General features: G+C 41.1%; 1 protein-coding gene across 1 annotated transcript; it reads right to left on the reverse strand.

Annotated features, from left to right (window-relative positions):
* Positions 1–4,620: 4,620 nt before the first annotated feature.
* On the reverse strand, positions 4,621–57,891 carry SAMD5 (sterile alpha motif domain containing 5). The gene is made up of 2 exons (XM_027079339.1): positions 57,427–57,891; positions 4,621–4,713 (listed from the first exon to the last, which is right to left on the reverse strand). The coding sequence occupies exons 1-2, from the start codon at positions 57,889–57,891 to the stop codon at positions 4,651–4,653; spliced, it is 528 nt and encodes a 175-aa protein (XP_026935140.1). The 3' UTR covers positions 4,621–4,650.
* Between the last annotated feature and the right edge of the window lie 14,198 nt (positions 57,892–72,089).

The raw sequence follows: 72,089 nt of genomic DNA on the forward strand, positions 1-72,089 counted from the left end.
CAGGGCAACAGCTTCAGTGAACAACAGAATTTCTAACATTTGCCCCAATCAATATCCTACTTTGCCCTCAAGAAATTCAACACAGTACTTCATTTTTGGAATAACAGGGAAAATTCATCTGACAAAGGACATGATACGGAATACACCTAATAAAAGGGATTTCTCATCTCAAACAATGTTTAATAGTCGACTTCTTTCCTTTTGTTCCAGTGGAAGAAAGTTTCGTCAAATTGTCAAAAAAAAATACCACCAGGTTCTTGAGGTAGACTTTAACCTCCAATTTTCCTCTAAAAGTTATATTTTAACAACAAAAATTTTTTTAAAAACTTAATTTCCAGGAATTTAAACAATTTAAAACAAAATATTTTTATACGTAAAAAAAGTTATGTTGTTCCATTTTCTGAACTACCATTCTATCTCTTTTTTTGCCTTTTATGGAAATATCTAAAATAGTGATCATGAAGTAGAAAGTTATTAGATTTTTATCTCCTTAGAGATTAATAATAGAAAACTGAAGAGGATTTTCTAATCAAAGAATCTGATAGTATAAAACATCTGATGTAGGAATACTTAATTGATGACCACTGAGACTGCTAATAAGAATAAAATTCGAAAATTCTAGAAGAGAAAGCCTAGCTGATTCACTTTGCTCTGCACAACTTATCTGGTTTAATTTAAGACAGCATCTCTGATGATTTTATTCTAAGCATAAGATGCCAGCTGGTCTCTTCTAAGAATTCTGTCACCCTGCCCTTGGTCTGAATGGCGAACTGGCCACTTTAGAGGTGTAGCTGTTGCTCATTTCTTGCATATGTCTCTGGATATACTTTTCTACTCTTTATTCCTTATTCACTTTGAAATGCAGAAATCCTCCACCTGTCTGAACATGATATTTTGACACGTAATTAAATATTACATGTAAAAATGAACCATTTTGTCAAAGAATTTAATTTTCTTCAACCTTCCTTTTTATTACTGTTCAATGCCCATGCAAAGGACCTGTTTACAACACCCAGATTCTTCATAGAGGACATTCCAGGCAGGCTTATCTCAGTTTGCTGGCAGGTGCATCCCAGTCACTTGCACATCTGGTTTCTCTTTGCATAGAAAAGAGTTTGCCATGCACCATCATCTGCTTCATGTCTTGGCTGGATTTATCCCAGAAAAGGCTATGGGGGAATGCCCATTTGCACTCTTAATTTGTAAATCACAGTCATAAAATCAGAGGAAATGCATATCTGCCCGTCCCTAATTTGCACACTAAATTTATAAATCTAAAGAGGTTTTAAAAAGGGGCAACTTAAAGAATACCTTTATATGTGTCTATGTGACAATTTCCCCAGACTTGAAAAATGTTGGCCTTAGCTATTCGCTCATTGTTTTTAAAAATCACATTCTTTTCATTCGATCAATAAACATTTACTCGACTCCTACTATGGGCAGGCACTGTAGCTCTCCTTTATCCTTCCTAAAAGAAAGCAAAGGGCCTTATTCAGTGGGTTTAAGGCATCAATAAGGACAATTTGTGCTTGAGTCAATTTATTCTTGAATGTTCTAGTCAGTTTTAAGGTAATCTCTTTCATATGAGAGGAAAAAAAGAAGGGAAGGGAGCCAGGCACTGCGCACCTACTACGTGTCAACACCGAGCCAAGAACTGTGTGGGTGTATGTTGCAGAATTCTTAAGCCTCTTAAGAACTAAGGGAGGGTATGTATTCTTCCCATTTTATGGACAAGGATAAAAAGCTTTGATGAGTTTAATAATTGTTCAAGATCATTTCTCTTGCTACATTCTTAGCTTATGTTCTTAACAGATTCATGACAGGAAAAAGCTATCAACGTGATTCTAGAATTTGAACTCAGATCTGAGGAACTCCAAAATAAAAACTCAATGCTTATTGTTTCTGTTATTAATTTCACAACACCAAGATGCTGTAAATTTCTCTGGATTGAAAAACTGCTTGAGTACAGCTATGCTATGTTGCTGGAAATTCCTTTGTGAGGAAAGAGCCCTTAGAATCATGCATTCCCTATGCCAAGAATATGTGCGTAAAATCTTTCTTTCCTCACCTTAAAAATTTTGTTTTAAGATGAAATGAAGAAAGTGTTGCTATAATCCTCCCATTTCCTCAATATTATGAAGTAGAAGTCTGTAATTAACCTCTCTTGATGTTCTAGGAAATACAAATCAAGATAATCCTCTAGTTTTCATAATATATTTATTTGTCCCTCCGCTATTTCCTTTACCTTAAAAAATTAACGATATCATGAATATTAGATAAAAGAAAAAAACACTATGAAAAAATTACTCTTCTTAAGCTTAATTATCTCCAGATATAATTCATGGTAAGATTACTTCCTTTCTCTTATGTCTTATATTCTAACTCTTAACTCATCTTCATTTAATGCAAAAGAATTAATGGGCTTCCTTTAATATTTCTCTGCTTATTTTAAAGTTTTCTTCCTCTAGCTTTAGGTAAGAAGTCTTTAAAATCCATGGGCTATTTCACCATTCTAGATTGTGATAGAGGATTGTTATTTTCAAATTCCAATAGCAAACACAAAGAGAAGATTTAAATTTGGCAAAATAATTGAAGCTAGACATTATATAAATAGAAAATAAAACTTGCAATGACCAAAGAGCCCCCTTTTTGGTTGCAGTAGATTGCATCATAATGCCCACAGTGAAAATACTAGATTTTTCAGAAATCGGGTCCTCTCTAGCAACAATTCAACAAATGCATGTAAATGTACATCTGTGAAATAAATCTGCCACAGATCCTGCACCTGGAAATGAGGTCTCGAACAGGAAGCCATTTATTATCACAATAAATTATATCTATAATTTATAGAGACCCCCCACTCGTTAAAAAAAACAAAAACCAAAAAAAAAACCTAACTTGGAAATTATAAAGACTCACTTGGGGAAAAAAAAATGATGAAAGGTTGATCGGTGTATAATTCTTACAAAACTGCAAGCAGTATTTTTTTAAACATGTAGTTTAAAAGACAACATATACATGCTTTTAGAGCTTAATTTCCTTGCATTTGTACTTAAGAATGAGACTGACTTTACCCGGTATCTAAATTAATCTCTAGAAGTAGCTAAACTATGTCAACCTTAGATTTTTAAGGCAGTATTGTGATTAAAATAGCCCTTGGAGACCTTAACTGCCTACCCATTCCCATACGCACCGGGAAGAAATGAATGTACATCTATCTCTTTTTCTCCGAGGGTTCCTACTCTTGAACATTACAATGTGATGTAAGCTTCAATCTCTTTTGTACTTCTAAGTAGTGCAGGGAAGATTCTGGAATACAGTACTGCCTAGCTGCTCTCAGAATCTGTCTGACCGTGGAGCTTGTTGCATGTCTAGATCTCTTCTGATGATCTCCTTTTAACTAAGTTTGGGGTCTGGTCAACATGACTGCATTTTCTAAGCAGAAAAGAAAACTGCCAACATCCAAAGGCAAAAACAATAGGAATTAGAAGAACTCCAGATTCATCTTAATTTCTTCCTCCCACCTCCTTCTACTCTCCTTTTTGGCTGTGTTTATACAGGGCTCTTAATGTCCACTGCCACGGCCCACCTCTCTGCCCCCACCACCACCACCAAAGGCCTGAAATCAGAATCTGGGGAGGGAATCTGGGCCATGGCAGTGTCCAGGGCTGAGGAAAACTGGCCATCCAGTCACACAGCTGGCCCTTGCTCCATGTACATCAGAGTAAGACACTCTTACATGTCCTAACACTCAAATTCAGCCAGATGAAACTTAAAAAGAGAAGTTAGAAAAAAGTTTCTTCCTTTGCAGATGTTCCTGAATTTGTCACCTTTATCATTGTACCTACATATGAAATAACTATATAAAGCACCTTAAAATAAGAATTCCTTCACCAAACTATTCTATAGAGAATTATATAAAATACTTCACCTATGAAAACAGTCCTATATAAAGGGAAAAAATATGTTAAAATACAAAATTAAAATGACTATTCTCGGGCTTCCCTGGTGGCGCAGTGGTTGGGGGTCCACCTGCCGATGCAGGGGATGCGGGTTCGTGCCCCGGTCCGGGAGGATCCCACGTGCTGCGCAGCGGCTAGGCCCGTGAGCCATGGCCACTGGGCCTGCACGTCCGGAGCCTGTGCTCCACAACGGGAGAGGCCACAGCAGTGAGAGGCCCGCGTACCGCAAAAAAAAAAAAAAAAAAAGACTATTCTCAACTTAAAGGCTAATTTGGAAATGATGTAATTTCTAGCTATTGCCAGAAATCTTTTTGTCTTGTATTACCACTTAAAATTAGTCAGTACCCAAATGCCTTAGCCAACCTCACTTATTTGCAGCAAGAATTCATAGTACCGAGGGCAGAATCCCAAAATATGTAGAAGACTGTATCTCACAATGGTGTGTCTTTAAAAAATGAACTCAGTACTTCTTTATGTGTGATATTTCACTGCCTTTTGTCTAGCTATTATAAGTTCGTTACCCAGTGTACTAAGTTGATTATTCCAGAATTTTTCCAAGCAAAAAGTTAGGCTGATGAGTATTTCCAGGGTCATCATCCATTTCCCTTTTTGAAAGAAGGCTCTAAATATGCCCTTTTCCAGTCTTCAGGCACCTCATCAGTCCTCCACGAGTTCTCAAAAATGATATCTAGCGGTTCTGTGATGACTTCGGCCAATTCATTAAGAACTCTAGGATGCCAGCCATTGGGACCTGTGGATTTGAACATATCGGGGTTATTTAAGTTCTCCTTTACCCATTCTTCCCCTAGTCCATCATGGATTCCTGCTCCAATTTTTAAGTCATACTTGTCCCTTTCTGGTTACCACATGGACTTCTGAAAACCAGCTTTCAGTCTCTGCTTTTTATCTATCAATTTTCTCTTTGAAGCTAATAAGAGAAAAATGTATTTTATTCTTCTCAAGCCTATGTTTTGTTTAAAAAAAAAAAAGGTCTACTTCTCTTTCCCTTCGTGTTTCTTATAAGAAAAGGAAAGTTAAAACGCAATAAATAAATAAAAGTATATCTTGTAATAGTTTGCCTTCCTGAAATCACATCACTGAATTCTACACTCTGGCAGCCTTAGTCATAGGTAACAGTCAACATACTGCTAAACATTTCAAAGGCTACCTAGCTCATGCTCAGAGGGTACATATCTATCCAGCTTGTCTGTACAAGTGCTAATTCAAAATGTACCTTCCAAAATAAAAAAAGATTCACAATCATCTTTAATCATGATTTGTATGCACATAACTTTAACACATAGGCATTTAAAAAGCATAGTTGTGCATGAACTGGAAAGAGATGAAGAAGCATTTCTTACAAACAGTAACCTAGTTGAATTCATCTGCTATTGTGTGGTCATCTGCACCAGTGTTCTGAGATTGATATTACACTAATTATCTCCAAGCTCTGATCCGTGTTGACAGTTTTAACCCCTTCGTGGTCACCATGATTCCTCCAAAATTGAAAGACAGCAACAGATTACAGTTTCCTGCCCATCTGTCATAGTTATGCCCTGGGCCTAGAATCCCTTGACAGATCGAGAATGGACAAAGGAGAAGAAGGAAAAAAAAAAGAGTGCAAAGGAAGAATGAGGATGCCTGGGTCTCTCCTATGATTTTTGATATGACAGGCAGGCTGTGCTGCTTGGATTCAACAATTTTCTTGTTGTTGTTTTTTAACTGGAAAAGCTTCTGGAAATGGTTGAATCAATTTTGCTCTCTTTTGTTTTTGTTTTGTTTTGTTTTTCTAGTCTATATCTCTCCAGTGGTACCCCCAGTTTTATCTCTTGCAAAAAAAATCATATTGCAGGCATTATTAAGACTTTTAAGAAACAATTCTGCATATTTCTCTAGGGCATAATAATTTGTTTTAGCATATGCCATCTTCACCCTTGCTCAAACCTGCCGATGGCAATATGTTAACTAATATGTCACCATTCATTACTTTGGGTAATATCATCCGGCAGTTGCATCTAAATGGATAGGAAGTATTACTAGCCATGCTCAGGAAGTTTCTTTCTCCAGAAAATCAAGCTGCTTTCAGGCCTTTTTCGCCCCTGTAAGACCAAGTAATAGTATCTTACTACTCACTAATATATTCACATAGTCACTCAGATAAACCCATACCCAAGCCAATCAATGCCTCCATGAAAACCAAACTCCTGTTATAAACTATGTAAAAGTAATGTTCAATCTGTCTTGACAAACTAAGTTTTTTTTTTTTGAGGGGGGAGTGATCAAAGTTACCTTAACATCACGAAGGCAAAACTGTTTCATTTTTAATGCTCTAATGAATGAATGAATGAAAAAGCATTGCAACAAAAATTGTATTTGCTATAGAGTGCAAGCTAACTTGCTATTTCTATCTGAAAAACCAGAAAGAGCCTCAGGTTACAGCATTAGGGTTACTAAGACCTCAGGAAGACTACAGCTGAATTCTGAAGGGGTCACAAAGGAAGGAGGCAGCATCTTGAGGACATTCTTATTAAAATGATTCTCAGATGTCTGCACCACACCTGATAGGCTCTGCCTGAAGTCAGCAGGATGACCTTGTCTACTGTTAAAGGTCATTTTATTCCAGGAACCTGTGGAAATAAAGAAAACGCCTTTGTACAGACTATCATCTAGTAAACGGGCAGACACCCTCCACCTTAAACTTATCTAAAGATGTGGACCACGAAGTCATTCACAAATCTAGCATCAACCTAACAGCCTCGGAAACCTCTTGTGTCTTTGGTTCAACAAAAATAAATCGCATTCATTAAACAAGCCCAGCCGTGCAATTTGCTACTTTTCATTCTTTGGGGGAGGGGGTGGGAGGCAAACAGGATTTCCACAGTTGGGTCATGGAGAGTTTCAAGATGTGACAGCAGTCGCAGAGAACAGTAATTAGCTGAGCACATGGTGCTTCGTGATCATAGGAAACGTGAGTAATTTCCATGCTAGGAAGGCTCCTTGGAGCTCTGGCGCCTGGCATGCATTGTGACATCCCAGATCCTTTTCCTTACAGACCGCAGTCCTCAAGCTGAATAGAAATGAACAGATGTTCACAACTCTGACCAGCTTTAAGGAGATAACTGCTAGAAATATGTCTTATGGGCAAACAAGCGATGCCAGTCCAGCCTCATTTCACAGAGCTGCTCCTACCACCTTACATTTTTTCCTTTCATTTTCCCCCCTAAATAATCTGGCATACTCCTACAAAGAAAAAAGCCCTTTCTTCACTCCACCAAGAAAAATAACAATCTGTTTATATGTGTTTACAGCCTTCTTTGGATATGACTAGGCTGACTTAACAAATCATGAAAGGAATTGCCTCAAACCTGGTCCTTTCTCAAAATTCATAAAAGTCAACCTCTGGACCAATAAATAGCAAGTTATATTTTTGGTTCTACTAATGCTCCTGAAGTTTTCCTGTTTTTAAAGTTTGTAAAAATTGAATGCCAGCGGTTTGTAATATGCCAAATTATTATCTATGTCTACGGAAACATTACTAAAAGGTTTACACTCTGGTTTGGCCTAATTCTTCCCCAATCTGCCTGTGAGCCCACTCTCAGATAGTCCTACATCAGGGCCATACAAACCTAATTCTTGGGCTGAACTGTGACTTTCTCAGTTTTATTTGCTCTAAGCTCTTATGGGGGACGGGAGGGGTACAGGGACAGTCTTTCATTTCACAGATACTTGGCAATTCTAATTCTAATGTTAGAGTTCCAATCTGAGAAACAGAGGGGGTGGGCAGGGGTGCAGAAAAAGTTATTTAAGGAATAAAGAAACTATTATCCTGTGGTTAAACATTAAATGTTATGAGATTACGTTTTCTTTTTTCTCAGTTGATTATTCTGATTTTTAACTGGCTTCCAGTCTGTTGCTCTTTTCAGCTTGTGATTTTCCCCCTAATTAAAAGGCAATCAGAGTTATATGCAGGCTAAACCATTTAGAGGTTATTTCTCTATTGTGATATTAGGTTAAAGGATGTAGCTTCATTGCAGATGGAGAACCAATAAATTCTCCACACGTGGTGGCTGAGATAAAAAAAATAAAACTGGTGACTGTACAATAACAGGCCATGCAATTCCCTGGGGGGGGCGGGGAGGGAGGGGGACGACCCTCTCATAGGAAAGAATTAATAAAGAACAGTGGTGCAAATGCTGCCTTCTCTCCTCCTGGATGGCACAAGGCACACAAATCTGAACCTTTGGGTGGTTGGTGATAAGACAAGATTTTTTAACACATAACTTTCTCAACATTCAACCATGTCACACTACTTATTGTTATGGAACCAAGGAAGGTTGGTAATTTGATAAGAGACAGGGAGGTGGGCGGGTGTAAATACAGCCTCATTTTAGCTGTAAATTTCTCCAAAGGCAGAAACCACATTTTACACTTCTTTCTATCTGCCTTGGGCATATTATATATAGCATGTCACACACTTCTACTGCTGATTGATTCAACTGTCCACAGTATAATTTCTACATACAATTTCTCAGTAAACAAAGTTGCTATTGAGAAATGTTAGTCTAGCAAGTCAGATAGGAGTATAGTTTCCTTTGCCTACACAACAGAGAATAAAATTGCAATATGTTCACTAAACCCATCTGCATCTTCACAGTCATCTTTCAGTTCCTCGAAAGGCCTCTGGTGTGGGGGGCACCTCTCAGCTGCTGGGAAGGCTGAGGCTGCCTCCCAGCCCCCAGTAGGCTGGAGGATGCAATGTTACGTTACACAATGAGCTGGCATATATGTCCTTTTTTCTACAGGGGTTTTACAGGGTAGGTTTCCAGGGATTCTATAGAAAAATGTTTGGCCTGCTCCAGTATGATCCACGTATATTTTCTTTTTCTGACTTTAAACACAAATACCCAGACGCATTATAAACCATTCTGTACAACTATCCTGCCTCCATCTATGGTGTGTACTTGGTAAGTACTGATTTACTATCTAATTCCTGGAACAAATTAAACAGGTTATAATAAACTGAACAGCTTCTCGCCACCTTCTCTGGACCCACAAGAGTTCTAAGCTTCACTCAGGACTGAATCTGCAGGTTTTAAGCAAATGGAATGTATACTGGAGAGGATGGAAATTCTCCTACCCCTTATTACTCAGAAAACTCTCAGGAACAAATTCAGAGGTTAAAGGACAAAAGCGCCTTTATTTATGCTCTCCTCAGGGCATTCACCGATTTTATAATTTTTCCAACTGAATAGCTATGTAAATTTCCGATTTCTTAAAACCACTTTGTTATAGTCATCGTTGACATATTCTGAATATGCTAAATTCCCCCCACACGGAGGGCAGCCCACAGGGCTGCGGTCGGCAAGTGGCAGCAAACTCCAGAGACCAGGCTTCAGAGGCCCGGGACCTCCTCGCTGCCCAGAGTTGGGTCATGTCTTATCTCTACCAGGAAGAAATGATCAGGGGTTTAACTGTTGGGAATTCTGAATTCTTCTTTCAACAATTTTATAATAATTAACAGCTGGTCACAACATGAAACTGGGGCTAGGTCACCATACTTTCAAGAAGTTTAATAGTACTGTTACGGAGGCAAAATAGTAGCTGGAGGGGACAGTGCTTTTAAGAACAAAGAGGGATTCTGAGCATGTTTACAGATGGAGTGGAAGGATTCCATGGAGAGAGACCAAATGCAAGAAAATAAAGGCATAATTATGGACCATAATTATGACTAGGGCCAAGGGTAGATACCCAGAGGAGGGATTAGTCTTAGAGGGGAGAGAGGCAATTCCTCACCAGAAACAGAGGGAAAGAACAGATGGGCAAGGACGTCAACACACTTTGAGATGAAGGAGAGAGCGAGGGAGGTAGCTCGTGTGCAACGGACTTGCAGTTCTCAGGAACGACCTAGCCAAGGTCATCTGCAGAAGGGGAGGTGAGAGAGGAGCAAGGGTACAGTTTTAAGGCGCCCAGAGGTGGTAAGGGGGCCTGAACTGGGACATGAAATCAGTTTGACAGCTGCAGGAGGGCAGATTCAGCTGGGCTGGACTGCATAGAATTACAGTGAAATGAGCTTTTAGAGTTTTTCTGTATTATGCTTCAAAGTCTCCAAATACTACCCAAAATAGGGATCAAGACACGGGCCTGGAAATGCTCAATACAAGTCCAGAATAGAAATAATGTTAAGTGCTACAGTATGTTGTATATGAGTGTTCTGTCTTCCAGTAAAGCTCTTTAAGGCATATTTGATATGCCTTTGAATGAAACAGTGCCGTTGATGACTAGCTTGGTCTGTTTGGGCTGCTATAACAGAATACCACAGACGGGCTGGATTATAAACAACAGAATTATTTCTCACACTTCTGCAGGCTGGGAAGTCCAAGGTCAAGGTGCCCACAGGGTCAGTGTCTGGTGAGCCTGTCTTCCTGGTTCACAGACACCACCTTCTCACTGGGTTCTCACAAGGAAGAAGGGGCAAGAGAGCTCTTAGGTCTCTTTTATTAGGGCATCAATCCCTTCCCGAGGGCTTTACTCTCATAATCTAATCACCTCCCAAAGGCCCCACCCCCAAATACCATCACATTGGGGATTAGGTTTCAACATATGAATTTTGAGACATAGACATTCAGTCTATAGCATCATCTGTCTCTAACCAGGCTCCCTGGCTACCCATTTAAGGGTTTCTCACCTCTCTGTCCCTCCGTCTCCTTCTCTCTCATCTACATACTCACAGTAAAATCATCCTTTATTATGTACTAATGGTGCTTGAAACCACCATTAACACTAACCTGCTAACTCTGATTACAATTATCATTAATGTAATTACCATCAACTGTAGGTTTATAGTACCTATTACAATTATTACTACCTGCCTACCCCGCCAACAGTAAACGGCTACGAACAGTAACTGAGCGACCTTCTTCTGTGCCAGGCACTGTGCTAAGGACACAGTATATTTAAACATAATCTCCTTTACTTCTTACCACAAGCCAGCGTGATGGCTATCATGGACTCAGTTTTACGCATGGGGAATCTGAGGCTTTAAAGTGTAGATACCCTGAGAGGGTCAAAGAGCTAATCAGTGGCAGAGCAGTCCTGTCCCACAGCAAAGCCCAACCTTGTAAAACTATGTCTGCACTCCCCATCATTTTTGTTTTTATTTATTTTTTATTTTGGTCCGTGCAGCATGCGGGACTTCCTTGACCAGGGACGGAACTTTGTGCGTCCTTCAGTGGAAACGCAGAGTCCTAACCACTGGACTGCCAGGGAATTCCCCCCATCATTTTTGACTGTGAATGTATAGTAGTTAAATAGCATCCTCCAAAATTCACATCCACCTGAAACCTCAGAATGTGAATTTGCAAATACAGCCTTTGCAGATGGTTTAAACTCTGGAGATGAAATCATCCTGGATTTAGGGTGGGCCCTAGATGCAGCCACTGGTGTTCTTTTAAGAAGAGGAGAAGACACAGACACACACCGAGAAGAAGGCCATGTGAAGACAGAGGCCAAGAGCGGAGTAATGCAGCTACAAGCCCAGTAATGCCAGGAACCACCAGAAACTGGGAGGGGCAAGGGAGAATTCTCCCTTCGGGCCCTTAGAGGGAGCATGGCCCCCTCCCCAAACTGTGATTTCATATTTCCAGACTCCAGAACTGTGAGAGAGTAAACGTCTGTTGTTTGAAGCCACTCAGTTTGTGGTACTTTGTACAGCAGCTCTCATAAACTAATATGGAATCCTTTCACAGAAATACTTAATTTCTCAAATGCTCTTGGGAGTATTTTTAATCACTCCATCATTTTTAGCAATACACGCAAATGTGATTTTAGGCAAAAGGTATTCTATTTTTATTCAGGATACAAAATGTTGCACATAATGCTTACTTAGATATTATATTTAATGTCATTCATAATATATAAGAACATTTTAATTTTGTCCTATTAAATAAATGATGCAAACTGTTATATGATTTGTAAAAAATACATTAAAAACTATATGCTGTGTTTATGCATCCTTCATGTATATTAAGATGCAGACTGAGATTTAACTATTTCCTACAGCATCAAAAATAGAAAATAATCAGGGCTTCCCTGGCGGCACAGTGGTTGGGAATCTGCCTGCCAATGCAGGGGACATGGGTTCGAGCCCTGGTACGGGAGGATCCCACATGCCGCGGAGCTACTAAGCCCGTGCGCCACAACTACTGAGCCTCCCTGCGCTCTAGAGCCTGTGAGCCACAACTACTGAAGCCCGCGTGCCTAGAACCCGTGCTCTGCAACGAAGAGTAGCCCCCCTCGCCGCAACTAGAGAAAGCCCGCACGCAGCAACAAAGACCAAACTCAGCCAAAAAATAAATAAATAAAAAGATTGGCTTATGATGTTTAAAAAAAAGAAAGAAAATAATCAGCAGTTGGGATGATTGTTTTCATTTTGCTTGATGTCCACAAGTTTATTTACTTGAATATTTATGATTTGCTTTAAGTTGCAAGACCAGAGGGAAGGTTACAGTGACTATTTGTAAGCATTTCTCTACAAATAACACGCTATATACATGACATTTTTATTTCCAATAAGTTAAAATTGAATGTAAACACCAGTATTTTTCTGTTTTGATATCAGTTATTGAAGAATGTGAGATTAATGTGCAAAAATGTAAGCATATCTGAACTCTAATGAAGCTCTCATTTTACAGAGGAAAATATTTAAATAATTTTCATTGATATACTTAAAGATATATGATGAAACAGTTACTATTCCCAACCTGGAAACCTTTCTTGACTCTTTTGACAGCTCAGAAACCTCCAGCTACATAACATGGCCGTTTCTATATTAGCAGTTCTCAAACATTTGTTTCCAGGAGCAAACTGCATTTTTAAAAAACACTGAAGATTCCAAAGAGCTTTTGTTTATATGGGTTATAATTATCGACATTTACCTATTTGAAACTGCAACTGAGAAATGTTTAAAATATTTATTTAATTCATTTAAAAATTAAAATAGTACATGTATCATGTTAACATAACATTTTTATTAAAAATAAATCTATTTCCCCCAAAATTAATAATAAACATGACATTGTTTTGCATTTTTGCATATCTCTTTAATGGCTAGTTTTATAGGCTACTGAGTTCTCATATCTTCCACACTTGAACTGTGACAATATGTTGTCTTAGTTGAAATACATGAAGAAAATCTGTGCTATTAGAAAAAGGAAAATATTTTAATAGCTTTTTAAGATAGATGATTGTAGATATTCTTTTGCTACCATGCCAAAATTTGACAACATATAGATTCTTAAGTCAGTTACCATGTGAAATCTGAAACCATATCAATGAACTTTTTGTACTCCATCAACTACATGAAAATCTTTGGTCTGTCTTCTACTATTAACAGATCTCTTGTTATACGTGATTTGGCAACATCATGCATTAATCATTTGGAAAATATTAGGTTCCTGAGCTATGCAGATCTTCTAAATGTTAACACATATCGTCATTCAATATCAAAAAAGTAACATTTGTTACTATCACCACCCAGCTCATCAAAAAAGCCTTCAAGTCTTGGGAAACTGTCAAGCTCACTGTGGCAGACACAGGTTTTTTTTTTAATGTAATTTTTACTTGAATATTCAAATTTTACCATTAACAAATATTATCCATTACTTTTCTTGAAATATTAGGTTCACTTTACTCACTTTCAAGAAATTTAGCTGCTGGGACTTCCCTGGCAGTCCAGTGGTTAAGACTCTGGGCTTCCAATGCAGTGGGTGCGGGTTCAATCTCTGGTTGGAGAACTAAGATCCCACATCCCACGCAGCGTGGGCAAAAATAAAATAAAATACATATTAAAAAAGAAAGAAATTTAGCTGCCAAATACCCAATAAGTAACCACAATTTGTTCCTCAGTTGTTCTTCTAAGGCAAAATGCTGTTCCATGACTAAAGCAGCTAGTTGAGCTAGTAACTTAACAGCAGAAGTGGTTAGTGAGGAGACAAGGTTCACATGCACTTCCATTTGCAACAGAAGTCTTTGTGAGTAGTTCTCATTTTGTCACACAGAATATCAAAATAAAAATGTACTCAAAGGTTGAGAATTTAATCAACTTACTAATTTCTACTGCTTCATCAAGGATATTTTAAGGAAAACAGCTATTTTTTGGCATGTGTGCAGGTGATGAATGCCATAAGCACTAATGCAGTTTGATGCCACTGCCTTGATTGGTACTAACGTGCCAGCATTTTTACCCACTGTGGCTTTTGTGCTACCAATGCAAACGTCCACAACGCGAAAAAGGCAAATAATGCTACAGTATTGTTATGAAATAATTATTACCTCAAAGACCCCTGGGACCCCCAAGGATCTGTGGACCACACTTTGAGAACCACTGTCTAAACCACTCCTAGATGGTACAGGCCACAAAATCAGCACCAGGAGATCTCAGACCAACTCATCAGTCTGGAATATAATTCTTCCCTTTGAAATAACTCCTTCCTAACAATCGCTCTGTATTTACCCTCCTGGCTCCCCACCTGCCTCAGTCCCATGAAACCAGAAAGTCTGTAGCCTTCCTGCCATGAAGGTGAGTTGACTTTCCTCCTGTCGGGAGAGGGTTTGCAAAGGTAGCTGGGCTGGCTAGGCGGGGAAATGCTTCTCGGAGGGACAGTGCTTGCCAGATCTGACGAAAGCAAGAGCTTTTCATGTGACTTAGGCAATTCTGATCAAAAATAACCTGTGGTCTCTTGGCATCCAGTCCCAGACCCCTGAACACTGAAGCGTGGCCTCCACTGGGCCTTAACCTCACCTGCCAAATTGGAATGGGCAGGGAAGCAAGACAACTGTCATAAGCCTTTTTAGCAATTCCTTGGAAAGCCCATTTGCATGTATAGTGGCAGCCAGAGTGAAGCACTACCCAGGGGATCTGTGCTGTTTTCCATTACTCTACCTCTTCTCTGGTTTTGGCAGGGGAAAAGAGGGACATTTTTTAAATGTCTCAAGAAAGCCACAAGCTCTGATGCCATCATTCTGGGTCTTAAGGACCATCAGCTAATTGCTTTAAAGAAACAGTACTGGGCTTCCCTGGTGGTGCAGTGGTTAAGAATCCACCTGCCAATGCAGGGGACACAGGTTCGATCCCTGGCCCAGGAAGATCCCACATGCCACCGAGAAACTAAGCCAGTGTGCCACAACTACTGAGCCTGCGCTCTAGAGCCCACGAGCCACAACTACTGAGCCCATGTGCCACAACTACTGAAGCCCACGCGCCTAGAGCCCGTGCTCTGCAACAAGAGAAGCCACCGCAATGAGAAGCCCGCGTACCGCAAGGAAGAGTAGCCCCCGCTCGCCACAACTACAGAAAGCCTGCACACAGCAACGAAGACCCAATGCAGCTAAAAACAAAAAAACATAAAATAAAATAAAAGAAAGAAAGAAACAGCACTTATGAAGTCATCTGAATAATCCTCAAGATGCTGGCCTTGTCCAAATAAACTCTGAGGACGTGTAAATGGGTTACCTGAAGCAGCAAAATATGTAAACAGGACTGAGTTTCATCATACACTGAAGGTCTTCACCACACACACACTTGCTGTTATGAAGTGACACTTCTAGAAGGTTTGGGAGCAAAACCCAAATCGCAGCCCTTCACATGGTTACAGTTCAAGGTAGCCTAATGTCACTGTGTCCAGAGTGAGCCCAGAGTGACTCTTTGTGTGTGTGTGTGTGTGTGTGTGTGTGTGTGAGAGAGAGAGAGAGACAGAGAGACAGAGAGACATTGAGCGTTGGGGGTGGGGAATGGAGGACACCTGGGTCTACCTCCTCAAACCAAACCAGCCTATCCTCCAGGTATCCTCAGCAGTCAGTGCCTCCCTTCCTGCCAGGACAGAAGTGAAAGCCCCTGGCGGGAAGCAGTGCAGGGCTAGAGACCCATGCTCAGACTCTGGAAGGAAACCCCAGGTTTACTACTTTCTGGATGGGTGGCCTTGGGCACATTACTTAACCTAACTGCTCTGTGCTTCAGTTTCCCATCTGAAATGAGAACAACAGTGGTACCATTTCAGAGAGCTGTTATGAGGATTAAACGAGTTAACATCTGCAAGACTGTTTAGAACAGTATCTGGCACAGTGTCAGCCTATATAACTGGATGTTTCTTCTAACACGTACCCCATAAAAGGCATGGAATTCTATTTCTTCATTCAATCACCGAGTGATATAAACCCACCCCTAAGGAGGCATAGATACTTAGGCACATTTTCAGAACAAAAACATAATGGATGTGCGGCAACATTATTAAGTTAGTCATCCACAAATGTTATTAGAATAAATCATGAATAGTGTGTATGCTTTAAGCACTGTCTAGCCATTAAGTTTGAAAAATTTCATTTAGCTTTGTGAAGCATGCCCTATAGAACATAACTGCCATAGCAATCGTTCTCAGCTTGTTCAAGCATAAAGACCCCTTTAATTGTTTTAAAACGTAAGTCACACCCCCCCGCCACAGGGCGTGTGTGTGAGTGCACGCATCCACACACACACACACACACACACACACGCACAAAAGAGAGTAACTTCACTATTAAATTCTTCTTACTTTCCTACCACTCTCTGAGAAAAATTGTTGCTTTAAAAGTGATCAAGAATGTAAGAATACCTTCAAATAAATGAATATGAAACATATTATTTACATACAGATCCACTGAGGATACTTAGTACCCAAGTAGGTTCCAACTGTTTTTATTTTGGCTACACCGTGCAGCTTGTGGGATCTCAGTTCCCCAACCAGGGATCAAACCAGGGATTCCACGGCTGTGAAAGCCCAGAATCCTAACCAGTAGGCCACCGGGGAACTTGGTCCCAAGTCTCCTGTATTAATTCCTCAAGGGTCTGGGTTTCTCAGATTAGAAGTCGCTTTCACAGAGGAATGGAATCATCAGAAGCTAAGATCGTGTTCTTGAAGAAATTCAAATATATTAAAATAAAAGTTGATTAACCAAGTGAAAGTCAAACCCCAGGATCCCGACTTTAATCTAACGCGGAGTGGGCACCCCAGGCTTGCATCGGTTAGCATGTGGCAGGCAAGAAGTATTTCAGTACATCTGAATACAGCAGTATTCCAAGAAGCTAAAGGCCAGCATTTTTTATGACTTAAATCAGAATAGCTTGCTTTCCTCTCCACACAATCTTCCACAGTTGAGCCTCACAATTTTTCACTGTTTACCCCTTCAGGAATCTGACCCTCTGCGGCAAAGATGTTAAACAGAGAAACAGATAATACCATGTCGTTTCTACAGGAAACATGCCTGGTTCCAGAGATAATAGAAAGGACCCAAATTTCCTGGAACTAATACAGATCCATGGAAACATCTCCAGGCAAAAACAGAGAAGCTCAGTGGACTGGGCATTTTTCAGACAATTCAAAACTAGGATAACAAGAGATTTTAGAAGCTCCCTACTGTTGATAGGACTTTGCTCTGTATGACATGGAACGCAATCCCAAGAGCTGATTTTTTGTCCCTCAGACAAAATAGTATTTGAAATAGGTATAAACGTCTGCTGAAATTACGTTTAGGAACAAGTTCTTCAGTTATTTTCTTCTGTGCTTCTCATTCCCTTTGAGAGCAAATGGAAAACAACCTCTCATGTAACTGCATTTTGCTATCACTTTAAAGGCAGAGTTGTTTTTATTTTAGGACATAACGTGCAAAATCATGTTATTTGACTCTACCTTATATTCACAGGTCATGCAAGCTAAATAAAGACACCTTGCTGATTTCTTAATATAGATTCAGCTAAGATTAGTTATGCATCTGCCACCTTAACATTCAGATTGGGGGGAAGAAAAGCCTTAGTTAAAAATCACACTTGCATTGGAAGCACTTATAATTTCATGGTTCATTTAAGAGCATCACAATCAAGAATTTAATTATGTCAAAAAAAGAACGGTATCTTTTTAACAACCAGAAGTGCATCCCCCTCAATTTCTCTCCTCCCCCGCCACCAAAGTGGGTCATTCTTCTTAACCCTTATGGGCTTCTTTTCTGACCTAGGAAATAACGAGTGTGATTAGATGATCTTAAGATACCCTCTGGTTCTATCGTGCTGTGATTTTAAGATTTCTAGGGAATAGTCTGATGCGGAGGCAAAGGCGAAACAGAGCCAAGATGCTATGGGAACTCGGCCAATTCAGCTCCTAAACAAGGCAGTAATTCCCATGATGCAGACACACATCCCACTGGGCACTGTCAGTGGACTGGCAACTCGAAGCTACCACAGAACAACAGTTCCACCAAAACCTCAACTCCACATTAACATTTAAACATCTGCCTACACACTTTATTTAATCCGTTCTATGGTTAATGCAAGGATCTCTATGACACCAGTTAGAAAACAAAATATTCAACTGAGTATTGGCTTTTAAAATATGTAAATAAAAATGAAACAAATAAACATCTGCCTAACAACATGCCATTCAATAAATCACTGAACCTCAAAAAAAAAGAAACAAAACAAAACATGGATTCCTCCCAACTAAGGTCTGTGTCAAGGCATCAGAATGGACTGAGAACTAATAACAGGAAATTAACCTCTGTAGGGGGGAAGGGGAAAGTCTTATTTTTGGATCAGCAAATCTAACAATAATTTTCAGGTTGAGTAACAAAGTGTTTATGCTTTGCAAGTTTCTATAAATGCACAGTATAATCCTTTACACCACTGAATTACTTAAATAATTCACTCTGGTGGTGGATAATGTTCTGATTGGTCCAATTAAATGAAGGTCTGACTGGTTCCCCCGCCAAACAAAGCCTGAGACAAAAGCTTAGGTGCGGGTCGTTTATTTGGGAATGTGATCCCAGAGAGCAGAAGTAGGGGCCAGGGAGAGTGAGAAATAAAGAAGGGAAAGCCAACACAAGGATGCATCTGGAGTTGGCCACTCAGTGATGTGCTGTTCAATTCTGTAAGACCTTCAGGGGAGCCTTAGGAAATGCATCTCAGAACCAGGTATGTGAAAGAAGAAAGGAGGAACATTTAGACCTCATCTTCTATTACCCACTTGCCAAGGTTTTCCTGGTGGGTGGCAATTTTTCTGCACTTGTATTTACACACGGTGAGAGCCTAGTCAGCTCCCATAGGAGTGAATGAAAAAATCAAAGAAGCTCCTGGCTATAAAGCAAGAAGCGCAGGCTTGAGCCAATGAGCCGTTAGGCTACACTTATGTGCTACCTGTTTAAGCCCGTGCAGAAGTGTTCACTCAGCAGTGGGTGGAATAAGAAACAAGGCTAAGATGATTTGAACTAGTGCACACAAGCATCAGGCATGTGTATGAGTCAGGATGGGCCAGTTATGCCACAGTAACAAATGACCCCACGATTTCAATGGCTTACAACAACAAAGGTTTATTTTTTACTCATGCTACAAATCCAAGGTGGGTCTGCTATGGCTCTGGGCCATTTTCTTCACTCCAGGACCAAAGCTGACAAATCAGTCTCCATCAAAAAAAATAGCCAGGGCTTCCCTGGTGGCGCAGGGGTTGAGAGTTCGCCTGCCGACGCAGGGGACACGGGTTTGTGCCCCCGTCCGGGAGGATCCCACATGCCGCAGAGCAGCTGGGCCCGTGAGCCATGGCCACTGAGCCTACGCGCCCGGAGCCTGTGCTCCGCAACGGGAGAGGCCACAACAGTACTCAGAGACCACCACTTAACAGATTGACATCCCACCTCTCACCATCAAACCACTGTTTTACTGTCTTTAAAGACCTACCCTAATTTGAAGTTATCTTGGTTATTTACATGTCTAATTGTTTATTCTCTGCACCCCCTCCCCCCTCCCCAAAGTGTACACTCCATGTACCGCAAAACAAACAAACAAACAAAAAACATAGCCAGTCATTGTGACTTGAGGGAAAATATTAAATTTGTGAACTATGCACAGTTTTATAAAGCTTCTGCCTGGAAGAGGTCCACATCACTTCTACTCACCTTTCATTGACCAAAACATGCCATCTGCCTATTCTTAGTTCGAAGGGCTGGAATATATAATCCTCCTGCAGGGAGGGGTAATGTAGGAAGAGTGATTTGGAATACAGTAATACAGCCTATTACTCTATACTTTCATTTTCATGGGAGAAAAGCCAAGGGTAGGAGGAACAATTAACTTTAAGGAATCCTGTGAAAATTATTTCATAGCACCAATTTTCTTTGGGCACATGGCAACCAATATTTAGGAATATTGGGCTTCCCTGGTGGCGCAGTGGTTGAGAGTCCGCCTGCCGATGCAGGAGACATGGGTTCGTGCCCCGGTCTGGGAGGATCCCACATGCCTCGGAGTGGCTGGGCCCGTGAGCCATGGCCGCTGAGCCTGCGCGTCTGGAGCCTGTGCTCCGCAACGGGAGAGGCCACAACAGTGAGAGGCCCGCGTACCGCAAAAAAAAAAAAAAAAAAAAAAAATTTAGGACTATTAAGTCTCAATCAAAGAAAGCAAATCTTTTTCCAATGAGAAAAAAAAGCGTGGGGGATACCTCATGGGGAAGGATAAGAAACCATCTACTTCCTGTTTTGTGAATTCCTTCATTTTATAGATGTTCAAATCCCAAATGAAGTGACTCCTGAGGAAGTTAATGAGAGACCTGGGACTAGGCTTCAATTCTCTGTATTCCCATTCCAGGACAGAGTTGATAGAAAACATTAGTCATCATTTTCTGTTCAAATTACCTGAAAAGTACATACATTTTACAGAAAATATCTGTTTCTTTTATAAAGTTAACAACCTAATGTAACAATGAAACAATTTAAAATAGCGAGGTAGGCACTACACTGACAAGACAAAATTCAATTTAATTTGTTAATAAATTAAAGGAAGCATGTTACACTTAGAGCATTTGATTTACCAGCCTGCTGACCAGAGATATCACGTTCTTTGTACAAACTTAAGAACCATCAGAATTTTGTCAGATGAAACAACCAAGAGGGAAGAGGGAAGAGGTTAGACGAGCCTCATTTAAATAAAGGGAGTCCCTATTTGGGAGAGAAAACTGTAACCTCCAAGCCTTTACCTAATTTGATCTGCCTTAGAGGCCAATGATGAAAGCGTGGCAAACTATTCCATCCGTTTATTCATTCAATCCGTTTTTACTGAGTGCCCATGCTGTGCACAGCACAGTTCTAGGCACTGGGCTGACAGTGAAGGGCAAGGCAGCAATGTCCCCCCTTCATGGAGTGTACGCTTTGGGGAGGGGGTGGGGGGTGCAGAGAATAAACAATTAGACATGTAAATAACCAAGATAACTTCAAATTAGGGTAGGTCTCTAAGGACAGTAAAACAGTGGTTTGATGGTGAGAGGTGGGATGTCAATCTGTTAAGTGGGGGTCTCCGAGCAGGCATCATGTAAGGAAATTATGACGCTATTTATGTAAAGTCACAACCCCGTTGTTAGTAACAATCAGCAACATTATCCTTTAAGGCTATTGTTACTCTAGTAAGATCTTTGAATGGATTTTACCTCCAGTTCCCATTCCCCACTAAATCTCTCTTTTAATTGCCCATTACTATATTTTTCTTGTTTTATTTATTAAATGCACTTTTATGATTACAGACAATTTAAAAATGAAGTAAGCTATTTTATATCCCCATTACCCAAATTAAGTTGCTTTTTAAGTATTTTCTATACATCATGAAGCCTTTGAAAGAAAATTCATTCTCCCTCCTTACCACCCTCAGTTACCTCCTCTTCTCCTACCTGAATTTAATTCTGGCGGTAGAAAGACTTCGTACCTTTCAAGTCTGGATTTGGGCAAAAATACAGGTTCTGCTAAACAAAAAATTCCTTTCTTACCTGTCCCGGGCAGAAACACATACCAGAGGCAGAATTCTAAGAATGGCCCCAGTGACTCTTGCCTTTGTCCAAGTCCCTGCCCTTTGAGTAAGGGTGAAACCCATGAATACACGATGTCACTCCCATGATTAGGTTACACTGTATGACAAAAGGCAGATTCTTCAGGTTGGCTTAATCTAATCCTAGTCACTTAAAAGCATAGTGCTTCTCTGGCTAGAAGACAGGAAGACAGAGAAATCGGGAGCATGAGAAGGACTTGGCTCACCACTGCTGGTTTAAAACAGGAGAAGGAGGGCTTCGCTGGTGGCGCAGTGGTTGAGAGTCCGCCTGCCGATGCAGGGGACACGGGTTCTGGCCCAGTCCGGGAAGATCCCACATGCCGCGGAGCAGCTGGGCCCGTGAGCCATGGCCGCTGAGCCTGCGCGTCCGGAGCCCGTGCTCCGCAACGGGAGAGCCCACAACAGTGAGAGGCCCGCGTACCGCAAAAAAGAAAAAAAAAAAAAAAATAGGAGAAAGGAATGCAGTCAGTATCCAGACGCCCACCGCTAACAGCCAGCAAAGATTTGGGAACCTCGAATCTACAGCTGTGAGTGGAGTCCTGACCACTGGACGGCCAGGGAATTTCCTGCAAGGAATTGTATTCTCCCAACAACCTACCACCTTAGGAGCAGATTCTCCCCCAAATCCTCCAGATAAAAGCCCAAGCTGGCTGATACCTTGACTTTGGCCTTATAAGACCCTGAGCAGAGAACCCAGCCAACTCGCCCAGAGTGTTGACTTACAGAACTGTGAGGTAACCAATGGGTATTATTTTTAGCCATTAGGTTGGTAGGAATTTGTCATGCAGCAAGAGAAAACTAACACAACATGTAACCAGATTTATCAATTGAGTGTTCTATTGTTAAACAGCTAAATAACGACTCTTTCCCACCTTCAGAATATGCACCATTAATTCTAATGAAACGAGGGGAATTGTCTGGGAGAAAAGGGGGAGGAGGGTCAGTGATGGAAAAGTAGGACCCAATGTGGGACAGACTAATGGCAAACACTGTATCATTTACCATGCCCGGTTGCAGTGTGACATGTGCTGGGCCACCAACTACAGTGCTCTAAAGGAAGGAAAGAGGCAGAACAGCTGGGATAAACTAAAATGTGCCATGGCACAAAGTGACAGGAAACTGGGTACAACCAACTGGCTTTCTTGTCAATTCTTAGTACGTGGGGTGGGGGAGAGAGGGGAGATGATGAAATTGCTTAAATGATGCCATGCCTTTCTGGCATTTTTCCAATTATAAATTCACATGATTATATGCAGAGTTCAGAAGTATTTACATATGCAGCAGGGGAAACACTGTGTGTTCACCCGATGCCCTTTCCTTTTCCTTGGCACAAAGGAAGGCTACCATTTCAGGCTCCTCTACAAATATGTTGGGAATACGATGGAGTTCTGGCAAATGGGATGTAAGTAGAAATAACAGAAGTCATCTCCAGGCCACCTCTTCAAAAATATCGTGAACCAATCTGAAGTTCTCTTGTCCCTGAAGAGGCCACGTGTTGAGGGAGCCTGGATCTCTGAGTCACTGCACGGAAGAGAGCCTCCACCAAGGTACACTGGACTTTGTTGGAGCCAGAAATAAGTATCTGTTAAGGTTTTTCAGATTTGGGGGTGGAGGGTAATATTCTTATTACAGCACAGCTTAATAATATTCACGTATCCTAAATAATACAAATATATTTTCTCCTTGGATCTAATTTATTAACAGGTTTAGACAGAATCTCTTTGTCTTAGACTTTTTCTTGATCTAGTGTAACACCCAAGCATTACACAAGGACATTAACACAGGAATTTGAATATCAAATTTAGTTACTGTTAAAAGACACTCACATTCTGACACATCTGATATTTATACTGGATAATTTCTGTCTTAACGTAAAACTACAATGAGGAGCACACATATACATGCAAATGTACACATATACATGTAATTATTAATAATAGGAATAATGACAAACTCCTTCCTGCAATGCCAGTTTAAAGTATACTTAACCTCGTGGAGACTTATTTATGCAATAACAAGACTTTTAAAATAAAACTAGTGTAACAACAAAAAAAAGTACACTTAACCTTAACCACATCTCCATCCCCCACTACCCCCACACCCTCCTCAGAAGATGGGCCCAGCGCTCTGATCTTTTCCGCCTAATGTAAGCAATCAATGTCAACCTGGAACAAAGACAAGTTTAAAGTGAAAACTAGCATTTGTTTAGCGGGCAGAAGGACTCACAATGAGAAGTCAAATTATTTTTCTGGAACATTCAGAAAAGGTGTTAACCACTTATAAACCAGAAGGCAGAAGTGAATATACCAGGCCTTCTAACCCAATCACCCATTTTGCCATTTACTTGAAATGAATTTCAAAAGACCTAAGAAGAGACAAAGGGCTAACACATATTCTTTTAATGTACAAGATTATAATTAACCCAAAGTCTGTTTCAAATTTACTGTTATCTATTAAGGAGTAAATAATTTTACAGCCCTCTAATACAGCTCTTAAGCTTTAAATCACTGACCATAACTAATAAGCGGCTTAATAGCAAGAATACCCTAAATAGAGCCACAGACCGCAATTTCACTGAGCATAAATCATCATCATTTTTAATGCAAAGGCAACAGCAAATCTCTGTAATTACTGGGTGCATTTTGAATCACTTTTATTATTACTGCACTGGCCCCATTAAAAATCCAGAACACTGAACTGCATGGAATATAAAACTGGAATTATGATACGCTACAAACACGAATTGAAATCCATAAATTTTCTGCTAGTATTCAGAATTATTTTGTTGCCAAAGAATTTCAGCTATTCAGAAATAACTTTGAAAGCGTTTGCTTTGTCTAGAGTAATAAGTAAGAGCATTTTACACTGCCAAACTGGGGGAGTTGATTTCGGAGCAAAACTATGTGGATGGTTTCTTAAGCACTCAGGATTTTACATTTCTAAAGCAAACTATAATATGCAAAAAGAAAAACAGAATAGAAAAATCAAATAGAATCTACCATCCACGAAAGGATACTAAATGGTGCGTCCCTTCCCAAATCACTTCCATAGCCCCCCTCGCCCAATGGGATGTGATGGGGGCTACAAGAGACCTGGCAACATCAGCATCAATCCCCTTACTACAAATGACCAGGGGGTGTCAGGACATTTACAAAAAGGTAATAACAACAACACTGTTATTTGTGTGCATATCAGTAAGGAACACAGGATCGGCCACCAAGCCACTGAGAGGGATGGTGATAATATGAATATAACTTTAAGTGTAAGTTTAATAGCTAATGATCTAATAACTCCCTCTTAAATATATTCCATAAATGCTGGAGTTCACACGAATGTATGTATCTATGCAGATACAGTATTTACTATTTACATCACATGGACGAGTATGCAGTGTAATCATTCTATTAAAAGTAAATTTCCTATATACTAACTCCTACTAATTTGCCTGATGTCCACAATAGACGTTACAGCCCTGAAAGACCAACAATTTTCTTTCAATGAGGTTGTGCCACCACAGAAAGCCTTTTTATAAATCATATGCGCTATAATTTTCTATTCACAGTGTACTGGCATCTGGAGGGCCTTAATCTCCTTTGAGTATCTTATTTTGGAATATACTTTTCTACTACCTTTCAAAAGAGAGGATCTTTCTCTCCCTTGAACAGTCCTTGCCCACTGCTTATATGTGTTCACTTATATATATTTTTTCATACTTATTACCCTTTATTAATCCAGATTTTTTTTTAGTTTCTGCTTTATAACAAAGCGACTCAGTCATACATATGTTCCCATATCTCTTCCCTCTTGCGTCTCCCTCCCTCCCACCATCCCTATCCCACCCCTCTAGGTGGTCACAAAGCACCGAGCTGATCTCCCTGTGCTATGCGGCTGCTTCCCACTAGCTATCTATTTTACGTTTGGTAGTGTATATATGTCCATGCCACTCTCTCGCTTTGTCACAGCTTACCCTTCCCCCTCCCCGTGTCCTCAAGTCCATTCTCTAGTAGGTCTGTGTCTTTATTCCCATCTTACCCCTAGGTTCTTCATAACATTTTTTTTTAGATTCCATATATATGTGTTAGCATACGGTATTTGTCTCTCTCTTTCTGGCTTACTTCACTCTGTATGACAGACTCTAGGTCCATCCAGCTCACTACAAATAACTCAATTTCGTTTCTTTTTATGGCTGAGTAATATTCCATTGTACATATGTGCCACATCTTCTTTATCCATTCATCCGACGATGGACACTTAGGTTGCTTCCATGTTCTGGCTATTGTAAATAGAGCTGCAATGAACATTTTGGTACATGACTCTTACTGAATTATGGTTTTCTCAGGGTATATGCCCAGTAGTGGGATTGCTGGGTCGTATGGTAGCTCTATTTTTAGTTTATATTTTATTACGTTCTCCTGGAATGCCTCCTCTCCTCCTCCCGACTCATATCTAAACTTGACTCAAACTCCATCCTTTATGTTATAAATCCCCAGATCACCCCATCCTGAAGAATTCATTCTCCTTGTTCTAAACTCTTAGTTCATTTAGCAGCCATCCTGCTTTCCCATCTTTGCTGCCTTAAGCTATGCATTTAACATTTTACAAATTTCTGTCTTTCCTTATCAACTATAAGTTCATCAACAGAAATTATGCCTTAGTGCTGAAGTATTTTTAAAAATTGTCCATAATTCTCAACACTCAAGAGTTCCATAATTTTAGGACTAGATGTTCTTTCTCGGGTTATTTAGACCTAAATATTGTATATTCTGGTCATTATATACGATTTGGCTCCAAGCAAATCAAACACACAAATGGCAAAACAAATGGCGAAACAATTTTTTTAATTAAAATTTTCTCACTTCTAGATAAGTTCAACTAAGTTCTATAATTCTGACCTTGCTCTCACTAGAACTTTCTCCAGAGGAGTGAACAGAGGATGTTCTCATTTGAAACCATAAAAATGTTTCTAGATGTCAGAATGTATACATGTGTTGAAGCAAATCAATGCAAGTCAGGCCGAATGACACAGCTTTCAAACAGAGAAAATAACTTTGCAGCCAGAAGGAATGTGACTTCAAATCTTGATTTTGTCATTCCACAAGCTTGGGATGTGGATTCAGTGGTTTAGAAAACAGGGATGGGAAAGTAGGGTTAGAATGACATGGATCAGTGATTCTCAAACCACTGAATTACCCAGCCTGCTGTGTGTTTGTTATCTGACTCTTAGTCCTTGCCCTAACCGTTCATTCAGACAAGCTCCTTTTAACTCTGTTTGGGAATTCCTTATGAGATTTTTGCTTCAAAAAAGGCATCGTAGGGCTTCCCTGGTGGCGCAGTGGTTAAGAATCCACCTGCCAATGCAGAGGACACGGGTTCAAGCCCTGGTCCGGCAAGATCCCACATGCCATGGAGCAACTAAGGTCATGCTTCACAACTACTGAAGCCCACGAGCTACAACAACGGAGCCTGCATGCCTAGAGCCCATGCTCTGCAGCAAGAGAAACCACTGCAGTGAGAAGCCCGCACACTGCAACGAAGAGCAGCCCCTGCTCGCCGCAACTAGAGAAAGCCCACGCGCAGCAACAAAGACCCAACGCAGCCAAAAATAAATAAATTAAAAATTTTTTTAAAGTACTAGAAGAAAAAAACCCTGAAAACCCCAGTCCTTTCACCTCTGACGTGGCATGCCTCTACAAATGCTTTCATTTAATATGGAAGAAAATGCAGGCTGGAAAGGCTAAAGAGCTCACCTCCCTCAGGACCCCAAACTAAAGTAGCCAATGGCAGAGCAGGGATTGGACCCCCATATTCCACTTGTAGTCATTCTGCTGCATTCTAGGTGTAGCAGGCCATCTCCACACTGTGGCAGGAGGTGACCTGCCCTCCCCCACCCCTTGTTGTGGTCCAGGTTGAGAACTTGCACTGGGGCTTGTGATGGTTAACTTTCTGTGTCAGTGTGGCTTGGCAATGGTGCCCCGAAACAGTCTCGATGTTGCTGTGAAGATATTTCTTAGATGTGTTTGACAATAGATAATAGAGTAAAGCAGCTTTTCTTGTACAGTGTCGGTGGGTCTCATCCAATCAGGTGAAAGCCTTAAGAGAAAAGCCTGAAGTCCCCCAAGAATGAAGAAATTCTGCCTTCAGACTGACTTTGGACTCAAGACCATAACATCAATTCTTCCCTGAGTCTCCAGCCTGCCCTGCAGATTTAGACACACCAGCGCCCACAATCACATGAGCCAATTTCTTAAAATAAGTCATTCTCACTCCCTCCTTCTCTCTCTCTACACCTACACACACACACACACACACACACACACACACACACACACACACACACCCCACATGCTTACACCCTATTGACTCTGATCCTCTAATACAGGATACTCACTCACCCTGTTGGCTTTGCAGTAAGTCTCTCACTGTCTTCTGCCACCACTGAACTTCCTGTGTATCCTGTCTTGCAATCCTGTTGTCTATCTTCCTGATCTCAGCCTGAAAGCTTTGCCTGTTCTCTAAAATGTTCCCTTTGCTTGATCAAAGGCAGGTATACCATGAAGGAGAAGCCTCGAGGCTCCTTACCTGGGCTTTTCCCAGGCCTTTTACCTAATTGTGTATTTTGTTTCTTAAAAAGGGTCCTCTCAATTTGATAAACCTCATCTCCAAAAGACCTGGCTCCACCCCTGGGTTCCATGGATGTGTGGGCCTGGGTCCCTACGTCGGAGTCTGAGCTCTGAACTTGCCTGCCTCGCCTCGGGCAGAGCTGCGGGACTCTTACCCTGCCCAAGGCCTGACCATTCCTGGGACTAGGCTGCGTGGCAGGTGTGTAAAATCTCAGCTCAGAAGAACTTAAGTTAACCTTGCCTATCCAAAATCTTAGAAGTAACTCTAGTACTAAGGCCTCCTCAGTGTTGTGCTGTTAATATTTAATAACCGGCTCCCCAGGGGAAAAAATGTAAACATACATACACATTCATAAATATATTATACATTTTACTGATATAAATGATGTGTAGCACATAATTTACAAAAAGATAAACTCTGTGATACCCCTTATTGTAATTCCATAACACCCAATTGATTCTCATAGAATGCTTCTGTTGATTTGGGCTGAACTCTTGTACTGGAAGCCAACCCGTATCAGAAGAGTAGAGTTCTGACATGAATGTTGGCTGCTATGTTTGTTTAAATTAAGGAGCAAGACGAAAATGGCGGCAAGTGTCCTCCTGGTGCACATTCCATGGAGTGGGTGCCTGCCAAGCACTAGGCATGGTGTCCGGCCTTGGGGCTGAAGAAGGAAATAATTCACGGGCCTGCCTTCACATCTTACGGAACAAAAAAGACTGAAAACAGCAATTATCCTGCTAATCATCTAAGATTACAATTAAATACTGTAATTTCAGGCAGAATAGTTTAAATGCTGAGCCAAATTCACTTCTACAATTTACATAATCATAACTGACTATTATGACTTGAGTGTAGATTTCATGTGGACTGGACTTTATTCACGTAAACAAGATTAAAGTGTTTTTTCTAAAACATTAGAACAAAAATTAATTGAGAGTTTTAGAGCCTAAGGAACCTCTTTGATCTCCAAAATTGAAAAGGAAAAAAAAACTGTTATTTTTAAATCCTTGAAAGTCTAAATGTCCTGGGGTAATTGAAATACATATTCTGGTTTTGTTATAGAGATTTCTCGAGCCAGAAGGGATCTACAGTAGGAAAAAAGGCATATGTTTTATAAACAGAACACTGTTTAATGTGCCATAGTCATGACAGTAGTTTACAATTTCAAACAAGGCTAATTCTAAGTGAAAGTAGGTCAAGTTCAGAGGGTAACTTGGATTAACCTGGATCTCTGTAACACAATTTGGTAGTTCTAAGAATAACAGATGAAGACACCCGATGACAGAAATTGCAAAGAAGGCTGATGATGCAAAATGCCCAGGGCTCAGAACCCAGGACTTTTCTCCCAGTGTTTGGGAAATAGTGGCCTGGCCATGCATCTCACTAGTTCCTTAACTCCACCCCAAGCCACTCTGCACCCCAGCTCTCTGCCTTTTAGTTGCTGATTCTTAGCGTTTACAGCCAATCCTCTGTAAAGTCTGTTCTGCTTATTAAATTAATTTCACAATCTTCAACAATCACCACAAAGATTTAAAAAACAAAACAAAGCAAAAACAAAAACTACAAGCCAGCTGTGGTTGAGAAGGCGGCGGCAGGGGCTGGATGGCATGTCTCCAGGATGCCAGCTAAAGGAAGCAGTGGGCTGGCCCCAGAGGGCACCATGGGCTGCTTCACTCTACACTTCTCTGCAGAAGGAAATGAGAACTGACATGCCCTATCACTCATAAAAAGCCGTCTGCACCTGCCTCCTGCACACTGCCCACAGGCCCTGCTCCAAGGTAAATGCCAACAAGAAAAATGTGCACGTGTGTGCACACACGTGGCTACAACATGGTAGTAACTAACCGTATCGCCAGAAAACATTCCTCCACTAATACTGAAGTATTTCCTGTCCAGGTCGCATCTGTTTATAGTATAAAAGCGAAGGTTAATTATTACTAAAGAGAAATCCCAAACACAAATAACAAATGTTTCCGTTCCCGTGGCAGAACCTCTTAATATGTTTGCTGGATAGTTCTGCTTGTAGTTTTTTTTTTTTTTTTTTTTAAAGCAGAACCTAAATATTAGAAAAGTACCGTCACCATATGTAGTAAAGACTAAAACCCACTTTAAAGAAAAAAGAAAGGTCACCAAAAGAAAAGATGCTGAAGCAACCCAGCTGTTGACAATATTTTTAAATGTCCTTTCAACCCATCTCTAAAACTAACAAACCTTTCCCACTAACCTTATTCTTTTAAACACGCAATACAAATCTTAAGTATCTCAGTTATCATTTGTATTGTATAAACTGGGCAACCTCTGAAAGAATTATTTTATGATAATATTCAAAACAGCCATATATTACAAAGTATAAGTGCCTGACTCATTTTTATTGGATATTTCAAAATGTTCTAAAACAAGTATAGGACTAGCAAAATAAGTGGTATGAAAAGCATTAATAATAAACTGCTTTACTCAAGGTGGGAAGAAGTAGGCAGAAAGTACAAAAGGTCCAAGAAAATCATTACTGATGAGTTTATTCAGCATTTTCTACGAGTGCCACCCTTCCTTTATGCAAACCTCCTGGAAGGCTTCCTATGACATTATCTGTAATGAAATGATAATGGTGTCCAATTGTTTTGTGTATCTTAACAACACAAAGAAATAACTTATTTGTATCTATACCCCAAAGACAATTAAAGTTTATACTATTAACAGAATCCAATGTTCAATTCTAGAAGATAAATCGACCTAAGTTACATCTAAATTGGTATTCCTCAAATTGCTGGATTAAGGCCAAGGAAAGTTATTTTTCAATAATACTATAGTGTACACAAGAATAAGAAGTACGTTTATTTAATAAGGGTATCAGAATATTTATGATATTTTTAAAATATATAAACCATTAAAAATTATTTCTGCTATTTATATAAATATGGCTACAAAGACTAATATTTTGCTATAGTTCTATTGCTAACATGCCTATGAATAGATCCACCATTTTCATCTTTAATAGCAGCTAACATTGAATACATATTAGATTAGTTAACTTTCTGAGTGCTATGTACCAAGCACTGTGCTAAATGCTTGACCTACATTTTCTCCTTTAACCTTTCAGAACAATCCTATGAGGTAGGAAGCATTATCCTTGATTTATAGATAAGGAAAGAGTGGCAGAGAAAGATTCAGCCATCTGCCTGAGGTCACACAGATCAAAAATGATGGAGTCCAGTACACCTGACTTGACTCATCTCATCAACTATACTGTTTAGCACTTGCTTAGTTGGTGATGCTCTAGTAAATGTCGTACAACTGTGCTCTGGATTTATGTTCATCCTGTCCAAACTTACTTAAAACTATTATAATATGGACTGCCAATGGATTTGGTAGAGACTGAGCACTTCAGAAGGGATCGCTTTCACTAGGCAACAACCGAGTTCCATCAGCTTCTGAGCAACTAGCCACTTACTTAGATTCAAGCTTAGATCCCAACCACATGTGACACAAATTGCCTTGAACCCCAACAGTATGATATCCTGTCAGGTGGTAGAGCACGGATGTAACTTCTCAGGTCAGTGTTACGGGTTGAACTGTGTCCCATCCAAAATTCACGTGTTGTAGTCCTAAACCCCGGTATTCCAGAATGTGACTGTATTGGAGATAGGGCCTTTAAGAGGTAATTACGGTATAATAAGGTCATATGGGTGGGCCCTCATCCAATATGACTGACTGGTGTCCTTATAAGAAGAGGAGAAGATTAGAGATTAGAAGATTAGGACACAGACAACAAACAGAGAGGAGACCATGTGAGGACCCAGTGAGAAGATGGCCATCTGCAAGCCAAGGAGAGAGTCCTCAGAATGAAACCAGCCCTGTCCACACCTTGATCTTGGACTTCCAGCCTCCAGAACTGTGAGAAAATAAATTTCTGTTGCTTAAACTACCCAGCCTGTGGCATTTGGTTATGGCGGTCCCAGGTAACTAATACAGTCAGCAATTAAATCCATGTTCAACCTCTGCAGGAATACCTTGTTCCTGAATTACATGCTTTTCACCAATAAAATAGGAAAATTAATTGATTACCATTAGAGCAATGTAGGAGATAGTTTTTTAAAACAAAGCCCCAAAGATGGGGGTAGGGTGGAGCCCAATAAACTGGGTGCTTGTGGATAAAGAGATTCAGAACTCCTGAGGAGATAACAGGAAAGAAAACAAAGAATGGTGAAAGCATGAAGGAGCTCTGTAAAATAAATAAGTTTAGGTAACTCTCCAGGTCAAACATATCTGACAGGTCCCAGGCAGCGGAATAAATTCTGAACTCCTTAGCACTATAGCAAAGTCCCTCAAAAACCCAGCCCAGGGCTTCCCTGGTGGCGCAGTGGTTGAGAGTCCGCCTGCCGATGCAGGGGACACGGGTTCGTGCCCCGGTCCGGGAAGATCCCACATGCCGCGGAGTGGCTGGGCCCGTGAGCCATGGCCGCTGGGCCTGCGCGTCTGGAGCCTGTGCTCTGCAACGGGAGAGGTCACAACAGTTAGAGGCCCGCGTACTGCAAAACAAACAAAAAAACCCAGCCCAGCGCTCAATAAGCTGCACTCTATACCATATAAACACTGGCCCGTAGCTGAGCACCACCCATGGCGGACCACTCACCAATTTACATTATTCCCCTCTCTACTCTGAAATTTGGGTGATGATGTTTCATGCATGCATTCATTCAACAAATGTTGTGTAGCAAGGTGCTGAATATTCAAAAGTTTATAAAATGGACAAGTTATAAAATGGACGGTCTATTTCCCTCAGTTTCCAGTCCCTAGTCCCCACTGTAGCTCTGCCTAGTAAAAGCTACCATTTACTTTCCAAAGATCCTCCCAACCTCCAATCAAAATGGACAGCTTTCTCTTTGGTACCCCCCAAAATTCTGTTTATATTTCATTTTGGCATTCATATCATACTGAAATATTATGTATGCTTACATATACACATATTTACTATGTATGGATTTGTGGATGTATTTGTGTGTGTACATAGATATCAATACAGAAACAGATATATCCATATAGATTGTCCTCTAGATTATAAATTCCATTAGAGCATAATTTATACTTTAGTTACCTTTGAATTCCCCACATAACACCTAACAGTACTTTGCACATTCTTGGTGTTCAAAAAATATCTGCTGAATGTCAATTAATTTTTAAATATTAATGAACAATAATCAATAATATGCTAAGGTACAGAACTAAACAAAAATATGAAACTCACCAAATCTAGGTCCCCAAATTTCTAGGTTTACAATGTTTTCTCTGCAAAACACTGTTGCCCATTCCCTCTGCAAATATTTTTACTTTTTATGAGCTGAACTGCCACAGCCCACTTCATGTTGCCTGGACTCTGCCCCAGGAATTCATCTCTAGCAGGCCATCTAGAGTGTGGTGTGTAGGTGACGCTAACAAAATGACAAAAGCCAGCCAGGTATGGTCTCTGTGGTATATCCAAGGATAATGGCCCAAAGGTTGGACCTGTACCTGCCTGCTGGAACCTAAGATCGGTTTAGAAATTGATGCTTATCGTATCATAAACCGCTAGCTTTTCAGATGGCATACTGGCTTTCTAGTTGTGTTTTTCTACCTGTAGGTAAAGCATATCAACAGACTGATCCTTCTAAAGCATATTCAGGGACATTAACAATCAACAGTGCTTCTCTAACACAGGCTGACAGATGTTTCTCTCGCCATCAGGTTTTGAGACACAGGCTTCAGATGATTTTGCCCATGCAGGAACCTACCACCATGGTTCACACCTCAGTTTAAAAACCTTGACTGCTCTCTTCAGGAATCTGATGGTTGTGGTTTAATGTGACATTTCCATTGTGACTAACAACAATGCCATGTCACAAATGGGAAAAGTTAGAATCTGATCCCTTGTAACCTCTAGCTACCTAAACTTTGGATATCAACTGATTTTACTAAAAGGTCAGATACTATTTATACAGATCCAGTTCTGTTTTTTAAGTTTCTTTTCCTTCTATATCAGTGTTCCATGAACCTTTAAAAATGTATTTCCACTCCCAAACAGGCCAACTGATGACCAGCTTGCATCAGGGGTCAGCCACATCATCACCTCCTCCATAAAATCTCCCCACTTTCCAGATCAGATACCCACTCCATAGAGTCCCATAACAGGCTCCCATGCCTACTCATAGTACTTATCCCAGTCAAAGCATTGTAATCCCCTACTGAGTGGTCTGTTTTCACAGTACGTTCTTGAGGACACAGACTGAGTCTTATTCTTCAAGACAAACAATGTCTAACAGAGAGACAGTGTCCAGTTAAAAAATTTCAAGTGAATGCAGAAATGAGTCTATGCAATAGCACAAGCAAACATCAATTTTGAAGTAAAATTGTGTGGACAAAGAATGTCACCTGCCACTTCAGTAAACAAAGGATGTTGCAGCCATCAAGTCGTCAGCCACTGCAGCCACCCCTGATGGTGCACCTGAGGGGAACTCAGGGTGGAGAAAAACAGGATACTGGCCCTCCGTAGTTAAGGTGCACATCAAAGGAATAATTTCAGTAAGCTCAGACTCTTGCCTCTTCCCATACATAGATTAAACTCATTAACTTGAGATGTCTCTTTTTTCTTTAGTTAACAGTAATCTTTTGATGTTCTGAATACGTGGGTTTTGGGGTGGGTTTTTTTTTGGCAAAAACTCCTATCTATCCTGGCTCTGCTCTTACCTCTTTAGAACAGTCCCTCAGAGCTATCTGAGAGGCTATATCCGGGGTTTAAGTCCTCAGTAAGTCCATCAAATAAAACATAACCCTCAACTTTTAGGTTGCGCATTTTTTTCAGTTAACGATAGTAATGTTTCTCTAAATCCTTACTTCAGGTTATCACAACACATGGACATCTAAGTTTTCAGTCCCCTATTATACACAGAAGCTAAAGCAGCACAGAAATAACATTATTTGAGTATTTACTATGTTCTGGGATATTTCTAAGTCCTTTATGAGTATTATTTAAATGCTCACAAAAAATTCATATAAGGTATGTAGGACTGCTATCCCATTTTATAGATAAGGAAAATAAGGACCCAAGAAGTAAAGTAACTTGTTCAAGACCCCTCACATAGCACAGCATTATTGTAGACAGAAACTACCAAAAGTTCTTAAAATTACATTTTAAATTATTTTCTGAGAACTTACTATATGTTCGTCTATGGTTTAATAGTGTCTTTGGACAAGTTTGTTGAAATATAATTTGCATACAATAATTTACCCTTTTTGTCTATTTGGCTCAATGAGGTTTTTTTTTTTTTTTTGAGGTACACAGGCCTCTCACTGCCGTGGCCTCTCCCGTTGCGGAGCATAGGCTCCGGACGCGCAGGCTCAGCGGCCATGGCTCATGGGCCCAGCTGCTCCCTGGCATGTGGGATCTTCCCGGACCGGGGCACGAACCCGTGTCCCCTGAATCGGCAGGCAGACTCTCAACCACTGCGCCACCAGGGAAGCCTGGCTCAATGAGTTTTGACAGATGTATACAGTCATGAAATCACAACCACAATAAAATATATAACATTTTCATCATCTCAAAAATTTTCCACGTGCCCTTTTGCAGTCATGCCCAGCCCACGGCAATCACTGATCTTTTTTCTGTCACTATGGTTTTGTCTTTTCTAGAATATCACACAAATGGAATCGTACACTATGTAGTCTTCTGTGTCTGGCTTCTTTCATCTTGCATAAGTCTTCTGAGGTTCATCTATGTTATTGCCAAGTATCAGTAATTTGTTCCTTTTTCTTGCTTGGTAGTATCTCACAGTATGGATATATGACAATCTGTTTATCCATTCACAAGTAGATGAAGATTTGGGTTGTTTCCAGTTTGGGGCTATTTTAAGTAAAGCTTCCATATATATTCATGCATAGGTCTTTGTATGGACATACGTTTAACGTCTCTTGGGTAGAGAGCTATGAGTGGGGCTGCTTGGCTGTATGGTAAGCTTACACGCACCTTCATAAGAGACTGCCGAACTGTTTTCCAAAGAGGCTGGACCATCCTGCATTCTCAACAGAAACGTATGCGAGTTCTACTTGCTTTATATTCTAAACAGCGCTTGGTTTTGACAGGCTTTTTAATTCTAGACATTCTAATGGCATCTCACTGTGGTTTTAATCTGCATTTCTCTAATGACTAATGATGTTGAGCATCTTTTCATGTGCATAATTGCAATCCATAAATCTTGTTTGGTGAAGGTCAAAATGTTTGTCCATTTTCCTGTTGAAATGATTTTCTTACTACTGAGTTGTTAGAGTTCTTTCTTTAAGCAGACAGGCACTTTGCAAATTCTTTCTCTCAGTCTCTGGCTTGAACTTTTATTTCCTTAATAATATATTTTAAATGTATTCCTTAACAATATAGTTTTTAATAAATTTTATTTTTAGAAGTTTCAGATTTACAGAAAAATGGAGAAGACAGTACAAAGAGTCCCCATATAACCCCATACCCGCTTCCCCGTTTTTAACATCTTACATTACTATGGTACATTTTTTATAATTAATAGCCATTTTTTAAGTTTCTATCTGATAGTTGCAACGTCCTGGTCATTCCTGGGTCTGGTTCTATTGACTGCTTTTTCTCTTGGTAGGTTAATTTTCTTTTCCCTTTTTATTCTGCATATCTTACAGATTTTGATTAAACACAAAACACTGTATACAGAAAAGCAGCTGAGACTGACGTAAATGAATTTACTTCTGGAATGGGCATATCTCTTCTGTTGTCAGGCTATTACTGTGAGTGCTTGAGCTAATCTAAGAGTACTGAGGTGGGTGTGTGTTCTGTTGATGCTATAGTAACTTTTGGTACAGCAAAAACTATGAATTCTTCTAGCAGTGGATTCCAGCCACCTTATGTTTAATGTGAGATCTGGGCTAACAGAGGGTTTTTCTTAGAGTTCCTGGTCCACACCAATACATGGTGGGGTCAAAGGAGTTTTCTTTATTCTCCTGCTGCAGCCTCTGTCTTTGACAGACCTTGTGTACCTGAGCTTCAGAAGTGAGGCTTTCTCAGCATCCCTTCCTCTGCTCCCTATGAATGACAGCCAGTCTCTACCTTGCACCATTGGTGGATCAGTGGATCGTGAATCCAAGCCTGCTCCTCCCCAGCTGATGGGCTTTATCCAGCATCAGTGCAGGGCTGAGACAGTATATTTTCTACCACTATTCCAACAATGTGCCAAACTTTGCCTGGATCCAGGTTTGGGCAGGTTTCTTGCCCATCCCTGCCTATGACAGCTTTTGTGTCCTATGACAGAAGTTCTGGGACACTGGTGGACTTTGTGCCTGTCTCCGAGGGGTAGAGTTCGTCATCACCTACATGCCTGCACCACTGACAAGCTTCCGCTGGTTTCCTGCCCCACTCATTCTTTCTCATGAGTATTGAGTTGAAGGCCTATGGTAAAAAGTGGTAAGTACCGATAGATACAGATCCTCTTTGCATCTGGCGTCCCTGACAATTTAAAATTGTCATGTTAGCCCACACTAGTTTTTAAAAATTCACAAAAATTTTACTTGTTGTCTTCACATCTGCTTTGATGGCTGCTAACCCTCCTTCTCGGGCCCTGCTAAAGACAAAACAATGATGTGTCCCTTCTCCCCTTGGAATTTAGATCATCTGACTACCTTTAGAACTCAGGTCTCTGATGGGACCAAAAATAGGCACAATACTGTACCTTATCCACCTTTTTCTCATGGTTAATGTGGGACCAGTGTATTCCTGTGGCTTTCTACACCGTAAATGAAAGCAGAACTCTAGAGTTAAATATTATTTAAAACAAGTTAATGATCCTATAGGACTTTACAGTATAACCAAAGGCTTTCTCATTATTTTGAAACTTTCCTTCTTTCCAACAAAATTAAGCCTCATATTCAGTATGTGAGTCTTTTTTCAGACTCAAATGATATGAAGGTATCCTAGGAATATTCCCATTAAGACACAGTGTTCACAGATGTAACATGGGCTGAGTCTTACTGGAATTGAATAATATGTCAGCTAATTCTTCAGAAGAGGCTAATTCCCTCTTTTATAATTAAGGCCTAGAAGACAGCCTGCTTCTCCAAGTTTATAATTGCTACTCAATTTCAAATATCTATTCATAATTTCAATTGCAAAATAAGACCATTAAAACACATGAACCTAAGCAAAGTGGATACTTATTACAAATGACTAAATAGATTTTTTAAGCAAACAAATCAAGACTTACACATGACCCAAAAAGGTACCTTTAAAAGTAATTTTTGTAAATAGTGCTGCAATGAACATTGGGGTGCATGTATCCTTTTGGACTATTTACAATAGCCAAGACATGGAAGCAACCTAAATGTCTGTCAATAGAGGAACGAATAAAGATGTGGCACATATATACAGTGGAATATTAGCCATAAAAAGGAATGAAATAATGCCATTTGTAGCAACATGGATGGACCTAGAGATTATCATACTAAATGAAGTCAAACAGAGAAAGACAAATAGTATATGATATCACTCATATGTGGAATCTAATTAAAAAAAAGATACAAATGAACTTATTTACAAAACAGAAGCAGACTTACAGATATCAAAAACAAACTTAGAGTTACCAAAGGGGAAACGTGGGGGCAGGGATAAATCAGGAGCTTGAAATGAACATACACACACTACTATATAAGATAAATAACTGTTTAACAAAGAGCTACTGTAGGGCTTCCCTGGTGGCGCAGTGGTTGAGAGTCCGCCTGCCAATGCAGGGGACACGGGTTCGTGCCCCGGTCCGGGAAGATCCCACATGCCACGGAGCGGCTGGGCCCGTGAGCTATGGCCGCTGAGCCTGCGTGTCCGGAGCCTGTGCTCTGCAACGGGAGAGGCCACAACAGTGAGAGGCCCGCGTACAGCAAAACAAAAAAAGAAAAAACAACAAAGAGCTACTGTATAGCACAGGGACCTCTACTCAATATTCTGTGATAAGCTATATGAGAAAAAAATCTAAAAAAGAATGAATATATACATATATGTATAACTGAAACACTTTGCTGTACACCTGAAACTAACACAACATTGTAAATCAACTATAACCCAATAAAATTAATTTTTTAAAAAAATTTTAAAATAAGAAATGTTTTAAAAATAATTTTTGTTGGGAGACAATGCTTATTAAAACAGTAGAGCTATGTACATGATCAAGATATTAATAAATCGTTTCTCCTGAAAAATGCACAGTTCTAAGAAAATCAGACTTGTCTCGTGATAGTCACATTTCTGTTTTGTCTTACTTTTTATTTGATTGTTTGGTATTTGGGACTAAAATAGGACTACCCCACTAACTAACTTGTTTACCAAAATGACTTTCAACTGTTTCCAAATCCCACCTCAAACACCAAATATGCCATTATGGATATTCAAAACTGTGCTGGAGGCTAAGAAAGCAACTCAAATTAACTTCAAGAAGTGTTCCAAGAAAGAAAAGAATCATTTGATTAAATGCCTGCTTCCAATACTATTCTCCACTGTCTAAAAGAAGAAAAGCCCCGATCTTAAGAACTTATCTTAAACTAAAATCACAAGTTATGTATTTATTAGCAAAGACATTAATTCAGTAAAAACTCCTGAAAAGCAGAACCAAAGAAAACCAATATTTGCTTTGCAGTGTATGTACCACAGTAACAATCATACACAGTTAATGATGGCTACTCACTTCATCAGTGAATGCTCAAGATTAACAGGGACTTTTGTCACCAAACTGGTGTGATTTAATTTATATATGACTTTCTTTCCAGTCTCCTTTTGCCAATCAGTATTTGTAATGCATGTGGAAAGAATGAAGGAATTCTCCTTATCTTAAATCAAACACGAAATATGGATTCATTCTACCGTAAGTCTATGAAATTTACACTTATTAGTATGTGATTAAATTTTAAAAATAAAGTAAAAATCTCCAGGACATATCCACTCCCTACCCCACAACTATGCCTCATTTTTCCCACCTATAAAACAAGGATAGCAAAAATAGCATCTTCCTCAGAGACCTGTGATGAGAATTGAATGAAATAATGTGATAAAGCACTCTTAGCAAATAATATAGACTGTTATCACTATTATTATCCTGCACAAGGGAGGTGGTTCGAGGAAGAAGAGAAGTCCTCCCCTGATGTGAAGAGGAAAATCAGACGTAGCCATAAATAATTCATATAAGGTTGAATCAAGAATAAGTCTAAATTTCACAGTGAATGAAATCAAAGCACAGTGAAAGGTGTTCAGACTACAGGGTGAGTTCCCTACTCTAGGAAGCTCTTGCTTTTTCAATTTGCCTGCTTTCAAAAGAACACCATCCCTCTCCCCGTTGCCCTACAAATCACTCTTAATATAATTTAGCATGTGCATCCCCAAACAGCAATCTTGGGGATAACAAAGAAGATCATGCTTCCTATCAGGGAGCAGGACTAATATGCCTCAGCAGGTCAAGCATGTCACTGTCACAATGTTTTAATAAACCATCAGAAGATTCAATTCACCCCCATTTTCAAGGTAAGTATATCAATACAAGGAACCATATTAACAGAGATAAACATATGGCCCAAACTGCTGTGCCAAGAAGTGGCGGTGAAAACTCTGATTTAAAATGATACAGCAAGTGGCTTCCCTGGTGGCGCAGTGGTTAAGAGTCCGCCTGCCAATGCAGGGAGCACGGGTTCGAGCCCTGGTCTGGGAAGATCCCACATGCCACGGAGCAACTAAGCCCATGAGCCACAACTACTGAGCCTGCGCTCTAGAGCCTGAGAGCCACAGCAACTGAAGCCCACGCTCCTAGAGCCCACGCTCCGCAACAAGAAAAGCCAGCCACCGCAATGAGAGGCCCATGTACTGCAATGAAGACCCAGTGCAGCCAAAAATAAACATAGATGAAATAAATAAATTTATTTAAAAATAAATAAAGGGCTTTCCTGGTGGCACAGTGGGTGAGAGTCTGCCTGCCGATGCAGGGGACACGGGTTCGTGCCCCGGTCTGGGAAGATCCCACATGCCACGGAGTGGCTGGGCCCGTGAGCCATGGCCTCTGAGCCTGCACGTCCGGAGCCTGTGCTCCGCAACGGGAGAGGCCACAACAGTGAGAAGCCCATGTACCGCAAAATAAATAAATAAAATAAAGTAAAATAAAATAAAATGACACAACAATAAAACTCAAAGTTAATGTCACCAACCTAACTCCAACTCTCCACCACCTCTCCGTGATGAAGTAGGTCTCAAAAGAGTAAACTATTTTGCATACCCTCTGGCTCCACTCTAATCTATAATGGATGCAATATGCATATCCTGAATTTTTCTCCTACTGTGCAAACCAGAGATACAGGGGGTTCGTGCAATCCCAGATAGCAACGAATCCCCTCTTTTCTTTAGATGCCTTATCAATGACAGGGACTAGAGCACTGAACTTGGATGCAATTAACAATTCACTGAATTATCGTTTTTTTCTTTCACATTTAGGTAGAGCTATTTTTCACCTTAACTGGATCCTGTAGTTAGCAAGTTCTAAGAATTGCTCAACGGTTTTTTATGTAAAATATTTTCCTCTTCATAAAGATTATCTACTGCTTTATTACTTTCTGGCCATGAAAATATTGCTGCTACTTAATGCAGTACTACTTTTGTCAATCAAGAGTTTCCCAAAGGAGCATCTCCTAATCCGGCAGTGTTCCATTCTGCATTGATACATGGTTACTTTAAAGTGCCTATATATTTATTGCGTGATTGACGGCCAGCTTGGGAAGCGTGGGGTGCATCCATTTCTACACACTGAGCTGAATTCAGCACCTGAGGTAGGTATTTCTTCCAGAAACATACCATTCTGTACCCCATCTTTAATCCTTGCTTCAACGACCTTTTAAAAAAGTCATTCTTTTTGACCTGTCAACACATGTTTAAATGTAAATCAAGGATTTGTTATAACAATATTTCTTACAGAGTTTTCCAACTTCATCTTTGTTACAATTGGGCTACTGTTTCTACGCAAAGCCAAACATTCAAATTAAAATGAACGCCACTTCAATTTCTTTTGCAAGGGTTTTCAGTTTAACATGGCATCTGGCAAGCAGCCCCCATCTGTATTGTCCACCAACAGGCCTTGGGTAGGGTGAGGGCAGGAAGGGAGCAGACTAGTTGATGAGGGAGTACAAGGGGGTGGGGGGAGTGGGAGAGTGGGAGGATGAAGGAAAAGAATATAATTCTGGAATCTGGGAGCAATTTCCCGAAATATACTTAGGGGGGAGAAAAAGCCCATTTTGGCTGTGAAAACAGTAAAATCAATAAAGATTCAAGTTAACCCCTCACCCCCCTCAGAGTCTCTGCCCTCTGGTTCAAAAACAAAACGTCTGCAAAACCAGAAAATTCAATCGTTACTCACAACTATGTGGCTGTTGTCTTTTGAAGGGTGCGGGGCTGGTCCCCACATCTCACTGCTGTCGCTGCCTCTCTTGCTTGTCTAGACAGAGACGGCAACTTCCAAAAAGCTATTGGCAGGAAGTCAACTGTAATAATATCATGACAACAACTGCCACAGTAGTTACCAAACTGAAGGTAAATGTCAAACATCGTTCCTGAAAGAAAAGCTATGTAATGTAAAAGAATGTCACAATAATCTGGGAGTAAGATCACAAAATTCCTCCTCTCACACTCAGGTGGCTTCAAAGAGAACACTTAAGGATGGTTTCATGTTAGGAAATTTGTTCATGCAATACATCACAACATTAGGCCCAGGAAGAAAAAGACTTTCAATTATTTTTAAGTTGCTACAAAGGTATTTAATAGAATCAAATATCCATTCCCAATAAAAATGCCTACAAAATTAGGAAAACAAAGATGCTTTTCAACATCATGAAGAGTATCTTTTTTTGGGGGGGGTTGTTTGTTTTTACATCTTTATTGGGGTATAATTGCTTTACAATGGTGTGTTAGTTTCTGCTTTATAACAAAGTGAATCAGTTATACATATACATATGTTCCCATATCTCTTCCCTCTTGCGTCTCCCTCATGAAGAGTATCTTAAGCTGAGAGCCGATGGCAGAATAATAACAAAATACTTGTAGCATGTCCATTAAAATTTGGAATAAGACAAGAACATCTAATTATCACTATTATTTAACAATGCTACATAAATTCTAGCCAATGCAGTAGGACCAGAACACAGAAATAAAAGCTGTAATTCCTGTAAAGTAGGTGATAAAACTATCACCTGTGTATGATTACATATAACATTAGAACTCCATCTTTTTTTTTTTTTTTTGCGGTACGCGGGGCTCTCACTGTTGTGGCCTCTCCCATTGTGGAGCACAGGCTCCAGACACGCAGGCTCAGCGGCCATGGCTCACGGGCCCAGCCGCTCCACGGCATGTGGGATCTTCCCAGACCGGGGCACGAACCCGTGTCCCCTGCATCGGCAGGCGGAGTCTCAACAACTGCGCCACCAGGGAAGCCCAGAACTCCATCTTATATCATGTCCCAAAATAAATTTCAGATGAATTAGAGTTAAATGTAAACCTAAAACCAAATAAATTAATTAGAGATGTAGGTAAATATTAACTGATCCTGGACTAAAGAAGGGATTTATTATAAGAATAAAAGTAATCACAAAAATAGATTGATTATACTTCTCCATTAAAAAAAAAGGTTCAATACAATCCCTATCAAATTACCAATGGCATTTTTCACAGAACTAGAACAAAAAATTTTACAATTTGTATGGAAACACAAAAGACCCCGAATAGCCAAAGCAATCTTTTTTTTTTTTTTGATTGATTTGAGTCCTCTCCCTTTTTTTCTTGATGAGTCTGGCTAAAGGTTTATCAATTTTGTTTATCTTCTCAAAGAACGAGCTTTTAGTTTTATTGATCTTTGCTATTGTTTTCTTTGTTTCTATTTCATTTATTTCTGCTCTGATCTTTATTATTTCTTTCCTTTTACTAACTTTGGGTTTTGTTTGTTCTTCTTTCTCTAGTTGCTTTAGGTGTAAGTTTAGATTGTTTAAATTTTTTAATTAAATTATTTGTTTATGGCTGCGTTGGGTCTTCATTACTGAGCACCGGCTTTCTCCAGTTGTGGCAAGTGGGGGCTACTCTTCGTCGCAATGCGTGGGCTTCTCATCGTGGTGCCTTCTCTTGTTGCCCAGCACAGGCTCTAGGTATGCGGGCTTCAGTAGTTGTGGCACGCGGGCTCAGTAGTTGTAGCTCGCAGGCTCTAGAGCACAAGCTCAGTAGTTGTGGTGCACGTGCTTAGTTGCTCCACGGCATGTGGGACCTTCTCGGACCAGGGATCGAACCTGTGTCCCCTGCATTGACAGGTGGATTCTTAACCACTGTGCCACCAGGGAAGTCCCCAAAGCAATCTTGAGAAAGAAAAACGGAGCTGGAGGAACCAGGCTCCCTGACTTCATACTATACGACAAAGCGACAGTAATCAAGACAGTATAGTACTGGCACAAAACCAGAAATATAGGTCAATGGTACAGGATAGAAAGCCCAGAGATACCACGCACCTGTGGTCACCTAAGCAATGACAAAGGAGGCAAAAATATACAAGGGAGAAAAGACAGTCTCTTCAATAAGTGGTGCTGGGAAAACTGGGCAGCTACATGTAAAAGAATGAAATTAGAACACACCCTAACACCAGACACAAAAATAAACTCAAAATGGATTAAAGACCTAAATGTTAAGGCCAGACACTATAAAACTCTTAGAGGAAAACATAGGCAGAACACTCTTTGACATTAATCACAGCAAGATCCTTTTTGACCTACCTCCTAGAGAAATGGAAATAAAAATAAAAATAAACAAATGGGACCTAATGAAACTTAAAAGCTTTTACACAGCAAAGGAAACCATAAACAAAATGAAAAGACAACCCTCAGAATGGGAGAAAATATCTGCAGACAAAGCAACTGACAAAGGATTAATCTCCAAAATATACAAACAGCTCATACAGTGCAATACATAAAAAACAAACAATCTTCTCCAAAGAAGACATACAGATGGCCAACAAACACATGAAAAGATGCTCGACATCACTAATTATTACAGAAATTCAAATCAAAACTACAATGAGTCGTCACCTCATACCAGTCAGAATGGCCATCCTCAAAAAATCTACAAACAATAAATGCTGGAGAGCGTGTGGAGAAAAGGGAACCCTCTTGTACTGTGGGAGGAATGTAAATTGATACAGCCACTATGGAGAACAGAATGGAGGTTCCTTAAAAAACTAAAAATAGAACTACCATATGACCCAGCAATCCCACTACTGGGCATATACCCAGAGAAAACCATAATTCAGAAAGAGTCATGTACCACGATGTTCATTGCAGCACTATTTACAATAGCCAGGACATGGAAGCAAACTAAGTGTCCATCGACAGATGAATGCATAAAGATGTGGTACATATATACAGTGGAGTATTACTCAGCCATAAAAAGGAATGAAATTGGGTCATTTGTAGAGACGTGGGTGGACCTAGAGAGTGTCATACACAGTGAAGTAAATCAGAAAGAGAAAAGCAAATATCATATAATAAAGCATATATGTGGAATCTAGAAAAATGGTACAGATGATCTTATTTGCAAGCAGAAATAGAGACACAGACCTAGAGAACAAATGTATGGATACCAAGGGGGAAAGGGATGCGGTGGGAGGAATTGGGAGACTAGGATAGACACATATACATTATTGGTACTATGTATAAAATAGAGAGCTGATGGGAACATACTGTATAGCACAGGGAGCTCTACCTAATGCACTGTGGTAACCTAAATGTGAGGGAAGTCCAAAAGGGAGGGGATATCTGTATGTGTATGGCTGATTCATTTTGTTGTGCAGTGGAGGCTAACACAACAGTATAAAGCAACCATTCTCCAATTAAAAATTAATTTAAAAAAAGAGAAAGGAAAACCTAAAAGGCAAATGGTAAATTGAGTAAAATATTTTCAATTATTATAACAAACAAATTATGTACGTTATTGTTATTTAAACAGCTTTCTGAAATATGGAAAGAACATTTAGCCTCAACAGAATCATAAGGACATGAACTAATAATTTAAGATAGGTCTTCATATTGAGAATAACTTTATAATCACAAGATTTTGTATTATACAACAAAGATTAGCCAGATGTTTTGAGGAATTACTGTCAGTTATTCTTTGAGGCACTTTTCATATACTGTCTCTCTGATTCAACACCCTTAAGAAGTAGGTAATATTATACCCATTTATAGATGAGACAACTGAGTTTTAGAAAGATTAAATAATTTGTCCAAGTAAATGGTAAAAAAGAATGTAACTTCAATTCTATCCAAGTCTGTACCCTCTATATTCCTCCAGTCCGGAAGAAACAACTAAAATTATTGATAAGGTGGAATACATAGGAGTTTTAAAATTTTGGACATCCAAAAATAAATCATTAAAATCTAAGGTAAACCACACTCTGAAAAATCTCTGCAACCTCTATGCAACAATGATTATTTTCCTTAATATATAAAGAGCTCTTGCCAAGCAACTGGAAGTGGTCTAAGATCAACAGAAAAAACAGGCAAGTACAGTGAATAAGCAATACATAATTATAAAAGCCACAAACATGAAATTATGTAAATCAATAATCTAAGAAATGTCATTCAAAGAATGATGAAATATTATTTCTCAAACATGACATTTTCAAATTATGAAGAAATGTAAATAATCAATAATAACATGGGTGAGGTTTCAACCCAATAAGAACATGGTTAAATTAATTATGGTGCTAAACTAAGATGGAATATGTCTTAGCATTAAAATCACTTTTCAAATGATATCTGCCAACATAGGACTAGCCTTATCCTTACTCTTATCCAATACCAGATTTATGCATGTGTATAAGACAGAAATTCTAATTCATAGGTGATTTTTAAAGAAATACACTGTAGTGTTAGAAACTGTAAAACAGACCATTTTAAATTTCTTCTCAGTCTGCTTCAGTGTTCTCCAAATTTTCTCAATTCAGTCTATTCACTTTTCAATCAGAAATATTTTCAAAATTGTATTAGAAACAATGATTTATTCACTATCAGTAAGAGCCCTTCAAATTTGTGAAGTTCTTTTAGAATTTACAAAACAACCTCATAAATATTATCCCATTTAATTCACACTACAACCTTTTGAGATAAATACTGGCATTATTTTACAGAAGAAATAACGTTTCTTAAACTAAAAAGATCACATTTCCTCATGTCTTCCAAGGACAGGGCAGAGAGAAAGGGCAGGCAAAGAAGGGGCCCTTAAAACAAAATGAAATTTTAAATTATGAACAAGACCTATAGAAACTCTAAACAATGTCAGTGATAAAACACTTCTCCCTGAAAAAAACCTTTTGTTGGCCTAACTTCTAGCTGTCACAGTTACTGTCGAGTTTCAATGGCATTTACATTTGCTTCAAATTAGCATCTTCAAATTAGCGGGCCTCTCACTATTGTGGCCTCTCCTGCTGCGGAGCACAGGCTCCGGATGCGCAGGCTCAGCGGCCATGGTTCACGGGCCCAGCCGCTCCGCGACATGTGGGATCCTCCCGGACCGGGGCACGAACCCGTGTCCCCTCCATCGGCAGGCGGACTCTCAACCACTGCGCCACCAGGGAAGCCCAAATTAGCATCTTTTATTACCCGTCCTTTTATAGGCATTGTGTCCTACCTGGGAGTTAATTCACAGAACTCCTGGTTATATGGTTGGCACCAACCCACGAACTTTGTTTTAAGAGTCCTTTCCAAAATAAGTTTGTAGGACTTCCCTGGTGGTGCAGTGGTTAAGAATCCGCCTGCCAATGCAGGGGACACGGGTTCAATCCCTGGTCCAGGAAGATTCCACATGCCGTGGAGCAACTAAGCCTGTGCACCACAACTACTGAGCCTGTGCTCTAGAGCCCGCGAGCCATAACTACTGAGCCCGTGTGCCACAACTACTGAAGCCCGTGCGCCTAGAGCCCGTGCTCCGCAACAAGAGAAGCCACCGCAAGGAGAAGCCGGTACACCACAACAAACAGTAGCCACCGCTCGCTGCAACTAAAGAAAGCCCGGGTGCAGCAACAAAGACCTAACACAGCCAAAAGTAAATTAATTAATTAAAAAAAAAAACCTTAAAAATAAATAAATAAAGTAAGTTTGTAAAAGTTGTCATGTCTCTCCCATGGTACTACATGAATAAGTTAAACTGTAGATTGAAAATAAACAATGATAGCATTGTGATTTGTAAAAACAAAACAGAAAAACGTGAAACTTGAGTTAGTTCAATTCCATTATTCTTATGACCACTTAGAGTTTTTATATGTGTTGAAAAGTCAAAACAGTGAAACAGAGTACAAACTGCAATGTGCAATATGTTAGTTTGGTTAAGTGCAAATTCTATTTTATAGATGAAATGTTTTTATTAAATTTGAATTCTTTAAAACTGAAATATATTCCTTATTTTAACTGTTAACTGTTTAAAACTACAGAAGAAATCAAGAAAATAATTGCTGTGTATTATTCCATGACTTTTACTTAAAATAGCTTTGTCAAATAGAGGTAGGGTGTTAAAAAAATATGGGTGTCAAATACAACAGGTACACTTCTAGTCTTATTATAAAATTATGGTATGCTCTAGGGAAAATATCTTAAAATTCGGATTTTGGTAAAGAATACAATGCTGATTGTTTTCCTCATCTTTCGGACATGTTCCAAATGAAGTAGGTCTTATTTTGTTTGTATTTATAACTTTATGGAAACATAACAGTAAGGTTTTAAGAGCTCATTAGACCATTTATTTCAATTAGAAGCAGTAATGAAATCTCTTTAAACTATTAGATGTCACTTAGTCTCTATGTAAGACGGATTGTATGCTTAATGCCTTTTGGCATGATCCACAATTATTTGCCCTTAATACTTTTTATATTGACTGAAAACAAGGATTCCCTTCCTACTTCTCCCAGGCGTCCTCAAGTCCAAATCAGCGGTTGATCTGAAATAGCATTTTTCATAAAACTTAGCAAATAACTGTTAAAAACTTTTTAACTCAAGTGTTAGCAATAGTATAATAAGCCTTAGCTATAGCTAAGGACTCGATGCTGTTTCTAGCTCTACACAGACTATAACCTTGAAAAGTTATACCAATCATGGTCCTGGGTGTACTTTCCCTCACCATGGGCAATGTTCTTCCAAATACCTTAGGATATCCCTTGTTAATTTCAAGCACCAGCGTTGGTTGAGTCCGTGTCATCTGACTTACCTTACTTCAAGAAAATTCATTTCAGAACATATTTCTGGTGAACTAGAATCTAATTACTTACATAATCTGAAAAAAATGTGCTTTTTATCAAAATTTCTTTCTTATTTTTCATGGCATGCATTAGACAACTACCTAAGAGCAGACAAGGTTCATGAGGCCCCACCCTTAGTACTGCTAACCCTGCCCTGAGCATCTTTTCCTCATTGAAGAGTGAGGAAGGAAGAATGAGCACAACTGAGACCTCTTTAAGACTGGAGATGCCAGTGCAGAGAAAAGAGCTTTCTTTTTTTTTTGACCTTTATAATTTTAATAAAAATTAGAAAATAATAATACGTACCAAGAAGGAATAGCTGTATTTTTCTTCCCATCCACAGAGGCAGTAGTTAAGAGTGTGACCTTGGGCAAGTTGTATGACCTTGGGCAGGTTGCTTAACCTCTCTCTTTTTTTTGCTCCTTTTTTAGCTTCCTTTTTTTTTTTTTTTTGCGGTACGCGGGCCTCTCACTGCTGTGGCCTCTCCTGTCGTGGAGCACAGGCTCCAGACGCGCAGGCTCAGCGGCCATGGCTCACGGGCCCAGCCGCTCCGCGGCATGTGGGATCTTCCCGGACCGGGGCACGAGCCCATGTCCCCTGCATCGGCAGGCGGACTCTCAACCACTGCGCCACCAGGGAAGCCCTTAATCTTCCTTTTTAAAAAAATTTTCATTGCAGTATATTTGCTTTACAATGTTGTGTTAGTTTCTACTGTACAGCAAAGTGGGTCAGTTATACATACATACATATATATATATATATACATATATATATATATATCCCCTCTTTTTTGGATTTCCTTCCCATTTAGATCACCACAGAGCACTGAGTAGAGGTCCCTGTGCTATACAGTAGGTTCTCATTAGTTATCTATTTTATACACAGTATCAATAGTATATATGTCAATCTCTCACTACCAGGTGACAGTTTTGAACATTCCAACCGAATTTTGAAAATCTAATTTTTGAAGTTTTTACAAATAATTTTCATTATTGTATCCTCAGGCCTGCAGAAATGACTGCGTATCACTGGTACTAAAAATTTACTGCTGATTAATTACCAAATCCCCCTATTATCAGGAGTAAGACCTGGGCCAACAGGCTTTCCTGTACACAGCCAAGACATGACCACTATGATGGCGGCTGAAATGTCTAAGCAAGGACAGGTACGGGGTGGCAGGAGCCAGGCCACCCATCTGGCAAATGTTGTTTGCTCAATGCCTGCTAATATCCACAAACTTGGTTATAAGAGTCATTTTCTAAAATAAGTTTGTAGAAGTTGTCATGTCTCCCATGGTACTACATGAATCAGTCAAACAACAGATTGAAAATAAACAATGATATTAGCACCATGAAGGCAGAGACATTCTTGGGAGAAGGAATATTTACTGTCATTTCAGCTTCTGCCAGGACCCAAGGCACAACTCCAAAGGACGTAAGCATGTTCTCTGCCAACCTCTCTTTCCTTTCTAAATATTCTTTCTATATCCTTCACCCTGGCCCCAAAAAACAGAAGCCCTCATGCCACCTGTCTCTCCAAACACCTCCATCCCAAGCCATCTCTCCCCAAAATCCATGAATAACCCTGTTACCATGAGAGTCTTATTACTTACGGTAATTAAATTCACACTGAGGCGTGAATGAAGCTTAACACTCCTACAGCATTTTTAAAATAACATTATATTAACTCAGCTCTACTTGGTAGTGTGTGGCAAGGAGATATTTTTCAGTGAAGAAGTCTGTACACCTTCCCCGTCCACCATCTACCCTAGAGCCTGCCTTCCGCTTTTCCAAGTCTGCTAGAAAACAGGATACTTTTACAGTCCCATACAACCCACATCTACCACAACCCCCAGGCACAAGCACTGCCAAACTTACAGGACGCAATACAACATCACATAGCTTGTAACCTGCAGCGCAAACATAGGAATGGTGAGAGTACTTTCTATTCACGTAGAGCTATATATATCCTACAAGCATTATTGTATAACGTTTACATTTAGGCATAGCTATAAACACCAGATGCATAATACCTAGTATTTGTATATTAACGCAATACGCTCCGTAAACCTCTGATCTCTCCATCTCCCCCCTCACTGGTATCATGTGAGCAGACAGAGAAATGAGGGCTCTTCAACGCCATCCCCACAAAGTTCCCAGTCTCCTCATCCACCCTTCCTCTCCGCCCCTCTGTCATGGAGAAGGCATCCCCCCACACACTGGAAGTGTGTTCCCCTTTTTTTTCCAGTGCTCTGGACACAATTCCCTCCCACCTCCTTGATCTCTTGGGTGGTCTCCCTTCTCCCACATCTTCACCCGCTCCCTCTCTCTGGCTCCCTCCCACCAACACTTAGACATGCTGTAGCTTCTCTCATCCTTAAAAAAAAATACAAATTCACAAAACTCTTCCCTTGACTCAAATTCTCCCTTCTTCCTCCAGCTATAGCTTTAGTTCTATTTTCTCAGTCTGACTTCATTAAAAAGTTGCCTATAGTACATCCAGACAATGGACTATTACTCAGCGCTAAAAACAAATGAGCTATCAAGCCATGAAAAGACACAAAGGAATCATAAATGCCTATCACCAAGTGAAAGAAACCAATCTGAAAAAGTTATATACTATGTAGCCTTTCCAAATATGTGACGTTCTAGAAAAGGCAATACTGTGGAGAGAGCAAAAAATCATTGCTTGCCAGGAGTTGGGGGAAAAGAAGAATGAATGGGCAGAGCACAGAGGATTTTTAGGGCAATGAATATACTCTGCACGATACCATAAAGATGGCTACATGTCATTCATTATACATTTGTTCAAAGTCAAGAATGCACACCACCAAGAGTGACCGCCTAATGTAAGCTATGAGCTTTAGGTGATTATAATGTATCAAGGTAGGTTCATCAATTGTAACAAATGTCCCACTTCTGGTGGGAGCGAGGAACACTATGCATGTATGGGACAGGGGTATATAGGAACTCTCTGGACCATCCTCTCAATTTTTCTGAGAACCTAAAACTGCTCTTTAAAAAAATTAAATCTTAAAAACAAAAGTTGTCTATGCTCCCTGTTTCCACGTCCTCTCATTGGTCCATCACTTGAACCTGCTATTTCAGAGGTCCCCACTGGCATGGCTGCTACTTCCCATGGCATGGATATATTTAGTTCTCGTCCTGCTTGACCGGTCTCTGACCTCCTGACCAGTCCCTCCTCCTTGAAGCGTCACTGCTTCCACTGACTCACCCTTTCTGCCTCCCTCGAAGGTTCTTCGTCCTCTGCCCATCTCCCAAATCCTGGTGTTCCCCAAGGTTCTGTCCTGGTCCCTTCTCCCTTCTCCCTCTACAGATCACTCGTATTTGTGGCTTCAATGTGCAGACTACTCCCCAATCTGTATCTTTTGTCCCAGCATCTCTCCTCTGCTCCACAACTGTATTTCCAACTGCCAACTAGACAAATATGTTCAAATATGCCTCCGGCATCAGTATATTTAAACCTGAAGGCAACATCTCAGTTTCCAAACTTGCTCTTCTCCTGGGCCTCTTGCTCAGGAAAGGGCATCGCAATCCTAAATCAGAAATCTACACGTCATCCCAACCTCTCTCCCCTCATCCCTGTCGTCCAAACAATCATCCAGTCCCGGCAATTCTACCCCTCAGTTACCTCCATGGCGCCTCCCAGCCTGTCGCCACGCAGTCCAGGCTGCCGGCAAATCTCTCCTGACACTGCAACCTCATCCTAATCATTTCCTCTATCTCTGGTCAGGATTCATCAATAGCTCCCCTCTCGAGATACACTCCAGCGCCTACATATTACTCCAAGGCCATCCAGGACCAGCCCCTGCCTGTCTCGCCATCTCTTGCCACTTCTTCCAAGCATTCCGTGCTCCAGCCAGACTGAATTCCTTTAAATTCCCGGTGCCCTGCTGCACTTCTTCCCTTTCTGGCCCTTTGCACACACTGTTCTCTATACCTAGAACACTTGTTCCCTTAGGACCCTCCTCTCCTTCAGGCTAAACCCTCCATCCTTCAGTTCTCAGACCAAAGGCCAGTTCTAGAAAGTCTGCCATGATCCCCCTCCCCGCAAACTAGGTTGGAAGCAATCACTATACTTTATCATTGTTGTTCATCCCATTTTATGTCTTCCCCGCTAGATCCCAAGTTCCTTGAAGGCAGGACTTCTGCATCCTGCCAATCACAGTAACCTGGAGCCTGGCAGAGCCTCAGCATAGAGAAGCTTGATAAAGTATCGAGAACATGTACACAAAGCTTTTCCTAATCCTTACTTTGTGAAAACATATCCCCACTTCATTAAGGTAGAAATCACAGCAGTTGGAGAAGCTAAGGACAGAGCAGAAGAGGGATTCATCCAATGTTTTTAGATGTCAACCAGCGCTCTTTCCAAGCTCCTGGTTTTCCAAAGCTGGATTGCCTTGGTACAGAGAGAAACTTACTTTTCTTACATTTTAACTCACCTAAAAGAGGAAAGTGGCAACTGTTGATAAGACAATGAACACAGCACTGCAGCACAGTTCCCGGTAACATTAACTGTTATTGGGGCAATACCACAATCCTGCAGTCCTTTCAAGTAATTCCTGGGAAAATTCCTCAACTTACTTTCCTCTGTAAAGATTCACTATTCCTGCCTTGATCACCCTACATAAAATCCGCTTTCAAACCATCTAATATTCTCACCAAAGTACAAAAAAATTACAAGGATCAGCCATGCAAAGACTATAAAGGAGACGTGAGGCCTCTCTAACAAGCAGAATTCCAAATGCACAGAATGAACACTGTGTTCTGATCCTGACAGAGCCAAGGAATCTGGAGAAATTAAGAAGTGGATCACACTTTAAAGAGTCCTGGGCTTCCCTGGTGGCGCAGTGGTTAAGAATCCGCCTGCCAATGCAGGGGACACGGGTTCAAGCCGTGGTCTGGGAAGATCCCACATGCCGCAGAGCAACTAAGCCCACAACTACTTGTGCGCCACAACTACTGAGCCTGTGCTCTAGAGCCCGTGAGGCACAACTACTGAAGCCCGCATGCCTAGAGCCCGGGCTCCGCAACAACAGAAGCCACTGCAATAAGAAGCCCGCGCACCACAATGAAGAGTAGCCCCTGCTCACTGCAGCTAGAGAAAGCCCGTGTGCAGCAACAAAGACCCAATGCAGCCAAAAATAAATAAATAAATAAATAAATTTTAAGAAAAGAGTCCTAACACTGTTGCAGAAAACAACTTCTTAGATCATTTAAAATCCAAAATTTAAGAAGCAATGCATACGTAGGCAACAAATTCAGAAAAAGCAACATGATCTGGCACTATACATGTGCATGCTCAGTTTGGGGTACATTAATTGTATTTTAGTTTCTATTTCAGTGTGTGTTTTTCTTGTAACAAATACATGAAGTGACAGAATTTTTTTTACACTTAAATTCGTCAGCTCCATTTTTTTGGTCCCCACTTGGAGCATCGATGAAGGAGGTACACAAACACTTCTGGCCCCATTTCATTCTTCATCACTTTGAGAAATTACATATGTGTAGAAAGTGAATGAGGGTATATTTTTACTATCAAACATTATTGTTATGGGATTTATATAGAAGTTGACAGAAAGTATTATTTACAAAAGTAAATAGTACTACAATGTAAGTCGAAATTTTCTTCGATAAATTGCACTTACTCAAATGCACTACCATCTCACACACTGATCTAGGCAGGAATGCGCAGTCCAAAGCCAATGCCCAGACATTCATGTCCTTAGAACCCTCTTCCACTTATCCTTTTCAGCTTCTGACTTTGATATCGAGGCCTTTTTAAGCATCAGAATCAAAATGTGTTACATCATCCCCACCTGCAGCCCACACTCTCCTCTACCCACCCAGCCCCGTACCCAGCTCTTCTGAAGAAGCAGCAAGCCCTAGTGATATGAACTTGTACCCGGCATCCCTTTCTGGCCAGGACTTGACCTCTGCCCTCACCAGGTGCCCAGGAGCTCACACTCTCTCAGCCTAAGCCCACCTCACTTCCCAGGATGTAATCACAAAAGTCTGACTGGCCTTGAACTCCTTTGACCTGCCATCTCCAGGAACGAGCCTTTATTTTACACTGATGTCAGAGTCACTGTATACACACTACACGTATCTCCACCTCTACCTGCCTGGGAAAACTGTGTTCTCCCCTTCATCGCCCTGTTTGGGGCACATAGCAGAAACACAGTCAGAGTGGGTAACTGGAACATGTGTTTAACTTAAGGCAAACTGTCCTCCGGACTTGCCCTCTTTATATAGCTCATACAAAACAAATTTATACTCTTAAGCAGGTTGTCTCAGTTGCCTGTCTTACAAGATAACCTATGGATAATATTAAACCTTCTATTCTCATCTACCCTAGATATTTTTATCTACTTTTTACAAAGTTTTCTCTTGAACTTCCTTAAATCCAGACGTTATGACCGTAACTTAGGACTATAAAGCAACGCAAGTGCCCTAGACAAGCACACAACATTTGGATTATCCGCACACAACATTTGGATTACCCGCATGTCTCTGCTGCGGTGCTGTGTCTACTCCCCTCCAGCTACAGCATCCTTGCCACCATTCTCCGCTGGGCTTCTCTCTATGTCTTGACTTTCCCGCTGAGGTGCTCCTTTTCCTGGGCAACTCCCGGCAAGCTTGAGGATTACATATACTGTTTACTTCTCCCTTTCAAGTCAGGACCCTCTACCTGGATGGCTGCAGAAGCCTGAACTGAACGGACTCAGCTGGTGGCCGAGCTCTTGTGAGAAATTAAGACTTTCCGTAGTTAATTATTAAAGGCCCAAATCCACAGTTCAGCCTTCCTCACAGATCGGCTGCCATACTTTCCCAGCTTCTCCCCAGGGAAGTCCTCACTGGTGATGGAAAATCTCACTTCCTTGTGCTGTGCTCTCCTTTCCTACATGAGAATCCACTCAGGCTTTCTAGAAGTCACAGCTGTACCTGCTTCATCTCATCTGGATTAATAATCAACCAAACCGGTGACCCAGCAGCACGCCCTCAGTGACCCCATTACCACCAATGTCCTTAGCACCCATTACCTCCCTACACTTAAGCTGAAGGAACTTATCCCAAGCGGACTGACTTGTGTTTTGTTAACTTTTCCCCTAGACTGTTCATGTCAATCGTTCACTTTTCAAATTTGCAGCTGGGATTCGACTTTATGGAATTGAGAGCAACAGGGCATCATTTCTCACTCTTTGAAGGAAAGGGTCGGCCAATTTCCCTTGGGAGCTTCTCAAAAAGGTGAGAAAAAGAAAGGTCGAGAACAATGTGGGTTTTAACCAGTCTTCTGGTACCTTCAGACCCAAACACTCCCACGGAGGGTATCATGACTGTCCTGTGCTCCTGGAGAAGCACCGCGCACCCAGTTCCTGACCGAGCCTACGCGGACACTTGGTCCTAGTTTAGAAGTAACACCTGGGTGAGGGATCCTGTCGTATAAACCGTTGGTGGCACCGGGAAGCAAGGAATAAAAAGCGAACACAGAAAGAACCCAGAAGAGAATCCCAAATACCCAGAGCCTCCTCGTCTGCCGTCGTTTCCTGGGAAAAGCGGGCTGCCAAGCCTGGGCAGGAGCGGCCGGGCCGCGTCCCTCCCGCCGCGCGCCCACGCCGCCTCCTTACCTTGCGGGAGTACGGGGGCTTGCTCAGGTGGATGCCGTCGCGGACGAGCTTATCCCTGATCATGATCTTCAGCTTCAGCTTCGGGTAGCTCACCAGCTCCCTGCCGCGAGGGGCGGTCGTCAGGCTGCGGGGGTCCCCGCGGGGGCCCTGGGCCTGGCCGCCGCAAGGCTCCCCCCGGCGGCGAGTGGGGACGGCGACCGAAGGCGGCCCGGGTGGCGCGGGCGGCGGCTGCGGCTCCAGCGTGAAGTAGAGGCCGGCGGCGGCGGCGTCCTGCTCCCGCAGCCGGCGCACGGCCTCCAGGATGCGACGCCGGTGCGCGGGCGCCAGCACCCCGATGGCGTCCAGGTCCGGGTCCCCGATCTGCTTGCACACCTCCAGGTCATCGTAGCCGTTATCCACGAAGGACTCCGCGTACTGCGGGAGCTGCAGCGCTTTCAGCCACTCGTAAACTATGTTGGTGCACATGGTGGGACTGGAACCCCCGCCGGCAAACGGCGTCCCAGCGCCCGAGCGGCACGGCCGGCACCAGTTCTGAGAACTTTTAATCCTCTCCTCCAAAGGGAAAGAAAAAAATCTCAGTGAAGTTTTCCTTTTAAAGAAAAGGATAGGGCCGGAGATAGAAAGCCATCAGAAGCCTGAAGAGGGAGAAGCGGAAAAGCGGCAAAGTGAATTCCCCAAGCAGCCTGGAGCTCGCAGGCACTGGCGGCTGGGGGAGCCGCTCCGCGCCGCCCCTAGATTCTCCGCCGCCGCCGCCGCCGCCGCCGGCGCCTAGGGGAGGGGCGCGCGGCGGGCGCGCGGCGGGCGCGCGAGGGGGCGGAGGAGGGCGGGGCCCGGGCACACCCCTCGGACCCGCGCGGGGTCAGCGGCGCGTCGCGCCGCCCAGGACTTTCCGCAGCCCGGACCGTCCTAGGGCTGCGCGCCGCATCTCAGTTTCTGGCCGCCGCCGTTGGCGTCTGAACGCGCGCCCCACGCTGCGGAGGCAGCTCCTCGGCGCAGATCCGCGGCCGCCCAGGAGCGCCTCGTCTTCGCTAGTGCGAGTCACTGTCGTCCTCCTAGCGGAGAGGGGGTGTCTCCTAAACTGCCGGGCTCCCGCGGATGCCTTGGATTGCTTTTCACATTTGTTTTTAATCCGCTTTCTCTAGCTCGTGGAAATCTCTGCGCTCACTTCTTCCCGAACCTCTCTGGCTGCAGCCTGCGCGCTCGCCGGTCGCCCACGGGCACTTCCCCAGGCTGGGAGAGGCTGGGAGAGGCTGGAAGGTCAAGTTTCCCTTCTCCTTTCCCGATCCGCGTTGGATCCCCCTTGCTCGGAGCCCGCGCGCAAGGCCGGAGCCCGGCGTTCTGGCTTCTCCCAGGAACGGCCGCTCGGCGCCCGGCCGCGGCGCTTTGGCTCGGCGGGTGGGCGCGACGCGGGGACCGCCCGTTTCAGCCGGCGCTGCGTGCGGCCCCTCCTCGCTGCAGCTGGGCACTCTGGGCGGCGGGAGAGGCTGGTACTTCTGCCTGGCTCTCCCTTCTTAGGCCCCCGGGTCTGCGAAAGTTTGGGACGGGTTGTACGAAATTTCCCCTCGGCTGGCGCATTCCCTGCCGCCCCGCCCCCCCCCCCCACCCCGGCGACTTTCTGCCGGGTTCTCTCACCCTCGTCTCCACTGTGCTTTCTTTCTGGTCCCCCACACACCCCCGCCAGCACTCTGCCCTGCCTCTTCGGGTGCTCTACCCCCAGGGATGACACTTCGAGGCGTTCAGTCCAGGAGCCTGGGGAGCAGAGCTTACGCCTCCCGCCCCGGGATCGCGTGGACATCGATACACCAGCACCCAGCTCGCGTTAGAGGAGACGCACCAACCTCCGCCCGCCACACTTTCTCTCTAGGGAAGAACACCATCTACCGATTTTCCCTTTCGTGCCCAATGCCTGAACAGGCCCCTGGGGCGGGGACCCGAGGAGCAGGTGGAACCGCCGAGTGCCTCGCCCGAGTTTCCTTAAGTGTGTTGACCTCTTCTTGGGGCTAAGGGAATTTTGGTCTAGGTACTCAGTGGGGCAGGTTCACTGCCTCCACTCTTCGCGGAAGGGCGTTTCAACTTCGCACCTGACCCATTTCAGGACCAGAACTGGACACTTTTCCTGGAGTCGCCGTGGGGCGTGCCAGCCGCTAGCCCCGACTAGACGATGATTTCAGTGTCGTTTCCAGACCTGCTCATTTAGCCTTCAGGGCAGGGAGGGGGTCCTCTTTCCTAAATCAAAAGAGCTGAACCCCTTTGGGGACGTAGAGCCCTTAAAGAATCAAATGACAGTTTTGGCCCTTTGGGCGGGCAAAACAACCCACCTAGGTGCACCCAAAATATTGCCTATAGCTGGGGGCAGGGGGAGAGGGTGGGCCGGGTTCCCAAGCCTCCGGACTCGCGGATACCACATTAAGAACAGTTGCCAGGAAGGATCTGCCAGGAAGGAGTCTGGTGAGCGTGGGGAGTCGAGCGCGAAGAGCTGTGGGGCTGCATGTAGCCCGTCCCCCACCCCCGCTGGGTCGCCCGGGTCACGCCTGACGGAGCTCGCCCTAGGGTCGCCGGCAATGCTAGGTTGCGTTTCTCCCGCGCGCTTGGGTGCTGAAAGCACCAAGCCCCTTCCGCCCGGCGCAGCTCGCCGTCTCTCTCTCGCCAAAGCAGGCTCACAGTGCCCCCTAGCGATCGCGCGGCCGAATTTTAACAAGTTGTTCAAGCACCCCTACCCCCAAACTTACTCAGCCAAAGAAGTGAGCTTCAAGGCTTTATATTAGTTCCCCGACCCCCTTTTAAAATACAAATGTTTACAGCAGGTTTACCTTTGTACCCCGACACTGTTTCATAAAGACCTTTGACTTTTAGGAGGAAAATACTCCAGCAGTTTGAACTATGCTGCTAAGAACAGAAGTTACAGCAGGTTATTTATTTGTAATTTACCATACGCCAGGTACTTACACATATCTCCTTATATATGGAAAGCCGTATTATTATCCAGCATCTTACAGAAGAAGAAATGGAGGCACCGAAACATCAATTTGCCCACCCACCCCACCCCAAAGATGTCACTGTTCACGATAGAGCAAGGGCCAGAACCCTGGAGGAATAAATTCAGCGCCTGTCTTCCAGCCAGGAAACTTCCTCGTCTCCAGAGTGTGCTGGGTAACGTGCAGGAAAAATTGGTCTGGTTGTAAGAGGGGAGCGCTTTTTGTGTTTAGACTGTGAAACTGAAAGCTGCAGGGATTTTTAGTGCTGTGGCTTTTTTCTTTCCCCAGTTGTGTGAAAAGTCGAACAGTGTTACCGAGGGGTTCTTTGCTTAGTTATATACAGCTTTTTCCCCTCTGGGAGCTTGAAGACACTCACCTTGATCATTAATCCCCAGTGACGGCAGCAAGTATTTGTATTTCCGTTTTATAATTACGCAAACTTGTTTGGGGGAAGATAAACTACTTGTCCAAGGTCATACAGTAAATCAGGGCAGAGACAAGAAGATACCTGCCATGTCAAAGTGTCTTCCCAACCGGTGGCTGGGATTCTCCCTTTATTTATGTGCAAAGCCACTATCCAATTAGGAAATAAAGCATCCTGGTGCTCCCTTTGAAAGGGAAGGCTTTTATAAATCAATCGCTGTTAATCAGTCATAAATAAAACTTACTGTTACCTGTAGAGAAAGCCTGCTATGTGGAGACTTCACTAGTCTGAACTACTGAGACACTTTTTCCCTTCTACTTCTCTTATTTCCTACACTTGCTCAAGTCTTTTATTTGTGAGCCCTCAAGGCTACTATCTTTCTTCTGCTTTGCCTTAGCATACTGAACCTCTTAATAGATTTAGTTCCAGAGGCAACTACATATAATCGCAAATACAAAAGTTTTATAGGCTAAACAGGAGGGAGAGACACAAGGCTAAAGTCCAAAGTACAACAGGCAGTTTTAAGATTTAGAACTGTAGTGTTTTGGAGCTAGAAGGCCATTCAAGGTCATCTCAAACATCCATATTTACATGAAGGAAGTTGAAGCTCAGGAAGGTCAAATTACTTACCTAAGGTCACACCGCTAGTTTGTGACAGATCTAGGACAGGAACCCAGATCTGTTTCCTCCTATGTTCTTCACAATGCACTGCGTTACCTCATTTTTTGCTGTAAGCGCCTGGCTACTGTCAAAAACATTCATTTACTCATCAAACGTTTATTAAGTAGGCATTTCAGTGCCAGGCACTGAAGCAAAAAGAGATGAGATTTCCTTCATTAATTGGAACTGGAGAGATTTCAGCATTCTAAATATGTAGAGAATAAACCCATAGTTTTTTGTATGTGAGTTCATGAATTAAGAAGATTACAAAGGTGATATTTTCTTCTATCTTTAATTAATTATTCAAATTCCATGAATCTTTACACTAGCCAAAATGTGTAATTAAACTATTTTACATCCAGACAGAAATGTATTTAAAAAAAAACAAGTGGCTATTATGTTTCTAGGCACAGCCTTGGAACACCAAATTAATTTACTTAACACACATTGTCGAGTACCTATAATTTTACAAGTATTTTCAAGTGGTATTGCTTTATTAGAATCTTTTTCTTTTTATAAAAATGTTCAAAACATTTATAATGCTGATTATTATTTAATATGTTTGGAGCCAGATTTTTTTTGCAGAGAGGACTCCTTGCCTGATGAAAATTAATGGGAAAATAGGTTGTAGACAACGTTTCTTTTTGTAGGCATTCTTTGAGAACTGTTCTGTAACGGTAATAACTATGGCAAAATGCCTGTTGATACTCAGTGTAATAAATTAATGATAATTATATTCAAGTTTTAAATTCTAAATCTCAAAAGACAGCTTTTCTACTTTGCTCAGACTCTGTAAACTGACCTAAGGATATAGAGTGAAAAACAATTTGTTTTGAAATTTTCTCGGTGCCACTTAAGGTTTCATACCACTTTTTTTCGGAATAAATTGTTTGCATGTAGGGTGTGTAAAAATTAATTTCCATTAATATCTATTAAACATCAGTCCCCATTGTGTCTAGGCTTGTAGAAGTCAAGGATATATAATATTAATCTTAAAATGCAGAATATGTCTTGCCTCTGTTTAAACTATGAGCTAAAAAGCATCTAGGAGGAGCGGATGCCATAGGGAGAAAGGAGAATAATGGACTTGAGTGATGTAATAGGCAATGCGTTCTCTGGTGGCTGGGAGTCAGACGTTGGGTTGGCAACTTAATTGGGGGCAGGCTGGGCGGGGGCACCTGTTAATATGTCTGAGCTGTATACATTATACTTGTGTGTGACAACACGTATATGAAAGAAGGAGAGACACGAAGCAGTAGGGAGTAGCAGCAGGATTCCATTAGATTATTCATTTCTATTATAACAGACCTTTCTTTCTTTAAGGAAGGAACAAAGGGTAAAAAAAAAAAAATGTTCAAAAAAGTCAGAGACCTGGAGATCACTAACAGAAAAAGCCAAGCAAGAGACTAATAGTGATAGAAAATAAAATGAGATCCATTAAAAAAATAATAAATCTATGCTCTTATCTCTGGTAAGCCCGAAACATGCTGTATTTTAAAATTCACTCAAGAAGAGGAGGAAAGGATTGATTAGTTCAGTGTTTCCTAAAGTAAAGATGGTAGGTGAAGTATTTTGTTAAATGATAGGCAGCTCTTAGGAGTACCTTTTTTTTTTTTAATCTAAATCAGCAAAGTTAACTTACCACCTGAAAGTTAGGTTACATAATCTCATACAAGTGAAATGATATTGATAAAAACTATTTCAGACAAGTGCAAGTTATCTACCTAATCACAAAAACGAAATCATTCCATTTATGACCAGGTGTCAAAACTGAACACATACTAGCTGTTCCCATCTAACAGTTCATTTCCATTCAGGTGTTAGGACAAATGGTTTGGTGAGGCTACTTCCTGAGATCTGTTTGGCTCCTGTGAATGAGAGGTTGTAGGTGGTCTCTTTTGAGACAAAGTAATTTTATGTGTTTGTTTTCAAATCTTTCTTCCTCCTTATTTGGTTCAAATTTGCTATTGGAATATACACTCTAAAACTCTTGAACCCTTAACTTATAGGAAACCTGCAGTAATTGGGGCTCCTATGGAAACCTTAGGCCTTGTTCCTTTTCCAGCTTTAGAGAGAGGCAGGTGGACTGTCTGTGACCTTTGAGGTCACTTTGGATATACATATGCAAACTCAGACCTCATTTATGGGTGTGTTAACATCCTATCTGAGTGCAGCACCAGATTCTTAAACCAGCAAAGCCCTGTTCCTAGAAGTGTGTTGGACAAACCTGGGAATAGTAGATGTTTTGAATACATCTTTAAAACTTTTCAGCCTATCAGTTTCACCAAAGCCAAATTTCAGACTCTTGGTGTTGTTCATCTGTCTTGTCCGAGTGATCCCAGACCCTCACAGCTTGGGCCATGGCCATGGTCTTGGCAGCATGCTCTCCGCCAATGTGTCCTGACTTCCGAGGACTTGCTGGTTTCATGAGCAAGGAGAGCGGGGTCTTCAGGGTCCTGCCCAGAAAAAATATAAATGATACATTCCTTATACTGTACATCAGGATAAATTCCAGATGGATCAACAATTTAAAGATAAAGGTGAAACGATATACATACTAAAAGAAAATATGGGTAACTTGGGAGTAGGGAAGACTTTCTTAATTTTGAATCCACTTCTAGAAGCAATGGGAAAAAAGATTGATGCCTTTGATTACATAAATATAAAAAGCCTTTGCATGGCAAACAAATAAAATTAAAATTGAAACTGCCATTAGCAAAGTAAAAAAGGCAAATGACACCCTCTGGGAAAACATTTAGAACTTATGTGACAATCAAGGATTGGAAAAGCTAATACCAAAAAAAGCATCTCAAAATAAAAGAGGAAAAAAGGCAATAGACCTAAACGAAAATTGGCCAGAGTTCCCAGTAAAAATGCAAATGGATATTCATCTGAAGCCATTCTCTACCTTCCTCAAGATAAAAGAAATGCACTTTCAAAATATACTGAGAGACCACCACTTACCTATCAGATTAGCAAAAAACAAAAGTTTAGCAACAAACTCAGTTGGCAAGACCTCAGAGAAACAAACATTCTCAAAATTGAGAATAAAAAGGCAAAATGGTACAACCTCTGCGTTGCTCAGACTCGGAAAAATAAACCTCACAGTATCTATTTAATTGAAAGAGAATTTAACCAAGTATTGAATCTAAAAGACAAAAAGTAAACCCTGCAGTATACCAGATGTAGTAACTTTAGGAAGTAGCTATTTATCCTTAAAAATTGAGGGAACAAAGGAAAGAGGTTGGAATTATTAGAATATAAAAACTTCAAGAAGGAGCCCTGCTGAGCGGGGACCCAGAATTCTGAGAAAGGTGTGCTGCCTGATTGGTTAGGAGGAAGGACCCCATGGAGCTGGGGTCAGACTTCTGAGGAAGGAACACCATCTGGCTGGTAGAGGTACCTCAGGAGTTCCAAGGAGGTCCCCCTGCAGAGCTGAGGTTTCTAAGGAAGGCTGCTTACTAGCTGGGGCTGAAATCTTAGGGAGGGTTCTAAGAGTGTAGAAAACTGGAAACCGTAACCTGTCCCTACTGGATGAAACGCCATTGCAGGGGTGACTCTGACAGGAAGAGGGAACAAAGCAGAAAGTAGCAAGTCCCTCATTCTTTTTCCTGCTTTGCAGCCTACCTCTAGCACACTTTTGCCAGAACTTAGCAGGGAGCCAGCCGGTAAAGCAGAAAGGTTGGAGTGCTGAGTCCCAGCACCTGCATCTCAAAGTGGAGGATGAAATGGTGGGTAGAGAGATGAGAAAAAATGAACAAATAATCAGCATAACACCTATGGAGGGGGATTTGGTGATAGCCAGCAAATTTCATGTTCGTTTATCCTTCAATTTCGCATTCCCACTTCTGTAAATCTATCCCAAAGATATACTAGCAAAAATTGTTTTTAAACTTGTTTAAGGATGCAGAAGACTGTTAATCACAGTTCTTTTTGTAATAGCTAAATATTAGCACCAGTCCAAATGTCCATCAATGAGGGACTGATGGAATAAGCTATGGTTAAAGGACACAGTGAAGTACTTGGCAACTGTTAAAAGGAATGAGGACGCCCTCTGTACATGAGCATGGAGTGAGCTCCAGGCTATACCACTATTTGAAAAAACAAAAAGCAAGATGGAGGAAAGTATTCAATACTTACATTTAGTATTCTATACTTAATTTAAGGAGGAGGAGGTGTGAATATATGTCCTACAATTTGAGAAATGATTATTCAAAAAGAGATAGATGGCATAGGGTGGAAGAGATGGGGCTAGGACCTAGATTTTTTTTTTTTAAACATATTTTGTCAATTTGGCTGTGGAACAATGAAAATGTTTTAAATAATCATAAAATTAAATTAAATTTTAAAATCAACCTCCCCAAATTAGAAGTAAAACAAAACAAAGAAACCTATTTGCCCTGTAGTGGCATAACCTCACAGAGAGGAGCTATCTAAGGGACTTAAAAGGGCAATTTGACCATACAAACCCAATGGGATCACCTAAGGAAAAAAGAACAACAACAACAAATAGTAAACTATTTGTTTACTAATGAGACTGTTGTTAATAGTATTTGGATTGTTACGAAGACATTGTTACATGTATAATGTGGTATAAATCAAATAATAATTGTTGGTGGTGTTGAGATCCAAGATTTTTGAAAGCACGATTGAAAAGGAGCTAGAGTTGTAAGATCAATGAGTTAAGAATAAAACTCCGTAGTCCTAAGTTTTAATTTGAAAATAATATGAACTCATAATATATTTTATCTTAAAAAAACACCTTTTCTTAGCTTTGTCTACAAAAAGGTTTAGAAAAAATGATTGACCCAATAGTAATGAAACCTCTAGAACCCAAATTCTGATCTCAAATACTATTTCCCACTAAAGGGGACTACTTCCTTAAAAAAATGCCCAGTTGCAGGTTTGGGGAAGGAAATGAACAAGATTAGTCTGGGAAATGTTGTCATAGCAGAAGACAAGGTATCTATCAAAGACAGCTAGGCATGCCAAAGGGCTCAGGCACCAACCTGAACAAGTTCCCACCAGACAAAGATGGAATAATTTGAGCATTATCAATTAGGATCATAAGTGTAATGAATGAAAACTGATCAAATATGTTTAAACTCATAAGTTCCTATGATATTTTAATATGACCCTACTTGGTAACCTTTAGAGGATATTAGAGAACCACTTCATTATTTTAAAGACGGCTACCTAAAGAGAATGAATCAAGCACTTTTCCTGCTTTTCCTATATGATTTGTAACTCAGGAAACAAAATCATTGATGAGGAGAAATTTCTTCATAGAAGCATCCCAGCTATGAAAATTAAAATGTCACTAATGCGACTCCTATTAAAGTAATATATCTACCAGTAGACTTCAAAATAGGAATCCCTAAGAAGCTTTTAGGGAGACCACAAGTTCAATATTATATTCATGGCACTATGAAGACATTATTGGCCTTTTCCCCTGTGTTAACTTTTACAATAATGGTACAAAAGTAATGGTGGGCAAAACTGCTGGGGCCTCAATACCTGTCAAGGTGGTGGCACAAACCACCTTACTAGCAGCCATTGTATTTCTACCAACACACACTGCAAGACAAAAACAAGCCAATTTCACCTCAGAATTTCCTAATGAAGCAGTAAAAGTAATTAATTGTATTAAATCTTGACCGATTACAAAAAAAAATTTTTTTTTCCATGTTAAAAGAAGGTAGAAATACCCATAAAGCCCTTATGCTGACTACTGACCTCTGGTGGTCATCTCCTTAAAAATCATCTCCTTAAAAATCATTTGTGTGATTGAGTTGCCCCTGAACTAACTGCTTTGTCCACGGAACATAATTTTCACTTCAAGGAATGATTGACAGAAAAATTATGGTTATTCAGATTTGGGTATTGGCAGGTATTTTCCTGAAAATGAATGAAGTGACACTGACACGTCAAGTAAACAACTGACAGTATCTGTTGCCAGTGGTAAAATTCAAATTTTCTGATAAAAATCTGAATTTGGGAAAACTTGAGTTTGCCACCATGAGCTTGACAGCTTCCCAACACCTACAGATTTTTAAAAAATAACTAATGGTTATTAATAAATGTGGTTTTTTGATATTGAATAATGAAATATGTCCACATTTGGAAGTTCTACATATATCAGTATATTTTCCAAATATTGTCACAAAATCATGCCTGGTGAGAGATCCATTCAAAGAGGAAGATAAGCCTATTCTTAATTGAATAGGAAAAGTCCACTGACATGGTTTTAGATTTCACACTACAACTAACCTTTAGAAAACTACCATTCATCAAGGTTCTGTATAGTGTCCAAGGAGAATATCTACAGTTATCTGAAAAGGGTATTAAAATAATTCTTCCACTTCTAACAACACATCTTTGTGAAGATGGATTTTTTATGCACTTCAATTAAAGCAACATATTGCGACAGATTGAATACAGAAGCAGAAAGAAAACTCCAGTGCTCTTCTATTCCATTAAACCAGACGGTAAAGAGATTTGTAAAAATGCAAAACAATGCTCTTCTTCTTGTGAATTTTTTATTTTGGAAAATATAGTTTCTCCCATAAAATATGCTATTTATGTTAACATATAATGTTTTATTATTGTTATTTTAAACAAATAAATATTTTAAAGTTTTCTCAGTTTTAATTTTTAATAAAGTAAATACCAGTAGATAAAACCCACGAAAGCAAAAGCTCTGCGGGATCCTCAATAATTTTTGAGTGTAATGTACTCATAAGGCAAAAAGCTTGATAACTGCTGATCTTAGTAGTATGTCAGTGGCTGACAGCATCACTAAAAGAGAGACGTCCAGACATCCAGACATTATTATTACTTCCATTGGAAGTAGACACTACCTATGAAGAAGGCTTGCCAGAAGTTATATTGAACCTGACTCTGAACAAAGTTCTATGAGCAACTACCAATTTATAGGGAATACAACAGATGAACATGTGGGAGATGCAATCAGCAAAATCCAGACTAAAGGAGATTACAAAAAAAGCACCATTTTTCTTGAACAAAAATGGCAAAGTCAGGGTGTGGGTGCGGAGAGGAATTGGGAGACAGAGACTTTGACAAGAGAAACAAAAGGCAGATCAAACAATTTTAAAATATGGACTTTTCCTGGAACCTGATTTGAACAGACATTGTTAAATACTGTTATAAGAAAATGAGAAAAATGTAAATACTGACTAAATATTTGTTGATATTAAGAAATTGATCATTTGGGGGGAGGTGATACCAATATTGTAGTTATGTGTGTTTTCTTTCTTTTCTTTTTTTAATGTAGCAATTCCATAGAGATGCAATTTTTGCAGGTGAAATATATAATGCCTGGGATTTGCTCCAGAGTAATTTGGAGAAGTAAGAGGTAGTAATACACGAAACAAGCCTAACCTTGAGTTAATTATTGAAGCTGGGTTATATTAAATAGGGTTCATTATATTATTTTCTTTACTATTGTACCTGTTTTCAAATTTTCGTAATAACAAGTTAAACAAATATATAGGCGATGCGAACTCCACACTGTTCTGTGGGATGGCTTGCAACCCTGTTGATGGGCACAAGGTGGCCTACCGTAATTAGAACAGGAGGTGAGATTGCCAATGACAGAGATCAGAGAGATTATGTAGAGGCCGGAGTTGCAGATGGCTAGAACTAGAACTGTGAAACAAATATCTATATAAAGAATATGATCAATGGCTATTGCGTTAGTAGGGTGGAAACAGAACCAAAAAATTGGAAAATAGCGTATGTCACTGATGAGTTCTTTGTCATTTAATATTTATTGAGTGCCAGTCATGTTTCAAGTACTGTTCTAAGAGTGGAGATACAGCAGTGCCCAAGAGAGACAGTTTCTTTCCTCCTAGGGCTTAAATAAATAACTGTGTCGTTTCAGATGAAGATAAAAAATATTAAGAAAAATAAAGTCTAAAAGGAAGAATAAATGTCATGAAATACCTGGGGGAAGGAATGTTCTGGGTAGAGGGAACAGCAAATGCAAAGGTACTGAGGCAGCACCAAGCGTGGTGCATTTGGGGAGAAGTAAGAAGGCCTGTGTTGTGGAGAAAAGTAAGAGTGAGGGAGAGTTGGAACAATTGGAATCGGAGAGGGGGGCAGGGCCGAATCACCTTGAGGGCGTTGGAACTTGTTCCAAGTGTGATAGAAAACCATCTCTTCAGATTCCTGGCAGGGGAACGTGAGCTAATTCGTAATTTAACAGGACTATTCTGGCTGCTTCATGGAGGAGAAACCACAGGGACCAAGCGTACAAGCAGTGAGACCACTTAGAAAGCTACCTTAGTAGGTCTAGCAAGGCCTTGGACTTGGCACCTATAGTGGCAAACGCAGTGAGAAGCGTTCAGAATGTCTGATACAGGCACACCTCGCTTTATGGTGCTTCGTCTTGCCTATTGAGTTTCACAGATACTGCGTTTTTTACAAATCGAAGGTCTGTGGCAACTCTGCTCTGAGTAAGTCTATCAGTACCATTTCTCCAACAGCGTTATCTTTTAATTAAGATATGTACATTGTTTTTAAAGCATAATGCTATTGCACACTTAACAGACTACAGTGTAGTGTAAACAAAACTGTCATATACACTGGGAAACCCCCAAATTCGTGTGACTCCCTTTATTTTGATATTCGCTTTATTGTGGTGGTCTGGAACTCAACCCTGCCGTATCCCCAAAGAATGCCATTACACTAGTAGAGCTTGCTGGGTGTGGACTGTGAAAAAGAGAGAAACCAAGGTTGACTCCTAAATGTTTGGCATGAGCAACTGAGGGACGGGGTCGCCATATTCTATTATAATGGAGAGACAGGAGTGATTTGGGGAGTGGGGATAGAAAGGAAGCAAGAGTCCCCATTCAGACATATCAAGTTTCAGACGCCTAAAAGTTATCTAAGTGGAGTCGTCAAGGGGCGTCTGCAGCTAGGGGAGAACAGTAGGGCAGAAGTATAAACTTGGCCATTTCAGCATGTAGTTGGTATTTAAAGTCACGGGATGAAGTGAGATTAGATTAAAGCAGGCAAGCGATGAAAATTTAGGGCACCGCGATGTGGAGCATCTGGAAGGCACTCTGGAGAAGCACAGGAGAGAAGCAGAAGGATCAGGCCGTGAGGTGGGGACGGAACCTGTGCATAAAGCCACTCCAAGAAGACAACGAGCACCTGCGTCCATTGCTGCCGACGGATCCAGACTGACTTTGGATCGAGAGCAGGGAGGTCAGTTTCTGGCCTTGCCCAGAACAGTCTCAGCCCAGGGGTGGGCTCAAGAGAGACTGAGGGGAGAAAGTGGAGGTGACAGTACAGGGAGTGTAGCCATAAGGGATCAGAAAAATGGGGTGAGGGCTAGAGAATGGTATGCGGTAAAGGAAGCGTCTTTTTTAGTAACGAGAAATTTCTGTATGTGGGGCTGCAGAAGGGAAGGATCCAGGAAGAGGGGGGAACAGGTGATGCAGGAACAGAGCCCCTGGGCGCTGGGAGGGGATGGAATGGGGGCATGCGTGGAGGCTCTGGCCTCGGGTAGGAGCCCAGCTGGTTCGTTTTATTTCTAACAGGTGGGAGAACAAGTCTGTGGGGACAGACACAGGTAGATGAGTAGATGTGGGGATGGGAGGATGGAAGTTCTGTTCTGATTGATGACCGAAGGCAAGGTCATCTGATGAGAAAGAGGAGGAAGCCATGCAGGTATGAGGTGGTGTAGAAACAGCCATCCTAGGGAGTGGGAGACTGAATCGACTAGAGACATATAGCAGGGATGCCGGTAACCCTGGGGTCGTATTTGCAGCTTATGGTCATAAACTGAATGAGGCCAGTCGGCAGGATTGTATGCTATCCTTCAGCAGCATGGAGCTGCTCCAGTGCATGTGCAGAGCTGGCAGAGGATTCACTTTAACCAAACCTTGACTTAGAAAAAAACCCCAGAATACAATGCAAGAGAGGATTTACACATAGGAAATGGAAACCTGAAACAATCCAACAAACAAACTTAGAAGTTTGACAGTCTTTTCTGTTATCCTGCATAAAGCAAAGAAAGAATTGAGCTAGTTAATCAAATAATCTGACTAACAAAAAACTTTATTACATAAGATTATACATTTTTAAAGGATGAGTACACCTAATAAAACTATACTGGAAACCTTCTTGATTCAGAGGACAGCATGGTACCTTGGGGTTATAATGATGAGCATCAGTTATTGTGCTAGTGAAAGAAGTACTAAACTTGATATTAGAGAGAAGAGGAAAGAATGACTATACTTGATAGAATTCCAGATTACCCAATTTACATTCTAATTGAAATTACCTTAGCATAACCTACTGCCCTGAAAATGCTGCAGGAAAGGAAATCAGGACTCAAAACCCTTTTTCCAGGGCCTGAGTTCAGTGGTGTAGATGGGAAAAGACGATTTACAAGTCACTGTGAGCACAAAAAGACATAAATTTCAGGTACAAAGGAAATAAAAGAAATGAGTTTAAAAGCTACATGAATGGAAGAGTTTCTTCTTTAAATTTTATTGCATTAATTTAATTCTATACCTAGAAATAATGGAAAATGACTTAAGGCAAATATTTTTTTCCAGAAAATTCTGAAAGAT

This window comes from Aethalodelphis obliquidens, unplaced genomic scaffold (assembly GCF_003676395.1).
Source record: "Aethalodelphis obliquidens isolate GAN/ISIS:26980383/991018 unplaced genomic scaffold, ASM367639v1 scaffold3, whole genome shotgun sequence".
In the NCBI taxonomy this organism is placed as follows: domain Eukaryota; kingdom Metazoa; phylum Chordata; class Mammalia; order Artiodactyla; family Delphinidae; genus Aethalodelphis; species Aethalodelphis obliquidens.

What these genes read in the sequence shown, in the direction of transcription:
- SAMD5 (XM_027079339.1), bottom strand. Translation starts at nt 57,891, where the DNA reads ATGTGCACCAACATAGTTTACGAGTGGCTGAAAGCGCTGCAGCTCCCG. An exon ending in AGCCCCCGTACTCCCGCAAG is followed by an intron (nt 4,714 to 57,426) that starts GTAAGGAGGCGG and finishes TCAAATCCACAG; the next exon opens with GTCCCAATGGCTGGCATCCT.